Here is a 72089-nt window from a genome sequence, read left to right on the forward strand (position 1 = left end):
TGTACCAATCCTCCTCCTCATGTAATCTCCTTACTACTGGGGTGACACACTGTAACAAACCTCCTCCTCATGTAATCTCCTTACTACTGGGGTGACACACTGTAACAAACCTCCTCCTCATGTAATCTCCTTACTACTGGGGTGACACACTGTAACAAACCTCCTCCTCATGTAATCTCCTTACTACTGGGGTGACACACTGTAACAAACCCCCTCCTCATGTAATCTCCTTACTACTGGGGTGACACACTGTAACAAACCTCCTCCTCATGTAATCTCCTTACTACTGGGGTGACACACTGTAACAAACCCCCTTCTCATGTAATCTCCTTACTACTGGGGTGACACACTGTAACAAACCTCCTCCTCATGTAATCTTCTTACTACTGGGGTGACACACTGTAACAAACCTCCTCCTCATGTAATCTCCTTACTACTGGGGTGACACACTGTAACAAACCCCCTCCTCATGTAATCACCTTACTACTGGGGTGACACACTGTAACAAACCTCCTCAAGTAATCTCCTTACTACTGGGGTACTGGAGCTCAGCAGGATAGAAGAGATTGTGATAAATGACCTGTGGGGATGGTCATGTGACAGGAGTGGGTGGGGCTCAGTAGTAGGAGAAGATTAGTGGTGAAGGACCTGTGAGGATGGTCATGTGACAGGAGTGGGCGGGGCTAAGCAGTAGGAGAAGATTAGTGGTGAAGGACCTGTGAGGATGGTCATGTGACAGGAGTGGGTGGGGCTCACCAGGAGAGGAATAGTGGTGAAGGAGAAGGACCTGTGAGGATAGTCATGTGACTGGAGTGGGTGGGGCTAAGCAGTAGGAGAAGATTAGTGGTGAAGGACCTGTGAGGATGGTCATGTGACAGGAGTGGGCGGGCTCAGCAGTAGGAGAAGATAAGTGGTGAAGGACCTGTGAGGATGGTCATGTGACAGGAGTGGGCGGGGCTCAGCAGTAGGAGAAGATTAGTGGTGAAGGACCTGTGAGGATGGTCATGTGACAGGAGTGGGCGGGCTCAGCTGGGAGGAGGTGCAGTGTGTGAGGTAAGATTCCATGAGGATTTTGTTATATTGGAGATTTATCAGGACATTTATGAAGCTTTTTTCTCTGGGTCCGTGCGACTTTTTGTGCGAATATTGGTGAGTGGTGAGTGCGCCCATCAGGTTCTTCACCCCCTGTATCCCGGGTATTCCTGTAGGAACCAATAGGTTTTATGGCTCCTCGGCTGATATCTGGGTGATCACCTATATGGGCTCCAGGGGCCCCTAATAACTTCACTGATAAGAGACATTACACCTGGAACCTTATAGAAGCCTTATGGCCAGAGGTGAAGGGTTTGGTTTATTGGGGCCTCTATACACTCCGAGACCGGCTTGTGATGGAGCAAATCCTCCTGATATATGATGTGACCCCTGTATAATATATATAATAAGTGAGGATGTGTATGTGATATATGATGTGATCCCTGTATAATATATATAATAAGTGAGGATGTGTATGTGATATATGATGTGATCCCTGTATGATATATATATAAGTGAGGATGTGTATGTGATATATGATGTGATCCCTGTATGATATATATATAAGTGAGGATGTGCATGTGATATATGATGTGACCCCTGTATGATATATATAATAAGTGAGGATGTGTATGTGACATATGATGTGATCCCTGTATGATATATATAATAAGTGAGGATGTGTATGTGATATATGATGTGATCCCTGTATGATATATATAATAAGTGAGGATGTGTATGTGATATATGATGTGATCCCTGTATAATATATATATAAGTGAGGATGTGTATGTGACATATGATGTGATCCCTGTATAATATATATAATAAGTGAGGATGTGTATGTGATATATGATGTGATCCCTGTATGATATATATATAATAAGTGAGGATGTGTATGTGATATATGATCTGACCCCTGTATGATATATATATATATAAGTGAGGATGTGTATGTGATATATGATGTGACCCCCTGTATGATATATATAATAAGTGAGGATGTGTATGTGATATATGATGTGATCCCTGTATGATATATATAATAAGTGAGGATGTGTATGTGATATATGATGTGACCCCCTGTATGATATATATAATAAGTGAGGATGTGTATGTGATATATGATGTGACCCCTGTATAATATATATATAATAAGTGAGGATGTGTATGTGATATATGATGTGATCCCTGTATGATATATATATAAGTGAGGATGTGTATGTGATATATGATGTGATCCCTGTATGATATATATATATATAATAAGTGAGGATGTGTATGTGACATATGATGTGACCCCTGTATAATATATATAAGTGAGGATGTGTATGTGATATATGATGTGATCTCTGTATGATATATATAATAAGTGAGGATGTGTATGTGACATATGATGTGATCCCTGTATGATATATATAATAAGTGAGGATGTGTATGTGATATATGATGTGACCCCTGTATAATATATATATATATAATAAGTGAGGATGTGTATGTGATATATGATGTGATCCCTGTATGATATATAATAAGTGAGGATGTGTATGTGATATATGATGTGATCCCTGTATGATATATATATATATAATAAGTGAGGATGTGTATGTGATATATGATGTGATCCCTGTATGGTATATATAATAAGTGAGGATATGTATGTGATATATAATAAGTGAGGATGTGTATGTGATATATGATGTGATCCCTGTATGATATATAATAAGTGAGGATGTGTATGTGATATATGATGTGATCCCTGTATGATATATATAATAAGTGAGGATGTGTATGTGACATATGATGTGATCCCTGTATGATATATAATAATTGAGGATGTGTATGTGATATATGATGTGATCCCTGTATGATATATATATAATAAGTGAGGATGTGTATGTGATATATGATGTGATCCCTGTATGATATATATAGTAAGGATATGTATGTGACATATGATGTGATCCCTGTATGATATATATATAATAAGTGAGGATGTGTATGTGATATATGATGTGATCCCTGTATGATATATATATAATAAGTGAGGATGTGTATGTGATCTATGATGTGATCCCTGTATGATATATATAATAAGTGAGGATGTGTATGTGATATATGATATGATCCCTGTATGATATATATAATAAGTGAGAATGTGTATGTGATATATGATGTGATCCCTGTATGATATATATAATAAGTGAGGATGTGTATGTGATATATGATGTGATCCCTGTATGATATATATAATAAGTGAGGATGTGTATGTGATATATGATGTGATCCCTGTATGATATATATAATAAGTGAGGATGTGTATGTGATATATGATGTGATCCCTGTATAATATATATATAATAAGTGAGGATGTGTATGTGATATATGATGTGACCCCTGTATGATATATATAATAAGTGAGGATGTGTATGTGATATATGATGTGATCCCTGTATGATATATATAATAAGTGAGGATGTGTATGTGATATATGATGTGATCCCTGTATGATATATATAATAAGTGAGGATGTGTATGTGATATATGATGTGATCCCTGTATGATATATATAATAAGTGAGGATGTGTATGTGATATATGATGTGACCCCTGTATGATATATATAAGTGAGGATGTGTATGTGATATATGATGTGATCCCTGTATGATATATATAATAAGTGAGGATGTGTATGTGACATATGATGTGATCCCTGTATGATATATATAATAAGTGAGGATGTGTATGTGATATATGATGTGATCCCTGTATAATATATATAATAAGTGAGGATGTGTATGTGATATATGATGTGACCCCTGTATGATATATATATAATAAGTGAGGATGTGTATGTGATATATGATGTGATCCCTGTATAATATATATATAATAAGTGAGGATGTGTATGTGACATATGATGTGGCCCCTGTATAATATATATAATAAGTGAGGATGTGTATGTGACATATGATGTGGCCCCTGTATAATATATATAATAAGTGAGGATGTGTATGTGATATATGATGTGATCCCTGTATGATATATATAATAAGTGAGGATGTGTATGTGATATATGATGTGATCCCTGTATGATATATATAATAAGTGAGGATGTGTATGTGATATATGATGTGATCCCTGTATGATATATATAATAAGTGAGGATGTGTATGTGATATATGATGTGATCCCTGTATAATATATATATAATAAGTGAGGATGTGTATGTGATATATGATGTGACCCCTGTATGATATATATAATAAGTGAGGATGTGTATGTGATATATGATGTGATCCCTGTATGATATATATAATAAGTGAGGATGTGTATGTGATATATGATGTGATCCCTGTATGATATATATAATAAGTGAGGATGTGTATGTGATATATGATGTGATCCCTGTATGATATATATAATAAGTGAGGATGTGTATGTGATATATGATGTGACCCCTGTATGATATATATAAGTGAGGATGTGTATGTGATATATGATGTGATCCCTGTATGATATATATAATAAGTGAGGATGTGTATGTGACATATGATGTGATCCCTGTATGATATATATAATAAGTGAGGATGTGTATGTGATATATGATGTGATCCCTGTATAATATATATAATAAGTGAGGATGTGTATGTGATATATGATGTGACCCCTGTATGATATATATATAATAAGTGAGGATGTGTATGTGATATATGATGTGATCCCTGTATAATATATATATAATAAGTGAGGATGTGTATGTGACATATGATGTGGCCCCTGTATAATATATATAATAAGTGAGGATGTGTATGTGACATATGATGTGGCCCCTGTATAATATATCTAATAAGTGAGGATGTGTATGTGATATATGATGTGATCCCTGTATGATATATATAATAAGTGAGGATGTGTATGTGATATATGATGTGATCCCTGTATGATATATATAATAAGTGAGGATGTGTATGTGATATATGATGTGATCCCTGTATGATATATATAATAAGTGAGGATGTGTATGTGATATATGATGTGATCCCTGTATAATATATATATAATAAGTGAGGATGTGTATGTGATATATGATGTGACCCCTGTATGATATATATAAGTGAGGATGTGTATGTGATATATGATGTGATCCCTGTATGATATATATAATAAGTGAGGATGTGTATGTGACATATGATGTGATCCCTGTATGATATATATAATAAGTGAGGATGTGTATGTGATATATGATGTGACCCCTGTATGATATATATAATAAGTGAGGATGTGTATGTGACATATGATGTGGCCCCTGTATAATATATATAATAAGTGAGGATGTGTATGTGACATATGATGTGGCCCCTGTATAATATATATAATAAGTGAGGATATGTATGTGATATATGATGTGATCCCTGTCTGATTTTAGGGCCCCATCCTCTCCAATATAGTCCCCGCCAGGACTATTTCCCTCCAGTTGTCTCCTCTTCTCCTGAATGACCCCCAAGGATGGACAAGGACAGGAATGAGATGACTAAGAGAATATTACACTTCACCTTGGAGATCCTCCACCTGCTGACCGGAGAGGTGAGGTGACCCATCTACATTTCCACCATTGTTGTCCCCCCATCTACATTTCCACCATTGTTGTCCCCATCTACATTTCCACCATTGTTGTCCCCATCTACATTTCCACCATTGTTGCCCCCCCCCATCTACATTTCCACCATTGTTGTCCCCATCTACATTTCCACCATTGTTTTCCCCATCTACATTTCCACCATTGTTGTCCCCCATCTACATTTCCACCATTGTTGTCCCTATCTACATTTCCACCATTGTTGTCCCCCCATCTACATTTCCACCATTGTTGCCCCCCATCTACATTTCCACCATTGTTGCCCCCATCTACATTTCCACCATTGTTGTCCCCCCATCTACATTTCCACCATTGTTGTCCCCCATCTACATTTCCACCATTGTTGTCCCCCCATCTACTTTTCCACCATTGTTGTCCCCCCATCTACTTTTCCACCATTGTTGTCCCCCCCATCTACATTTCCACCATTGTTGTCCCCCCCATCTACATTTCCACCATTGTTGTCCCCCCCATCTACATTTCCACCATTGTTGTCCCCCCCATCTACATTTCCACCATTGTTGTCCCCCCATCTACATTTCCACCATTTTTGTCCTCCATCTACATTTCCACCATTGTTGGCCCCCCATCTACATTTCCACCATTGTTGGCCCCCCATCTACATTTCCACCATTGTTGGCCCCCCATCTACATTTCCACCATTATTGTCCCCCATCTTTGGAGCCGCTCTATGTTCTGGATGTCTCTTTGTATGGGAGGTTTCCAGAACTGACCCCAGTATTCCAGATGTGCTCACTAGATCTCTATACAGGGGGCACAATCTCCTCTTTGTAGTGAGGGAGGAATACTGGGGTCAGTCCCCTCATTGTCTCTCTCCATACACAGGATTACACCATAGTGAAGAAGACATTGGGGGAGTGTGTGGCCCCCAGCAGCCATCTCCATGAGTCAGGAGGACGGAGCAGGGCCCGGGGCCCCATCATGGAGTCTCCACCTCACTCACTGATACATGAGGAGAAGATCCTAGAACTCATCCACAGGATCACTGAGCTGCTGACTGGAGAGGTGACCCTGCTGGGACATTATACAGTAATGGAGGGGTCTGGTGATGATTAGAGAGGTGACACTGCTGGGACATTATACAGTAATGGAGGGGTCTGGTGATGACTGGAGAGGTGACACTGCTGGGACATTATACAGTAATGGAGGGGTCTGGTGATGATTAGAGAGGTGACACTGCTGGGACATTATACAGTAATGGAGGGGTCTGGTGATGATTAGAGAGGTGACACTGCTGGGACATTATACAGTAATGGAGGGGTCTGGTGATGACTGGAGAGGTGACACTGCTGGGACATTATACAGTAATGGAGGGGTCTGGTGATGACTGGAGAGGTGACACTGCTGGGACATTATACAGTAATGGAGGGGTCTGGTGATGACTGGAGAGGTGACACTGCTGGGACATTATACAGTAATGGAGGGGTCTGGTGATGACTGGAGAGGTGACACTGCTGGGACTTTATACAGTAATGGAGGGGTCTGGTGATGATTAGAGAGGAGACACTGCTAGGACATTATACAGTAATTGAGGGGTCTGGTGATGACTGGAGAGGTGACACTGCTGGGACATTATACAGTAATGGAGGGGTCTGGTGATGACTGGAGAGGTGACACTGCTGGGACATTATACAGTAATGGAGGGGTCTGGTGATGACTGGAGAGGTGACACTGCTGGGACATTATACAGTAATGGAGGGGTCTGGTGATGACTGGAGAGGTGACACTGCTGGGACATTATACAGTAATGGAGGGGTCTGGTGATGACTGGAGAGGTGACACTGCTGGGACATTATACAGTAATGGAGGGGTCTGGTGATGACTGGAGAGGTGACACTGCTGGGACATTATACAGTAATTGAGGGGTCTAGTGGTGATTAGAGAGGTGACACTGCTGGGACATTATACAGTAATTGAGGGGTCTGGTTATGATTGGAGAGGTGACCCTGCTGGGACATTATACAGTAATGGAGCGGTCTGGTGATGACTGGAGAGGTGACCCTGCTGGGACATTATACAGTAATGGAGGGGTCTGGTGATGACTGGAGAGGTGACCCTGCTGGGACATTATACAGTAATGGAGGGTTCTGGTGATGACTGGAGAGGTGACCCTGCTGGGACATTATACAGTAATGGAGGGTTCTGGTGATGATTAGAGAGGTGACACTGCTGGGACATTATACAGTAATGGAGGGGTCTGGTGATGACTGGAGAAGTGACCCTGCTGGGACATTATACAGTAATGGAGGGGTCTGGTGATGACTGGAGAGGTGACACTGCTGGGACATTATACAGTAATGGAGGGGTCTGGTGATGATTAGAGAGGTGACACTGCTGGGACATTATACAGTAATGGAGGGGTCTGGTGATGATTAGAGAGGTGACCCTGCTGGGACATTATACAGTAATGGAGGGGTCTGGTGATGACTGGAGAGGTGACACTGCTGGGACATTATACAGTAATGGAGGGGTCTGGTGATGACTGGAGAGGTGACACTGCTGGGACATTATACAGTAATGGAGGGGTCTGGTGATGATTAGAGAGGTGACACTGCTGGGACATTATACAGTAATGGAGGGGTCTGGTGATGACTGGAGAGGTGACCCTGCTGGGACATTATACAGTAATTGAGGGGTCTGGTGATGACTAGAGAGGTGACCCTGCTGGGACATTATACAGTAATTGAGGGGTCTGGTGATGACTGGAGAGGTGACACTGCTGGGACATTATACAGTAATGGAGGGGTCTGGTGTTGACTGGAGAGGTGACCCTGCTGGGACATTATACAGTAATTGAGGGGTCTGGTGATGACTGGAGAGGTGACACTGCTGGGACATTATACAGTAATGGAGGGGTCTGGTGATGACTGGAGAGGTGACCCTGCTGGGACATTATACAGTAATTGAGGGGTCTGGTGATGACTGGAGAGGTGACACTGCTGGGACATTATACAGTAATGGAGGGGTCTGGTGATGAATGGAGAGGTGACACTGCTGGGACATTATACAGTAATGGAGGGGTCTGGTGATGACTGGAGAGGTGACACTGCTGAGACATTATACAGTAATGGAGGGGTCTGGTGATGACTGGAGAGGTGACACTGCTGAGACATTATACAGTAATGGAGGGGTCTTGTGATGACTGGAGAGGTGACACTGCTGAGACATTATACAGTAATGGAGGGGTCTGGTGATGACTGGAGAGGTGGCACTGCTGGGACATTATACAGTAATGGAGGGGTCTGGTGATGACTGGAGAGGTGACACTGCTGGGACATTATACAGTAATGGAGGGGTCTGGTGATGACTGGAGAGGTGACACTGCTGGAACATTATACAGTAATGGAGGGGTCTGGTGATGACTGGAGAGGTGACCCTGCTGGGACATTATACAGTAATGGAGGGGTCTGGTGATGACTGGAGAGGTGACACTGCTGGGACATTATACAGTAATGGAGGGGTCTGGTGATGATTAGAGAGGTGACACTGCTGGGACATTATACAGTAATGGAGGGGTCTGGTGATGACTGGAGAGGTGACACTGCTGGAACATTATACAATAATGGAGGGATCTGATGACTGGAGCGGTGACACTGCTGGGACATTATACAGTAATTGAGGGGTCTGGTGATGATTGGAGAGGTGACCCTGCTGGGACATTATGCAGTAATGGAGGGTTCTGGTGATGACTGGAGAGGTGACACTGCTGGGACATTATACAGTAATGGAGGGGTCTGGTGATGACTGGAGAGGTGACCCTGCTGGGACATTATACAGTAATTGAGGGGTCTGGTGATGACTGGAGAGGTGACACTGCTGGGACATTATACAGTAATGGAGGGGTCTGGTGATGACTGGAGAGGTGACACTGCTTGAACATTATACAGTAATGGAGGGGTCTGGTGATGATTAGAGAGGTGACCCTGCTGAGACATTATACAGTAATGGAGGGGTCTTGTGATGACTGGAGAGGTGACACTGCTGAGACATTATACAGTAATGGAGGGGTCTGGTGATGACTGGAGAGGTGGCACTGCTGGGACATTATACAGTAATGGAGGGGTCTGGTGATGACTGGAGAGGTGGCACTGCTGGGACATTATACAGTAATGGAGGGGTCTGGTGATGACTGGAGAGGTGGCACTGCTGGGACATTATGCAGTAATGGAGGGGTCTGGTGATGACTGGAGAGGGGGCACTGCTGGGACATTATACAGTAATTGAGGGGTCTGGTGATGACTGGAGAGGTGACACTGCTGGGACATTATACAGTAATGGAGGGGTCTGGTGATGACTGGAGAGGTGACACTGCTGGGACATTATACAGTAATGGAGGGGTCTGGTGATGATTAGAGAGGTGACACTGCTGGGACATTATACAGTAATGGAGGGGTCTGGTGATGATTAGAGAGGTGACCCTGCTGGGACATTATACAGTAATGGAGGGGTCTGGTGATGACTGGAGAGGTGACACTGCTGGGACATTATACAGTAATGGAGGGGTCTGGTGATGACTGGAGAGGTGACACTGCTGGGACATTATACAGTAATGGAGGGGTCTGGTGATGACTGGAGAGGTGACACTGCTGGGACATTATACAGTAATGGAGGGGTCTGGTGATGATTAGAGAGGTGACACTGCTGGGACATTATACAGTAATGGAGGGGTCTGGTGATGACTGGAGAGGTGACACTGCTGGAACATTATACAGTAATGGAGGGATCTGATGACTGGAGCGGTGACACTGCTGGGACATTATACAGTAATTGAGGGGTCTGGTGATGATTGGAGAGGTGACCCTGCTGGGACATTATGCAGTAATGGAGGGTTCTGGTGATGACTGGAGAGGTGACACTGCTGGGACATTATACAGTAATGGAGGGGTCTGGTGATGACTGGAGAGGTGACCCTGCTGGGACAATATACAGTAATTGAGGGGTCTGGTGATGACTGGAGAGGTGACACTGCTGGGACATTATACAGTAATGGAGGGGTCTGGTGATGACTGGAGAGGTGACACTGCTGGAACATTATACAGTAATGGAGGGGTCTGGTGATGATTAGAGAGGTGACCCTGCTGAGACATTATACAGTAATGGAGGGGTCTTGTGATGACTGGAGAGGTGACACTGCTGAGACATTATACAGTAATGGAGGGGTCTGGTGATGACTGGAGAGGTGGCACTGCTGGGACATTATACAGTAATGGAGGGGTCTGGTGATGACTGGAGAGGTGGCACTGCTGGGACATTATACAGTAATGGAGGGGTCTGGTGATGACTGGAGAGGTGGCACTGCTGGGACATTATGCAGTAATGGAGGGGTCTGGTGATGACTGGAGAGGGGGCACTGCTGGGACATTATACAGTAATTGAGGGGTCTGGTGATGACTGGAGAGGTGACACTGCTGGGACATTATACAGTAATGGAGGGGTCTGGTGATGACTGGAGAGGTGACACTGCTGGGACATTATACAGTAATGGAGGGGTCTGGTGATGATTAGAGAGGTGACACTGCTGGGACATTATACAGTAATGGAGGGGTCTGGTGATGATTAGAGAGGTGACCCTGCTGGGACATTATACAGTAATGGAGGGGTCTGGTGATGACTGGAGAGGTGACACTGCTGGGACATTATACAGTAATGGAGGGGTCTGGTGATGACTGGAGAGGTGACACTGCTGGGACATTATACAGTAATGGAGGGGTCTGGTGATGACTGGAGAGGTGACACTGCTGGGACATTATACAGTATTGGAGGGGTCTGGTGATGATTAGAGAGGTGACACTGCTGGGACATTATACAGTAATGGAGGGGTCTGGTGATGACTGGAGAGGTGACCCTGCTGGGACATTATACAGTAATTGAGGGGTCTGGTGATGACTGGAGAGGTGACCCTGCTGGGACATTATACAGTAATTGAGGGGTCTGGTGATGACTGGAGAGGTGACACTGCTGGGACATTATACAGTAATGGAGGGGTCTGGTGTTGACTGGAGAGGTGACCCTGCTGGGACATTATACAGTAATTGAGGGGTCTGGTGATGACTGGAGAGGTGACACTGCTGGGACATTATACAGTAATGGAGGGGTCTGGTGATGACTGGAGAGGTGACCCTGCTGGGACATTATACAGTAATGGTGGGGTCTGGTGATGATTAGAGAGGTGACACTGCTGGGACATTATACAGTAATGGAGGGGTCTGGTGATGACGGTATCATTGTGTGTAGGTTCCTATAAGGTGTCAGGATGTGGCGGTCTATTTCTCCATGGAGGAGTGGGAGTATGTAGAAGGACACAAGGATCTGTACCAGGACATAGTCATGATGGAGGATCACCGGCCCCTCACATCACAAGGTAAGAAGAGACATATATATAGATATCACTCTCACTACCTAGTAACATAGAAATCTATCCAGCACTGATGAATTCATTCCCTGTGTGTTCCCTATAGATGGAGTGATTGATAGAAATCCACCCGAGAGGTGTCCCCGCCCTCTGTATTCCCAGGACTGTCCAGAGGGAAATGTCCCAAAGAACCATCAGGTAGATGGCGTTAAAGTCTCCAAAATATGACCATAAAGTGATTGAACCCCTGATCATGCACCATAGGTCCCACCTGAATTAACCCCTTAAGGACTCAGGGTTTTTCAGTTTTTGCACTTTCGTTTTTTCCTCCCTACCTTTTAAAAATCATAACCCTTTCAATTTTCCACCTAAAAATCCATATTATGGCTTATATAAATGTAAATATACGTCCTGCATCGTTAAAGGGTTAGAGGGGAACTCCGTGTGATCTGGGTAGGGACCCCCATGATCTCCTGCCCGGCGCCCCGGTTCTGCTCATGCAAGAATAAATAAATAACTTTGATCAAAACCAAAGTCGTAGTAATAAAATCCCAGAACCACAATAAGATATAATAATAAACATGTCCCCCATGACTTCTCGGGTCACTTACCTCTTCTATAAAACATTGTGATGGAAAGGAAAGTGAAATAAAAGGGGGAGGGCGGGGCTTCTTCTAATCTTCCCACAGGTGACTGAGCTGGAGACACCACAGCCCAGTATAGAAGGGAAATACGTTTCCCGCCAATGGGCCTCCAGCCAATCAGAATGCTGTTGTTGGGCTGGAGCATCGCTGGGCAGAAGATCATGGTTACCGGGCAGAATCTGATCCTCCAATCAGAAGCAGGAATCCATCTCTCAGCAGAACAGCTGTTACCGGGCAGAATCTGATCCTCCAATCAGAAGCAGGAATCCATCTCTCAGCAGAACAGCTGTTACCGGGCAGAATAACTGAGGAAAACAACCTGTGGAGATAAAGGAGGAAGAAGGAAATAAGGAGGAGGGGGAGGACATGTATACTGGGGACCATGGGGCCGTGTGCCCCCCCAGGTTATAATGGAATTCGGGAGCCCATTTTATTTTGTTTGTTTTTTCTTTTTCTGTTTTTTTTTTTTTTTCCTCTTTAGGGTGAAGATCTGATGGATATTAAGGTTGAGGTTAAAGATGAACCAGAAGAGGAGACGGATTTCGGGGCTGATCAGCAGTGTAAGGAGGGGGAGACTTTTATTGGTGGAGGGTCTCCTAGATACTACTACACCCATCATCTGATCATCACATGGAATAATCTATTCATCACTGTGTATTCCCTACAGATGGAGTCATTGATAGAAATCCACCCGAGAGGTGTCCCCGCCCTCTGTATTCCCAGGACTGTCCAGAGGGAAATGTCCCAGAGAAGCATCAGGTAGATGAGGCTGATCCTATATCTCTATAGGGGGGTCCTGCAGTCATAGATGTGGGGATAGATTTTGGGGTCTCTGTTGCTCCTCCTGTCTGCTGTATTGTAGTGAATTGTTCTATATGTCACATCAGGGGGGAGATCTGACTAATAATAAAGTGGAGGATGAAGAAGAGAGGATGAGGGGCCATCACCCGTGTATGAGGGGAGTGAAGGAGGAAATTCCAGGAGGTGTTGTCCCAGGTATGTAATAATGCCAGGAGGTGTTGTCCCAGGTATGTAATAATGCCAGGAGGTGTTGTCCCAGGTATGTAATAATGCCAGGAGGTGTTGTCCCAGGTGTGTAACAATGCCAGGAGGTGTTACCCCCAGGTGTGTAACATTTCCAGGAGGTGTTACACCCAGGTATGTGTTTAATTCCAGGAGGTGTTGTCCCGGGTGTGTAACAATTCCAGGAGGTGTTGTCCCGGGTGTGTAACAATTCCAGGAGGTGTTGTCCCGGGTGTGTAACAATTCCAGGAGGTGTTGTCCCGGGTGTGTAACAATTCCAGGAGGTGTTGTACCGGGTGTGTAACAATTCCAGGAGGTGTTGTCCCAGGTATGTAACAATTCCAGGAGGTGTTGTCCCGGGTATGGAATGTTTCCAGTAGGTGTTGTCTCAGGTATGTAGTAATGGATTACAGAGGGAATTCAGAGGTGTCTTCAGGGGAGGCTCCACCTTAGATCTACATGACATTAACCCTTCAGGCCCCAGTGATCCCCTGTGTTATGTATAGTCAGGACCTGAGGGAGGTGACTATATAGAGATCATCTCCAAGGTCATCTGTGGGTCCTGTCATGCTCCAGGTAGAACACTAGGGGCAGTATTTGTGGTCACCAGATGTGATGAACGGCTGAAGTAATGTACTGAATCGGTGTAAGGGTAGTGTCACACGTAAAGGATCCACAGCAAATTTTACAATGTGGATCCGCCGGTGACCTGTCCCATAGTGTGCGTCCAGCTGCCTTCCCCGCCCCTGGCCTGCTCGCAGCAGCAATACGCCGCTCTGAGAAGCCACACAGGGGCCGATAGATTGGATTTGTTTTTTTTGCCTGGTATGACCCCATGAGGTCTCCTGTGTTTGTCTTTTACCCCTTTTGGGTCATTCACAGATCTTCTCCAGAGTCAGGAGAAAGGGGAGAAATGGCGTCTATCAGAGGATGTAATGTGTCCGGAGGGAGAAGACCCCTAAGAAAGTCCAACAATAGGTATTACATCCCCCAATGATCAGGATCGGCCATTATTCAAACAGATCGAATCCATTCATGGAATTTGAGATTTATAAGAAGTTCATCCCTCCAGCAGAATAAGAAATGGACATCACATACGGGCAGGGATACAGAGCTCTCTAATTCTCAGCCAGAACCCGTCCCTGTCTATTTCATACTTACCCTAAACAGCGACTCCACAACTAGAAGACGGTCCCTACTCTGAATCAGTGCAGGGACATTACAGGTCAAAATAACAAACTACAGCAATACAGTAAGGTCAGAGAGAAACAGAACACAGTGGGTTAATACGCACTAAATACAATAACGGAGAGAGACAAACAAACAGAAAGGATAGTAAACAAGTCAGATCAGAAATCCAAGAGGACAGCAAAGGTACAGAATCGAGAATCAAAGGGTTAACAAATTTCAGAACTATAATAACAAAAACAACAGAATCCGATGCAGGTAAAGGCTTCAGAAACAATCGTGTTATTACCTGTATATACAGAATGATTCAGGGTCTTGTAGATTGGGGTTTTTCTCTTCTTCTTCTTTTGCAGACAGTATAATATATATGTTGTATGGGGATGTGATGGATACTTGTTGTTTTATATTCACCTGGTTCTTTTAGTCATGTGACTGACAGGGAGCAGATGATTGGATCACTTTTTCTTTTATATGTAAATGTGGTCATGTGACCTTAATGGTCTGAAAGGAGGAGGAGTCTACTCCATAAACTGCATGAAAAAAAACTGCGTGTGTTTCCTGCCCAATAGAAATGTTATCAATTCCTTTACTTTGTAGTTGGGATAAAAATGGATTCTGTTATTTTATTTCCCAATAGGAAATCCCAGTAAGAATGAGGGAAACGTCCTGTTATCCCTGAATAATAAACGAGAAGATGGAGAGATCATGGAGCGCTCCTCAGGACAAGATGGAGAGATCATGGAGCGCTTCTCAGGAGAAGATGGAGTGATCATGGAGCGCTCCTCAGGACAAGATGGAGAGATCATGGAGCGCTCCTCAGGAGAAGATGGAGAGATCATGGAGCGCTCCTCAGGAGAAGACCTCCTTACCCCTAATGTCCATCCAGATCTATCCTATAATAATCCCCCTGATCATGGGGAACCTTCTCCTGACCAACCACACATTGTTACAAACAGAAAGAAGCTGTATGTGTGTTCAGATTGTGGACAATGCTGTTTAAGGCAATCAGATCTTACTATACATGAGAGAACTCATACAGTAGAGAAGCCATATTTATGTTCAGAATGTGGGAAATGCTTTAAACATAAATCACGTCTTGTGTTACATGAGAGAATTCACACAGGAGAGAAGCTACATTCATGTTCAGAATGTGATAAATGTTTTACATGTAAATCGCTTCTGGTTCGACATGAGAGAAGTCACACAGGAGAGAAGCCACATTCATGTTCAGAATGTGAAAAATGTTTTACAAGTAAATCGCATCTGGTTAGACATGCGAGAATTCACACAGGAGAGAAGCCACCACATTCATGTTCAGAATGTGATAAATGTTTTACATGTAAATCACATCTGGTTAGGCATGAGAGAAGTCACACAGGAGAGAAGCCACATTCATGTTCAGAATGTATGAAATGTTTTATAACTAAAGCAGAGCTTAAAAGACATCAGAGAACTCACATAAAAGAGAAGCTATTTTCATGTTTAGAATGTGGGAAATGTTTTAGGACTAAAGGAGAGCTTGTTCTACATGAGAGAATTCACACAGGAGAGAAAGCATTTTCATGTTTAGAATGTGGGAAATATTTTAGAGCTAAAGGAGAGCTTGTTAGACATGAGAGAAGTCACACAGGAGTGAAGCCATTTTCATGTTCAGAATGTAAGAAATGTTTTGGAGCTAAATCAGATCTTGTTAGACATGTGAGAAGTCACACAGGAGATAAGCCATTTTCGTGTTCAGAATGTAGGAAATGTTTTAGAGAGCATTCAGATCTTGTTATACATCAGAGAACTCACACAGGAGAGAAGCCATTTTCATGTTTAGAATGTGGGAAATATTTTAGAACTAAAGGAGCGCTTGTTAGACATCAGAGAAGTCACACAAGAGAGAATCTACATTCATGTTCAGAATGTGAGAAATGTTTTGGAGCTAAATCAGATCTTGTTAGACATGTGAGAAGTCACACAGGAGAGAAGTCATTTTCGTGTTCAGAATGTAGGAAATGTTTTAGAGACCATTCAGATCTTGTTATACATCAGAGAACTCACACAGGAGAAAAGCCGTATTCATGTTCACAATGTGGGAAATGTTTTAGAACTAAATCACATCTGTGTAGACATGAGAGATGTCACACTGGACAAAAGGAATTTTCATGTGCAGAATGTATAAAATGTTTCATAACTAAAGCGGATCTTGCAAGACATCAGAGAACTCACACAGGAGAGAAGTCATTTTAATGTTCAGAATGTGGGAAATGTTTCTTAACTAATTTATATCTTGTTATATGTGAGAGAAGTCACAGGATAGAAGCCGCATTCATGTTCAGAATGTGGGAAATTTATTTTTTTTCTACAGAAATCCCATCTTGTTAGAGATGAGAGAAGTCACAATCATGTTCAGAATGTGGGATATGCTTTATACATAAATCAGGCCTTGTTGGACATGAGAGAAGCCACATTCATGTTTAGAATGTAGAAAATGTTTCACAACTAAAGCAGAGCTTGGTAGACATGAGACAACTCAGACATTAAACATTAAGCAGAGATTCTAGGAGATTCCGGAATAGATGAAAGTAGTTTATTTTTTTATTTTTTTCCATCTCTTCCGCCCCCCCCCCCTCCCTCTTCTTGTAATCTTGGGGATTTGATGTAAAGTGTTTAATGTTACTTTATATATGATATATTGATATGTGTATATAGGCGGAGATATGACATTGTTATTTTTGTATGTATGATGTAGAAATGATGTATGTAAAAGCTCTGACCAGTCTCAGCAATCTTATGATTGCTATAAATAGTCCTCTATGGGGGACGTAAAAAGTAAAAAAGCCCTCCCCCAATAAAAATGTAACCCCCTAAGGACTCAAAACAATTGGAGATTTTCCTATCCTTGATGACAGAAAATATAGATGTTATTAAAGACAGGAGGTGAACATTATGCCATCTCTTCTTTACTGATAAAATATAGCAGCAAGGGTTAACATAACGTTAAAGGAGTACTCCGGCGCTAAGACATCTTATCCCCTATCCAAAGGATAGGGGATAAGTTGCCTGATCGCTGGGGACCCCCATGATCTTGCACTCAGCACCCTGTTATAATCAGTCCTGGACCATGTTCGCTCCGGGTCTGATTACTGGTGATCACGGGGGCCGGAGCATTGTGACGTCATGGCTCCGCCCCTGTGTGACGTCATGCTCCGCCCCCTCAATGCAAGGCTATGGGAGGGGGCATGACGGCTCCGGGGACTGATTATAACGGGGTGCTGCGTGTAAGATCACGGGTCCCCAGTGGCGGGACCCCTGCAATCAGGCATCTTATCCTTTGGATAGGGGATTAGATGTCTTAGTGCCGGAGTACCCATTTAAAGGGGTACTCCGGTGAAAGCCTTTTTTCTTTTAAATCAACTGGTGCCAGAAAGTTAAACAGATTTGTAAATTACTTCTATTAAAAAATCTTAATCCTTCCTGTACTTATTAGCTGCTGAATACTACAGAGGAAATTCTTATCTTTTTGGAATTCTCTCTGATGACATCACGAGCACAGTGCTCTCTGCTGACGTTATTATAATAATAATAACGCTTTATTTATTGTTGTCCTTAGTGGGATTTGAACCCAAGGCCCCAGCACTGCAAGGCAGCAGTGCTAACCACTGAGCCACCATGCTGCCCTTTGCCCTTTCTATGCATGGTTGCTAAAATGGACAGAGATGTCAGCAGAGAGCACTGTGCTCGTGATGTCATCAGTGTTCCAAAAAGAAAGGAATTTCCTCTGTAGCTTTCAGCAGCCAATAAGTACTGGAAGGATTAAGATTTTTTAATAGAAGTAATTTACGAATATGTTTAACTGTCTGCCACCAGTTGATTTAAAAGAAAAAAGGTTTTAACTGGAGTACCCCTTTTAAGGGTATGTTCACACGAGCGGATCCCCAGTGCATACTACCCTGCAGATCCGCCGCTGAAGGACCGCTGTATGGTGCCTTTACATGTGCCTGCTCGGAGCCGCAATACGCAGCTACGAGCAGACACACTGCGAAGTGTGAGCTGCCGCGCGCATACGCAGTATACTTGCACTTCACAGCAGCTCTCGGCCGAGCGCGCATGCGCAGTGACTCGCACATTGCTTCAGTGTGTCTGCTCGTAGTGGTGTATTGCGGCTCCGAGGCACATGTAAAGGCACCATACAGTGGTCCTTTAGCAGCGGATCCGCAGTGTAATATGTGCTGGGGATCTGCTAGTGTGAACCTACCCTTAGAGAAAAAAAACTGACAATATGTAAATTAGGTATGAACAGTAGCCAATCATCAGACAGCACAGGTAATATAAGGTATGCACAGGTAACAGTCTTCCTCTTCTTTGATGCGAGGAAAAAACAGAAAAGCAATTTCTAAACAAATATATATAAAAGGAAAAAAGGACTATAAAAGTCCAAAATATATACACTGCTCAAAATATAAAGGGAACACTTGACCCCTTAAGGACGCAGCCCTTTTTCACCTTAAGGACGCAGCCCTTTTTCGCAATTCTGACCACTGTCACTTTACGCATTAATAACTCTGATGCTTTTAGTTATCATTCTGATTCTGAGAGTTTTTTCGTGACATTCTACTTAATTTTGGTGGTAAATTTTCGTCGTTACTTGCATCCTTTTTTGGTGAAAAATCCCAAAATTTCATGAAAATTTTGTATTTTTCTATCTTTGAAGCTCTCTGCTTGTAAGGAAAATGGATATTCCCAATAAATGTTATTTTTCTTCACAAATACAATATGTCTACTTTATGTTGGCATCATAAAATTCACATATTTTTACTTTTTGAAAAAATTAGAGGGCTTCAAAGTAGAGCAGCAATTTTCAAACATTTCATGAAAATTGCAAAATGTGAAGGGACAGATAATACAGAACTACAACTTCCAGCATGTCTGGGCAGTCTAGGCATGCTGGGGGTTGCAGTTTGGCACCCACTAGGAAGTAGTCTTACTGCCCCCTTCCTTCCCAATCCACCCCCCCACCACCACCACCATCGTTTCCCTACCTGCGCCTCGATCTCTGCTGATGTCTCCGGTGATCACCGGGCCCCATCGCATCTGGTCCTCAGGTAAAGGCCTCCATCTTCTCCCCCCATTCTGCCCGACATCCAGGGGTTGGCAGACTGGGGGTTGCCATGGCAACCTACTGTCCTGCGCTGCCATTGGTCAGAACTCATTTTTGACTAATGGTAGGGGATAGGAGGAGATCGCAGCACTGCAACCTCGCTCCTATCCCTCAGGATGATTGGGGCTGTCACAGAGTACCGATGATCCCTATTTTCCGGGTGATCGGGTCACCAGAGACCCGATCGGCCTGGAATAGCAGAAAATCGCATGTCTGAATTGACATGCAACTTTCTGCGATCGCCGACATGGGGGGGGGGGGGGTTCTCAGGACAATGTGCCGGGATGCCTGCTGAATGATTTCAGCAGGCATCCCGGTCCCCAACCGGCTAGCCACGGGCGTATGCATACGTCCTGAAGAGGTTAAACATCACAATGTAACTCCAAGTCACTGACACTTGTGTGAGATCCCACTGTCCACTCAGGAAGAACACTGATTGACAATCAATTTCACATGGAACAGACAACAGGTGGAAATGATAGGCAATTAGCAAGACACCCCCACTAAAGGAGTGGTTCTGCAGGTGGTAACCACAGACCACTTCTCAGTTCCTATGCTTCCTGGCTGATGTTTTGGTCACTTTTGAATGCTGGCAGTGCTTTCACTCTAGTGGTAGCATGAGATGGAGTCTACAACCCACACAAGTGGCTCAGGTAGTGCAGCTCATCCAGGATGGCACATCAATGCGAGCTGTGGCAAGAAGGTTTGTTGTGTCTGTCAGTGTAGTGTCCAGAGTACGGAGGCGCTACCAGGAGACAGGCCAGTACATCAGGAGATGTGGAGGAGGCCGTAGGAGGGCAACAGCCCAGCAGCAGGACCGCTACCTCCGCCTTTGCAAGGAGCACTGCCAGAGCCCTGCAAAATGACCTCCAGCAGGACACAAATGTGCATGTGCCAACTCAAACGGTCAAAAACATAAGGGTGGTATCAGGGCCAGACATCCACAGGTTGGGGTTGTGCTTACAGTCCAACAGGACGTTTGCCATTTGCTAGAGAACACCAAGATTGGCAAATTCACCACTGGTGCCTTGTGCTTTTCACAGATGAAAGCAGGTTCACACTGAGCACTTGTGACAGAGTCTGGAGACGCCATGGAGAACGTTCTGCTGCCTGCAACATCCTCCAGCATGACCAGTTTGGCGGTGGGTCAGTAATGGTGTGGGGTGACATTTCTTAGGAGGTCCGCACAGCCCTTCATGTACTTGTCAGAGGTACCGAGATGAGATCCTCAGACCCCTTGTGAGACCATATGCTGGTGCGGTTGGCCCTGGGTTCCTCTTAATACAAGACAATGCTGGACCTCATGTGACTGGAGTGTGTCAGCAGTTCCTACAAGAGGAAGGCATTGATGCTATGGCCTTCCCGCCCGTTCCCCTGACTCCGATTGAGCACATCTGGGACGTCTCGATCCATCCACCACAGACTGTCCAGGAGTTGGCGGATGCTTTAGTCCAGGTCTGGGAGGACATCCCTCAGGAGACCATCCTCCATCTCAACAGGAGCATGCCCAGGCGTTGTAGGGAGGTCATATGGGCACGTGGAGGCCACACACACTACTGAGCCTCATTGGGACTTGTTTTAACCCCTTAAGGACCAAGCCCATTTTAACCTTAAGGGTGCGTTCCCACAGGGCGTATACGCAGCGTATTTGACGCTGCGCAAAATGTATGGCAGCAGCGGGAAATACGCTGCGTATTCCTTGCTCACTATACACACAGGGCTTTCCGGCGGCAGCCCTATGTGTACAGTGAGTTTTGGAGGCGGAGCCGCGCGTTGCAGACACGCCGGCACACGGCCCCGCCTCCAAAACTCACTACACACATAGGGCTGCCACCGGAAAGCCCTGTGTGTATAGTGAGCAAGGAATACGCAGCGTATTTCCCGCTGCTGCCATACATTTTGCGCAGCGTCAAATACGCTGCGTATAAGCCCTGTGGGAACGCACCCTAAAGGGGTACTCTGGCACTAAGACATCTTATCCCCTATCCTGCCGCTGGGGACCCCTGTGATCTTTCACGCAGCACCCCGTTACCATCAGTCCCCGGAGCATGTTCGCTCTGGGTCTGATGACTGGCGATCAGGGGGCCGGAGCATTGTGACATCACGGCCTTGCCCCCGTGTGACGTCACGCTCTGCCCCATCAATACAAGCCTATGGGATGGGGCGTGACAGCTGTCATGCCCCCACCCATAGGCTTGCATTGAGGGGGCGAAGCCGTGACGTCACAATGCTCCGGCCCCGTGATGGCCAGTCATCAGACCCAGAGCGAACATGCTCCGGGGACTGATGGTAACGGGGTGCTGCGTGAAAGATCACAGGGGTCCCCAGCGGCAGGCCCCCACGATCAGGCATCTTATCCCTTATCCTTTGGATATCCTCGGTGTCTTCTCCGTTCAGGGATCCCCTGTATGGCAGGCGCTCTCCTTCCTCATCATCAGGCGTACGTGCGTCGGCGTGCGTAACGACGTGATGGCGGCGACGGAGAGCGAGGATACCCGGCCGGCAGCAGAGACGTTCCGGAGCGACGGGGACACGGTGACAGCGATGGAGCGACATCCAGGGCATCTGGAGGTCCGCAGATTGAAGACCACTGCATAGGAAGTAATACTCACGTGTCCCCGCTGCTCCGGAACGTCTCTGCTGCCGGCCGGGTATCCTCGTCGCCGCCATCACGTCGTTCCGCATGCCGACGCACGTACGTGATGACGAGGAAGGAGAGCGCCGGCCATACAGGGGATCCCTGAACGGAGAAGACACCGAGGAGGCAGGTAAGGTCCCTCTTGGTGTCCTGTAAGCACTAACCCGGCTATTCAGTCGGGCTGTTCGGGACGCCGCGGTGAAATCGCTGAACAGCCGGGTTAGTGTCACTTTCCCTTCAGACGCGGCGGTCAGCTATGATCGCCGCGTCTGAAGGGTTAATTCAGGACATTGCCGCGATCGGTAATATCCTGTATTAGCCGCGGGTCCCGGCCATTGATGGGCGCAGGGACCGCCGCGATAGGGGTGTATTCGCCGTATAAGACGCACCGACTTTTTCCCCCCAGTTTTGGGGAAGAAAAAGTGCGTCTTATACGGCGAAAAATCCGGTAGGTCCCAGAGGGGGTGATATGAAAAGACGTCTTTATAATAGAGAAACATATTGGATGCTTCTACTAGAAACGAGATGCCCACAGGGTTCGAATAAAAGAATTGACCTGATTGTAACGTGACCTTAACTAGATTAGTACAGGATTACATTTTGGTAAAATAATAAAAAATTCTTTTAAGGCTCAATAATGTTGGGGCAGTCAGGGGAGATATATATATATATATATATATATATATATATATATATATATATATATATTCTTTGTATGTAATACGAACTGTGTAACATCTGACTCCTAGTGCAAATTAATAGGACATAATAAATAGAGAAAATGATAATAATATGTAGAATTAATAAATACTCGGGTGGGCGAGGACCATTGTTATTGGCCCTCCCCAGCCTAAATAATGCCAGCCTGATACTGACTTGGCACAGGAGCGCCATTTTTGACGCTCCAGGCCTGTTGGTACCGGCTTTTCCCGGAACCCCTGTGGTGGTGGGTACCGGGGTAATAATTGGGGGTTAGTTTTTGGGGCTAAGTCTAAGCTCCGGCTTAGTAATGGATTCCGTCTATAAGACAGATTCCATTACTAAGCCTGTAAAGGAATAAAAAAAAAAACAACAACACAAAATATTACATTTTTTTTCCAAATGCCACTTCCTTACAAGCCCTCTTTGCGACTGTTTGTGTGACTTAACAATCCAGTAAAAAGCAAGTTTTTTTTAAGCTAGGTCTGACCTTGCTTACACTTGCCACTTTTTAAAGGGGTTCTGCAATTTTGTTTTATTTTTTTTTATTTCTGCTTAAGTGCGACTTAAATTCCCAACCACAGCAAAGTGAAAACTGAAAATTGCTTAAGTAAGGCTGATTGGTACTTTATGCTTAACCACAAAGGTTGCACAAAAAATTGCTTAGGCACACGTGCGACTTTTGGCCTTAGGTAAGTGGCCGTACCACGTTTAAAGGGGTACTCCGCCCCTAGACATCTTATCCCCTATCCAAAGGATAGGGGATGTCAGATCGCCGCGGTCCCGCTGCTGGTGACCCCGGGATCCCCGCTGTGGCACTCTGCTATCATTGCTGCGCAGAGCGAGATCGCCCTGCACGTAATGACGCGCAATACAGGGGCCGGAGCATCGTTACGTCACGGCTCCGCCCCTCGTGACGTCACGACCCGCCCCTTTCAATACAAGTCTATGGGAGGGGGCGCGGCGGTCGCCACGCCCCCTGCCATAGACTTGCATTAAGGGGACGGGCCGTGATGTCACGAGGGGCGGAGCCATGACATCACGCTGCTCCGTCCCCTGTATTGCGCGTCATTACGTACAGAGCGAACTTGCTCAGTGCTGTAATGATAGCGCAGTGCCGCAGCGGGGATCCCTGGGGTCCCCAGCAGCGGGACCCCGGCGATCTGACATCTTATCCCCTATCCTTTGGATAGGGGATAAGATGTCTGGGGGCGGAGTACCCTTTAACCCCTTAAAATGATCAGTTACTTATTCAAAATGTAGAAAATGTATCTAGTTGGCAAGGTTGGCACCTGTTTTAATGCCAATCCACAGTTTGGGCCAGACTGGATACAGTTGGGTATTATAGAGGGGCCCTTACTCTTTATACCCCTAAGATTAGGTCAGTGGCCCAATCGCGTTTAACCCCTTAAAATCATCAGTTACTTATTCAAAATGCAGAAAAGGTATAGGTGGCAAGGTTTCACCTGGTTTAATTCCAATCCACAGTGTGGCCCAGGCTGGATACAGTTGGGTATTATGGAGGGACCCTTACCCTTTATTTTTTAACCCTCAGGTCAGTGGCCCAACAGCGTTTAACCCCTTAAAATCATCAGTTACTTATTCAAAATGCAGAAAATGTATATAGGTGGCAAGGTTTCACCTGGTTTAATGCCAATCTGCTGTTTGGGCCAGGCTGGATACAGTTGGGTATTATGGAGGGACCCTTACCCTTTATTTTTTAACCCTCAGGTCAGTGGCCCAACAGTGTTCAACCTATTGAAATCACCAGTTACTTATTCAAAATGCAAAAAATGTATCTAGTTGTCAAGGTTGGTACCTGTTTTCATGCCAATCCACTGTTTGGGCCAGACTGGATACAGTTGGGTATTATGGAGGGGGCCTTACTATTTATATTCCCACCCTTAGGTCAGTGGCACAGCCACGTTTAACTCCTTAAAATCATCAGTTACTTATTCAAAATGCAGAAAATGTATATAGTTGGCAAGGTTGGCACCTTTTTTAATGCCAATCCATAGTTTGGGCCAGGCTGGATACAGTTGGGTATTATGCAGGGACCATTACCCTTTATTTTTCATTCCTCAGGTCAGTGGCCCAACAGCGTTTAACCCCTTGAAATCATCAGTTACTTATTCAAAATGTAGAAAATGTATATAGTTGGCAAGGTTGGTACCTGTTTTCATGCTAATCCGCTGTTTGGCCCAGGCTGGATGCAGTTGGGTATTATGGAGGGGCCCATATTCTTTATATTTCCATCGATAATTCAGTGGCCCAATGGCGTTTAACCCCTTGAAATCGTCAGTTACTTATTCAAAATGCTGATTTTTTTTCATCCATTTTTTACTATAATTTTTTTCAGGAAAAATACAAACAATGTAGATTTTTTCTTCTGAACCTGATTGTTCCCAAATAATATTCAACATTTATGTATAAAAAACAGATTTACTGCAGAGGAATAAGAGGAGAAAAGGTTTATTAGTCACAGTCATCTATAAGACAATGAGAATAAGAAACCAACTTCAGTGAATAAGAAACTGGACGAATAAGAAACCAACTTCAGCCTCGTCTTACTACTGGAGGACTGGAGCTCAGCAAGATAGAAGAGATTGTAGTATTAGAGGTGAAGGACCTGTGAGGATGGTCATGTGACAGGAGTGGGCGGGGCTCAGCAGTAGGAGAAGATAAGTGGTGAAGGACCTGTGAGGATAGTCATGTGACAGGAGTGGGCGGAGCTCAGCATAAGAAGAAGATTAGTGGTGAAGGACCTGTGAGGATGGTCATGTGACAGTAGTGGGCGGGGCTAAGCAGTAGAAGAAGATTAGTAGTGAAGGACCTGTATGGATGGTCATGTGACAGGAGTGGGCGGGGCTCAGCAGTAGGAGAAGATAAGTGGTGAAGGACCTGTGAGGATGGTCATGTGACAGTAGTGGGCGGGGCTCAGCAGTAGAAAAAGATTAGTAGTGAAGGACCTGTATGGATGGTCATGTGACAGGAGTGGGCGGGGCTCAGCAGTAGGAGAAGATAAGTGGTGAAGGACCTGTGAGGATGGTCATGTGACAGGAGTGGGCGGGGCTCAGCAGTAGGAGAAGATTAGTGGTGAAGGACCTGTGAGGATGGTCATGTGACAGGAGTGGGCGGGGCTCAGCTGGGAGGAGGTGCAGTGTGTGAGGTAAGATTCCATGAGGATTTTGTTATATTGGAGATTTATCAGGACATTTATGAAGCTTTTTCCTCTGGGTCCGTGCGACTTTTTGTGCGAATATTGGTGAGTGCGCCCATCAGGTTCTTCACCCCCTGTATCCCGGGTATTCCTGTAGGAACCAACCGGTTTTATGGCTCCTCGGCTGATATCTGGGTGATCACCTATATGGGCTCCAGGGGCCCCTAATAACTTCACTGATAAGAGACATTACACCTGGAACCTTATAGAAGCCTTATGGCCAGAGGTGAAGGGTTTGGTTTATTGGGGCCTCTATACACCCCGAGACCGGCTTGTGATGGAGCAAATCCTCCTGATATATGATGTCACCCCTGTATAATATATATAATAAGTGAGGATGTGTATGTGATATATGATGTGACCCCTGTATGATATATATAATAAGTGAGGATGTGTATGTGATATATGATGTGACCCCTGTATGATATATATAATAAGTGAGGATGTGTATGTGATATATGATGTGACCCCTGTATGATATATATAAGTGAGGATGTGTATGTGATATATGATGTGACCCCTGTATGATATATATAAGTGAGGATGTGTATGTGATATATGATGTGATCCCTGTATAATATATATAATAAGTGAGGATGTGTATGTGACATAAGATGTGATCCCTGTATGATAAATATATAATAAGTGAGGATGTGTATGTGATATATGATGTGATCCCTGTATGATATATATAATAAGTGAGGATGTGTATGTGATATATGATGTGACCCCCTGTATGATATATATAATAAGTGAGGATGTGTATGTGATATATGATGTGACCCCTGTATGATATATATAATAAGTGAGGATGTGTATGTGATATATGATGTGACCCCTGTATAATATATATAATAAGTGAGGATGTGTATGTGATATATGATGTGACCCCTGTATGATATATATAATAAGTGAGGATGTGTATATGATATATGATGTGACCCCTGTATAATATATATAATAAGTGAGGATGTGTATGTGATATATGATGTGACCCCTGTATAATATATATAATAAGTGAGGATGTGTATGTGATATATGATGTGACCCCTGTATGATATATATATATAATAAGTGAGGATGTGTATGTGATATATGATGTGACCCCTGTATGATATATATATAATAAATGAGGATGTGTATGTGATATATGATGTGACCCCTGTATAATATATATAATAAGTGAGGATGTGTATGTGATATATGATGTGATCCCTGTATGATATATATAATAAGTGAGGATGTGTATGTGACATATGATGTGATCCCTGTATGATATATATATATATAATAAGTGAGGATGTGTATGTGATATATGATGTGATCCCTGTATGATATATATAATAAGTGAGGATGTGTATGTGATATATGATGTGATCCCTGTATGATATATATATATAAGTGAGGATGTGTATGTGACATATGATGTGATCCCTGTATGATATATATAATAAGTGAGGATGTGTATGTGACATATGATGTGATCCCTGTATGATATATATAATAAGTGAGGATGTGTATGTGATATATGATGTGATCCCTGTATGATATATATATATAAGTGAGGATGTGTATGTGACATATGATGTGATCCCTGTATGATATATATAATAAGTGAGGATGTGTATGTGACATATGATGTGATCCCTGTATGATATATATAATAAGTGAGGATGTGTATGTGATATATGATGTGATCCCTGTATGATATATATAATAAGTGAGGATGTGTATGTGATATATGATGTGATCCCTGTATGATATATATATAATAAGTGAGGATGTGTATGTGATATATGATGTGATCCCTGTATGATATATATAATAAGTGAGGATGTGTATGTGACATATGATGTGACCCCTGTATGATATATATAATAAGTGAGGATGTGTATGTGACATATGATGTGACCCCTGTATGATATATATAATAAGTGAGGATGTGTATGTGATATATGATGTGATCCCTGTATAATATATATATATATATATAAAGTGAGGATGTGTATGTGATATATGATGTGATCCCTGTATGATATATATATAATAAGTGAGGATGTGTATGTGACATATGATGTGATCCCTGTATGATATATATAATAAGTGAGGATGTGTATGTGATATATGATGTGACCCCTGTATGATATATATATAATAAGTGAGGATGTGTATGTGATATATGATGTGACCCCTGTATGATATATATAATAAGTGAGGATGTGTATGTGACATATGATGTGATCCCTGTATGATATATATAATAAGTGAGGATGTGTATGTGATATATGATGTGATCCCTGTATAATATATATAATAAGTGAGGATGTGTATGTGATATATGATGTGATCCCTGTATAATATATATAATAAGTGAAGATGTGTATGTGATATATGATGTGATCCCTGTATGATATATATATAATAAGTGAGGATGTGTATGTGATATATGATGTGACCCCTGTATGATATATATAATAAGTGAGGATGTGTATGTGATATATGATGTGATCCCTGTATGATATATATAATAAGTGAGGATGTGTATGTGATATATGATGTGACCCCTGTATGATATATATAATAAGTGAGGATGTGTATGTGATATATGATGTGATCCCTGTATGATATATATAATAAGTGAGGATGTGTATGTGATATATGATGTGATCCCTGTATGATATATATAATAAGTGAGGATGTGTATGTGATATATGATGTGACCCCTGTATGATATATATAATAAGTGAGGATGTGTATGTGATATATGATGTGACCCCTGTATAATATATATAATAAGTGAGGATGTGTATGTGACATATGATGTGACCCCTGTATGATATATATAATAAGTGAGGATGTGTATGTGATATATGATGTGACCCCTGTATGATATTTATAATAAGTGAGGATGTGTATGTGATATATGATGTGATCCCTGTATGATATATATAATAAGTGAGGATGTGTATGTGATATATGATGTGACCCCTGTATGATATATAATAAGTGAGGATGTGTATGTGATATATGATGTGACCCCTGTATGATATATATAATAAGTGAGGATGTGTATGGGATATATGATGTGATCCCTGTATGATATATATATAATAAGTGAGGATGTGTATGTGATATATGCTGTGATCAATGTATGATATATATAATATCGCATACACATCCTCACTTATTATATATATATCATACAGGGGTCACATCATATGTCACATACACATTCTCACTTATTATATATATCATACAGGGATCACATCATATATCACATACACATCCTCACTTATTATATATATCATACAGGGGTCACATCATATATCACATACACATCCTCACTTATTATATATATTATACAGGGGTCACATCATATATCACATACACATCCTCACTTATTATATATATTATACAGGGGTCACATCATATATCACATACACATCCTCACTTATTATATATATCATACAGGGATCACATCATATATCACATACACATCCTCACTTATTATATATATCATACAGGGATCACATCATATGTCACATACACATCCTCACTTATTATATATATATATCATACAGGGATCACATCATATATCACATACACATCCTCATTTATTATATATATCATACAGGGATCACATCATATATCACATACACATCCTCACTTATTATATATATATCATACAGGGGTCACATCATATATCACATACACATCCTCACTTATTATATATATCATACAGGGATCACATCATATATCACATACACATCCTCATTTATTATATATATCATACAGGGATCACATCATATATCCCATACACATCCTCACTTATTATATATATTATACAGGGGTCACATCATATATCACATACACATCCTCACTTATTATATATATCATACAGGGATCACATCATATATCACATACACATCCTCACTTATTATATATATTATACAGGGGTCACATCATATATCACATACACATCCTCACTTATTATATATATTATACAGGGGTCACATCATATATCACATACACATCCTCACTTATTATATATATCATACAGGGATCACATCATATATCACATACACATCCTCATTTATTATATATATCATACAGGGATCACATCATATATCACATACACATCCTCACTTATTATATATATATATCATACAGGGGTCACATCATATATCACATACACATCCTCACTTATTATATATATCATACAGGGATCACATCATATATCACATACACATCCTCATTTATTATATATATCATACAGGGATCACATCATATATCCCATACACATCCTCACTTATTATATATATTATACAGGGGTCACATCATATATCACATACACATCCTCACTTATTATATATATCATACAGGGATCACATCATATATCCCATACACATCCTCACTTATTATATATATTATACAGGGGTCACATCATATATCACATACACATCCTCACTTATTATATATATTATACAGGGGTCACATCATATATCACATACACATCCTCACTTATTATATATATTATACAGGGGTCACATCATATATCACATACACATCCTCACTTATTATATATATCATACAGGGATCACATCATATGTCACATACACATCCTCACTTATTATATATATATATCATACAGGGATCACATCATATATCACATACACATCCTCATTTATTATATATATCATACAGGGATCACATCATATATCACATACACATCCTCACTTATTATATATATATCATACAGGGGTCACATCATATATCACATACACATCCTCACTTATTATATATATCATACAGGGATCACATCATATATCACATACACATCCTCATTTATTATATATATCATACAGGGATCACATCATATATCCCATACACATCCTCACTTATTATATATATTATACAGGGGTCACATCATATATCACATACACATCCTCACTTATTATATATATCATACAGGGATCACATCATATATCACATACACATCCTCACTTATTATATATATTATACAGGGGTCACATCATATATCACATACACATCCTCACTTATTATATATATATATCATACAGGGATCACATCATATATCACATACACATCCTCACTTATTATATATATTATACAGGGGTCACATCATATATCACATACACATCCTCACTTATTATATATATATATTATACAGGGATCACATCATATATCACATACACATCCTCACTTATTATATATCATACAGGGATCACATCATATACATAGGCGTGCGCAGCCTATTGCATTAGGGTGTGCACCCTAAAGCACAAACTCACGCCGCGCATATATGTATATATACGCACACATACACACAGTTAGTATAGTTCCCCCACATTAGGTGCAGTATAAGTCCCGCCACATTAGGTGCAGTATAGTTCCCCCACATTAGGTGCAGTATAGTTCCCCCACATTAGGTGCAGTATAAGTCCCCGCACATTAGGTTGGCAGTACAGTTCCCCCACATTAGGTTGGCAGTACAGTTCCCCCACATTAGGTTGGCAGTACAGTTCCCCCACATTAGGTTGGCAGTACAGTTCCCCCACATTAGGTGCAGTACAGTTCCCCCGCATTAGGTGCAGTACAGTTCCCCCACATTAGGTTGGCAGTACAGTTCCCCCACATTAGGTTGGCAGTACAGTTCCCCCACATTAGGTTGGCAGTACAGTTCCCCCACATTAGGTTGGCAGTACAGTTCCCCCACATTAGGTTGGCAGTACAGTTCCCCCACATTAGGTGCAGTTCAGTTCCCCCACATTAGGTGCCACCTAATGTGGGGGAACTGTACTGCACCTAATGTGGGGGAACTGTACTGCACCTAATGTGGGGGAACTGTACTGCACCTAATGTGGGGGAACTGTACTACACCTAATGAAGGGGAACTGTACTGCACCTAATGCGGGGGAACTGTACTGCACCTAATGCGGGGGAACTGTACTGCACCTAATGTGGGGGAACTGTACTGCACCAGTACAGTTCCCCTACATTAAGTGCAGTACAGTTCCCCTACATTAAGTGCAGTACAGTTCCCCCACATTAGGTGTAGTACAGTTCCCCACATTATGTGCAGTACAGTTCCCCTACATTAGGTGCAGTACAGTTCCCCTACATTAGGTGCAGTACAGTTCCCCTACATTAGGTGCAGTACAGTTCCCCTACATTAGGTGCAGTACAGTTCCCCTACATTAGGTGCAGTATAGTTTCCCCACATTAGGTGCAGTACAGTCCCCCCACATTAGGTGCAGTACAGTTCCCCCACATTAGGTGCAGTACAGTTCCCCCACATTAGGTGCAGTACAGTTCCCCCACATTAGGTGCAGTACAGTTCCCCCACATTAGGTGCAGTATAGTTCCCCTACATTAGGTGCAGTATAGTTCCCCCACATTAGGTGCAGTATAGTTCCCCCACATTAAGTGCAGTATAGTTCCCCCACATTAAGTGCAGTATAGTTCCTCCACATTAGGTGCAGTATAGCTCCCCACATTAGGTGCAGTATAGTTCCCCACATTAGGTGCAGTATATCTTTCCACATTAGGTGCTGTACAGTTCCCCCACATTAGGTGCAGTATAGATCCCCCACATTAGGTGCAGTATAGTTCCCCACATTAGGTGCAGTATATCTTTCCACATTAGGTGCAGTACAGTTTCCCCACATTAGGTGCAGTATAGTTCCCCCATATTAGGTGCAGTATAGTTCCCCCACATTAGGTGCAGTATAGTTCCCCCACATTAGGTGCAGTATAGCTCCCCACATTAGGTGCAGTATATCTTTCCACATTAGGTGCTGTACAGTTCCCCCACATTAGGTGCAGTATAGATCCCCCACATTAGGTGCAGTATAGTTCCCCACATTAGGTGCAGTATATCTTTCCACATTAGGTGCAGTACAGTTTCCCCACATTAGGTGCAGTATAGTTCCCCCATATTAGGTGCAGTATAGTTCCCCCACATTAGGTGCAGTATAGTTCCCCCCATATTAGGTGCAGTATAGTTTCCCCCACATTAGGTGCAGTATAGTTTCCCCCACATTAGGTGCAGTATAGTTTCCTCCACATTAGGTGCAGTATAGTTTCCCCCACATTAGGTGCAGTATAGTTTCCCCCACTATAGGTGCAGTATAGTTCCCCCACATTAGGTGCAGTATAGTTCCCCCACATTAGGTGCAGTATAGTTCCCCCACATTTGGTGCAGTATAGTTCCCCCACATTTGGTGCAGTATAGTTCCCCCACATTAGGTGCAGTATAGTTCTCCCCACATTAGGTGCAGTATAGTTCCCCCACATTAGGTGCAGTATAGTTCCCCCCACATTAGGTGCAGTATAGTTTCCCCCACATTAGGTGCAGTATAGTTTCCCCCACATTAGGTGCAGTATACTATCCCCCACATTAGGTGCAGTATAGTTTTCCCCACATTAGGTGCAGTATAGTTCTCCCCACATTAGGTGCAGTATAGTTCTCCCCACATTAGGTGCAGTATAGTTCTCCCCACATTAGGTGCAGTATAGTTCTCCCCTACATTAGGTGCAGTATAGTTCCCCTACATTAGGTGCAGTATAGTTCCCCTACATTAGGTGCAGTATAGTTCCCCTACATTAGGTGCAGTATAGTTCCCCTACATTAGGTGCAGTATAGTTCCCCTACATTAGGTGCAGTACAGTTCCCCCACATTAGGCTGGCAGTATAGTTCCCCCACATTAGGCTGGCAGTATAGTTCCCCCACATTAGGCTGGCAGTATAGTTCCCCCACATTAGGCTGGCAGTATAGTTCCCCCACATTAGGTGCAGTATAGTTCCCCCACATTAGGTGCAGTATAGTTCCCCCACATTAGGTGCAGTATAGTTCTCCCCACATTAGGTGCAGTATAGTTTCCCCCACATTAGGTGCAGTATAGTTTCCCCCACATTAGGTGCAGTATAGTTTCCCCCACATTAGGTGCAGTATAGTTTCCCCCACATTAGGTGCAGTATAGTTTCCCCCACATTAGGTGCAGTATAGTTCCCCCACATTAGGTGCAGTATAGTTCCCCTACATTAGGTGCAGTATAGTTCCCCTACATTAGGTGCAGTATAGTTCCCCCACATTAGGTGCAGTATAGTTCCCCCACATTAGGCTGGCAGTATAGTTCCCCCACATTAGGCTGGCAGTATAGTTCCCCCACATTAGGCTGGCAGTATAGTTCCCCCACATTAGGTGGAGTATAGTTCTCCCCACATTAGGTGGAGTATAGTTCTCCCCACATTAGGTGGAGTATAGTTCTCCCCACATTAGGTGCAGTATAGTTCCCCCACATTAGGTGCAGTATTTTCCCCCACATTAGGTGCAGTATACTTTCCCCCACATTAGGTGCAGTATAGTTTCTCCCACATTAGGTGCAGTATAGTTTCCCCCATATTAGGTGCATTTTAGTTTCCCCCACATTAGGTGCAGTATAGTTCCCCCACATTTGGTGCAGTATAGTTCCCCCACATTTGGTGTAGTATAGTTCCCCCACATTAGGTGCAGTATACTTTCCCCCACATTAGGTGCAGTATAGTTTCCCCCACATTAGGTGCAGTATAGTTTCCCCCACATTAGGTGCAGTATAGTTTCCCCCACATTAGGTGCAGTATAGTTTCCCCCACATTAGGTGCAGTATAGTTTCCCCCACATTAGGTGCAGTATAGTTCCCCCACATTAGGTGCAGTATAGTTCCCCTACATTAGGGGCAGTATAGTTCCCCCACATTAGGCTGGCAGTATAGTTCCCCCACATTAGGCTGGCAGTATAGTTCCCCCACATTAGGCTGGCAGTATAGTTCCCCCACATTAGGTGCAGTATAGTTCCCCCACATTAGGTGCAGTATAGTTCCCCCACATTAGGTGCAGTATAGTTCCCCCACATTAGGTGCAGTATTTTCCCCCACATTAGGTGCAGTATTTTCCCCCACATTAGGTGCAGTATAGTTCCCCCACATTAGGTGCAGTATAGTTCCCCCACATTAGGTGCAGTATAGTTCCCCTACATTAGGTGCAGTATAGTTCCCCTACATTAGGGGCAGTATAGTTCCCCCACATTAGGCTGGCAGTATAGTTCCCCCACATTAGGCTGGCAGTATAGTTCCCCCACATTAGGCTGGCAGTATAGTTCCCCCACATTAGGTGCAGTATAGTTCCCCCACATTAGGTGCAGTATAGTTCCCCCACATTAGGTGCAGTATAGTTCCCCCACATTAGGTGCAGTATTTTCCCCCACATTAGGTGCAGTATAGTTTCCCCCACATTAGGTGCAGTATAGTTCCCCCACATTAGGTGCAGTATAGTTCCCCCACATTAGGTGCAGTATAGTTCCCCTACATTAGGTGCAGTATAGTTCCCCTACATTAGGTGCAGTATAGTTTCCCCCACATTAGGTGCAGTATACTTTCCCCCACATTAGGTGCAGTATAGTTTTCCCCACATTAGGTGCAGTATAGTTCTCCCCACATTAGGTGCAGTATAGTTCTCCCCACATTAGGTGCAGTATAGTTCCCCCCACATTAGGTGCAGTATAGTTCCCCTACATTAGGTGCAGTATTTTCCCCCACATTAGGTGCAGTATTTCCCCCCACATTAGGTGCAGTATAGTTTTCCCCACATTAGGTGCAGTATAGTTCTCCCCACATTAGGTGCAGTATAGTTCTCCCCACATTAGGTGCAGTATAGTTCTCCCCACATTAGGTGCAGTATAGTTCCCCCACATTAGGTGCAGTATAGTTCCCCCACATTAGGTGCAGTATACTTTCCCCCACATTAGGTGCAGTATACTTTCCCCCACATTAGGTGCAGTATAGTTTTCCCCACATTAGGTGCAGTATAGTTTTCCCCACATTAGGTGCAGTATAGTTCTCCCCACATTAGGTGCAGTATAGTTCTCCCCACATTAGGTGCAGTATAGTTCCCCCACATTAGGTGCAGTATACTTTCCCCCACATTAGGTGCAGTATACTTTCCCCCACATTAGGTGCAGTATACTTTCCCCCACATTAGGTGCAGTATACTTTCCCCCACATTAGGTGCAGTATAGTTCCCCCACATTAGGTGCAGTATAGTTCCCCCACATTAGGTGCAGTATAGTTCCCCCACATTAGGTGCAGTATAGTTTCCCCCACATTAGGTGCAGTATAGTTTCCCCCACATTAGGTGCAGTATAGTTTCCCCCACATTAGGTGCAGTATAGTTCCCCCACATTTGGTGCAGTATAGTTCCCCCACATTTGGTGCAGTATAGTTCCCCCACATTAGGTGCAGTATAGTTCTCCCCACATTAGGTGCAGTATAGTTCTCCCCACATTAGGTGCAGTATAGTTTCCCCCACATTAGGTGCAGTATACTTTCCCCCACATTAGGTGCAGTATAGTTTTCCCCACATTAGGTGCAGTATAGTTTTCCCCACATTAGGTGCAGTATAGTTCTCCCCACATTAGGTGCAGTATAGTTCTCCCCACATTAGGTGCAGTATAGTTCTCCCCACATTAGGTGCAGTATAGTTCTCCCCACATTAGGTGCAGTATAGTTCTCCCCACATTAGGTGCAGTATAGTTCCCCCACATTTGGTGCAGTATAGTTCCCCTACATTAGGTGCAGTATAGTTCCCCTACATTAGGTGCAGTATAGTTCCCCTACATTAGGTGCAGTATAGTTCCCCTACATTAGGTGCAGTATAGTTCCCCCACATTAGGTGCAGTATAGTTCCCCCACATTAGGCTGGCAGTATAGTTCCCCCACATTAGGCTGGCAGTATAGTTCCCCCACATTAGGCTGGCAGTATAGTTCCCCCACATTAGGTGCAGTATAGTTCCCCCACATTAGGTGCAGTATAGTTCCCCCACATTAGGTGCAGTATAGTTTCCCCCACATTAGGTGCAGTATAGTTTCCCCCACATTAGGTGCAGTATAGTTTCCCCCACATTAGGTGCAGTATAGTTTCCCCCACATTAGGTGCAGTATAGTTTCCCCCACATTAGGTGCAGTATAGTTCCCCCACATTAGGTGCAGTATAGTTCCCCCACATTAGGTGCAGTATAGTTCCCCTACATTAGGTGCAGTATAGTTCCCCTACATTAGGGGCAGTATAGTTCCCCCACATTAGGTGCAGTATAGTTCCCCCACATTAGGCTGGCAGTATAGTTCCCCCACATTAGGCTGGCAGTATAGTTCCCCCACATTAGGCTGGCAGTATAGTTCCCCCACATTAGGTGCAGTATAGTTCCCCCACATTAGGTGCAGTATAGTTCCCCCACATTAGGTGCAGTATTTTCCCCCACATTAGGTGCAGTATAGTTTTCCCCACATTAGGTGCAGTATAGTTTTCCCCACATTAGGTGCAGTATAGTTCTCCCCACATTAGGTGCAGTATAGTTCTCCCCACATTAGGTGCAGTATAGTTCCCCCACATTAGGTGCAGTATACTTTCCCCCACATTAGGTGCAGTATACTTTCCCCCACATTAGGTGCAGTATAGTTTTCCCCACATTAGGTGCAGTATAGTTTTCCCCACATTAGGTGCAGTATAGTTTTCCCCACATTAGGTGCAGTATAGTTCTCCCCACATTAGGTGCAGTATAGTTCCCCCACATTAGGTGCAGTATACTTTCCCCCACATTAGGTGCAGTATACTTTCCCCCACATTAGGTGCAGTATACTTTCCCCCACATTAGGTGCAGTATACTTTCCCCCACATTAGGTGCAGTATACTTTCCCCCACATTAGGTGCAGTATAGTTCCCCCACATTAGGTGCAGTATAGTTCCCCCACATTAGGTGCAGTATAGTTCCCCCACATTAGGTGCAGTATACTTTCCCCCACATTAGGTGCAGTATAGTTTTCCCCACATTAGGTGCAGTATAGTTTCCCCCACATTAGGTGCAGTATAGTTTCCCCCACATTAGGTGCAGTATAGTTTCCCCCACATTAGGTGCAGTATAGTTCCCCCACATTAGGTGCAGTATAGTTCCCCCACATTAGGTGCAGTATAGTTTCCCCCACATTAGGTGCAGTATAGTTTCCCCCACATTAGGTGCAGTATAGTTTCCCCCACATTAGGTGCAGTATAGTTTCCCCCACATTAGGTGCAGTATAGTTTTCCCCACATTAGGTGCAGTATAGTTCTCCCCACATTAGGTGCAGTATAGTTCCCCCACATTAGGTGCAGTATAGTTCCCCCACATTAGGTGCAGTATACTTTCCCCCACATTAGGTGCAGTATAGTTTTCCCCACATTAGGTGCAGTATAGTTTTCCCCACATTAGGTGCAGTATAGTTCTCCCCACATTAGGTGCAGTATAGTTCTCCCCACATTAGGTGCAGTATAGTTCCCCCACATTAGGTGCAGTATACTTTCCCCCACATTAGGTGCAGTATACTTTCCCCCACATTAGGTGCAGTATACTTTCCCCCACATTAGGTGCAGTATACTTTCCCCCACATTAGGTGCAGTATAGTTCCCCCACATTAGGTGCAGTATAGTTCCCCCACATTAGGTGCAGTATAGTTCCCCCACATTAGGTGCAGTATAGTTCCCCCACATTAGGTGCAGTATAGTTCCCCCACATTAGGTGCAGTATAGTTCCCCCACATTAGGTGCAGTATAGTTTCCCCCACATTAGGTGCAGTATAGTTTCCCCCACATTAGGTGCAGTATAGTTTCCCCCACATTAGGTGCAGTATAGTTCCCCCACATTAGGTGCAGTATAGTTTCCCCCACATTAGGTGCAGTATAGTTTCCCCCACATTAGGTGCAGTATAGTTTCCCCCACATTAGGTGCAGTATAGTTTTCCCCACATTAGGTGCAGTATAGTTTCCCCCACATTAGGTGCAGTATAGTTTCCCCCACATTAGGTGCAGTATAGTTTCCCCCACATTAGGTGCAGTATAGTTCCCCCACATTAGGTGCAGTATAGTTCCCCTACATTAGGTGCAGTATAGTTCCCCCACATTAGGTGCAGTATAGTTCCCCCACATTAAGTGCAGTATAGTTCCCCCACATTAAGTGCAGTATAGTTCCTCCACATTAGGTGCAGTATAGCTCCCAACATTAGGTGCAGTATAGTTCCCCACATTAGGTGCAGTATATCTTTCCACATTAGGTGCTGTACAGTTCCCCCACATTAGGTGCAGTATAGATCCCCCACATTAGGTGCAGTATAGTTCCCCACATTAGGTGCAGTATATCTTTCCACATTAGGTGCAGTACAGTTTCCCCACATTAGGTGCAGTATAGTTCCCCTACATTAGGTGCAGTATATCTTTCCACATTAGGTGCAGTATAGTTCCCCCACATTAGGTGCAGTATAGTTCCCCCACATTAGGTGCAGTATAGTTTCCCCCACATTAGGTGCAGTATAGTTTCCCCCACATTAGGTGCAGTATAGTTTCCCCCACATTAGGTGCAGTATAGTTTCCCCCACATTAGGTGCAGTATAGTTTCCCCCACATTAGGTGCAGTATAGTTTCCCCCACATTAGGTGCAGTATAGTTTCCCCCACATTAGGTGCAGTATAGTTTCCCCCACATTAGGTGCAGTATAGTTTCCCCCACATTAGGTGCAGTATAGTTTCCCCCACATTAGGTGCAGTATAGTTTCCCCCACATTAGGTGCAGTATAGTTTCCCCCACATTAGGTGCAGTATAGTTTCCCCCACATTAGGTGCAGTATAGTTTTCCCCACATTAGGTGCAGTATAGTTTCCCCCACATAGCTTCCCCCACACCAGCTCGTGTTGGTCACTTACCATTCCTGCCGGCGCGCGCATCCTCTTCCTTGAATCTCCGCTCCTCTGTTGCTATGGGCGCACGCACGGGACGTCAATGACGTCCCTGCGTGCGCTACTTCCCGGCGGCCCCTGTGTTTTGACAGTTAACACGGGGGCCACTGTAGAAAGGTAACCGGGACATCCTTGTGTCCCGAAAAGATCTTTCGGGACACAGGGATGTCCCGAATGTGACGGGGGGGTCCTCTGCGATCTGCTCATGGTGGCCTCGGATGCCTCCCTGGGCTTGATTAGGGTGTGCCTGGGCACACCCAGCACACCCCGTGCGCACGCCTATGATCATATATCACATACACATCCTCACTTATTATATATATCATACAGGGGTCACATCATATATCACATACACATCCTCACTTATTATATATATCATACAGGGATCACATCATATATCACATACACATCCTCACTTATTATATATATCATACAGGGGTCACATCATATATCACATACACATCCTCACTTATGATATATATCATACAGGGATCACATCATATATCACATACACATCCTCACTTATTATATATATCATACAGGGGTCACATCATATATCACATACACATCCTCACTTATTATATATATCATACAGGGATCACATCATATGTCACATACACATCCTCACTTATTATATATATTATACAGGGGTCACATCATATATCACATACACATCCTCACTTATTATATATATCATACAGGGATCACATCATATATCACATACACATCCTCACTTATTATATATATCATACAGGGATCACATCATATATCACATACACATCCTCACTTATGATGTGACCCCTGTATGATATATATAATAAGTGAGGATGTGTATGTGATATATGCTGTGATCAATGTATGATATATATAATATCGCATACACATCCTCACTTATTATATATATATCATACAGGGATCACATCATATATCACATACACATCCTCACTTATTATATATATTATACAGGGGTCACATCATATATCACATACACATCCTCACTTATATATATCATACAGGGGTCACATCATATATCACATACACATCCTCACTTATTATATATATCATACAGGGGTCACATCATATATCACATACACATCCTCACTTATTAAATATATTATACAGGGGTCACATCATATGTCACATACACATCCTCACTTATTATATATATATCATACAGGGATCACATCATATATCACATACACATCCTCACTTATTATATATATATCATACAGGGATCACATCATATATCACGTACACATCCTCACTTATTATATATATATCATACAGGGGTCACATCATATATCACATACACATCCTCACTTATTATATATATATATCATACAGGGGTCACATCATATATCACATACACATCCTCACTTATTATATATATCATACAGGGGTCACATCATATATCACATACACATCCTCACTTATTATATATATCATACAGGGCTCACATCATATATCACATACACATCCTCACTTATTATATATCATACAGGGGTCACATCATATGTCACATACACATCCTCACTTATTATATATATCATACAGGGATCACATCATATGTCACATACACATCCTCACTTATATATATATTATACAGGGGTCACATCATATCACATACACATCCTCACTTATTATATATATATATCATACAGGGGTCACATCATATATCACATACACATCCTCACTTATTATATATATTATACAGGGATCACATCATATATCACATACACATCCTCACTTATTATATATATCATACAGGGATCACATCATATATCACATACACATCCTCACTTATTATATATATATCATACAGGGGTCACATCATATATCACATACACATCCTCACTTATTATATATATTATACAGGGATCACATCATATATCACATACACATCCTCACTTATATATATCATACAGGGGTCACATCATATATCACATACACATCCTCACTTATTATATATATTATATAGGGGTCACATCATATATCACATACACATCCTCACTTATTATATATATTATACAGGGATCACATCATATATCACATACACATCCTCACTTATATATATCATACAGGGGTCACATCATATATCACATACACATCCTCACTTATTATATATATTATATAGGGGTCACATCATATATCACATACACATCCTCACTTATTATATATATTATACAGGGGTCACATCATATATCACATACACATCCTCACTTATATATATATATCATACAGGGATCACATCATATATCACATACACATCCTCACTTATTATATATATATCATACAGGGATCACATCATATATCACATACACATCCTCACTTATTATATATATATTATACAGGGGTCACATCATATATCACATACACATCCTCACTTATATATATATATATCATACAGGGATCACATCATATATCACATACACATCCTCACTTATTATATATATTATACAGGGGTCACATCATATCTCACATACACATCCTCACTTATTATATATATATCATACAGGGATCACATCATATATCACATACACATCCTCACTTATATATATCATACAGGGGTCACATCATATATCACATACACATCCTCACTTATTATATATATATCATACAGGGGTCACATCATATATCACATACACATCCTCACTTATTATATATATCATACAGGGATCACATCATATATCACATACACATCCTCACTTATTATATATATCATACAGGGATCACATCATATATCACATACACATCCTCACTTACTATATACTAGCGGAGTACCCAGCGTTGCCCGGTTTTTCCTTCCTAATCCTTGTTGGGGAGGAAAATAAACAAAGGAGGAAGCTTTTGACTTCATATCCCGTCCTCATATCCTGACCTGTAATATGTGACCAGGTAATGAAATATCTCCAGCCGTACAGAAGTTATGTGGGAACATACATTTCCCATTGATTTGCATGGGACTTTAAACAAAAAACCCTGACCCTCACAAATGGGGGTAGTTAATGGTTAAATTAACTATCCTATATTTTAAGTGGACATATAAGTAACATGTGACCAAGTATTATGGAAATATCTCCAGCCGTTTGGAAGTTCTGCAGTAACATATATTTCCCATAGACTTGTATGGGACTTTATACATAAGCCCCGCCCCTGGCAAATGGGGGTGAGTAAGGGTTAAATCACTGATCCTATGTTTGTTGGTGACATATAAGTAAGATGTGACCAAGTGTAATGGTAATATCTTTAGCCGTTTGGACATGATGCTGGAACATACACATATATACATATATACACACACATATATACATACATACACACACACGTTGAGTTTTATATGTGTGTATGTGTATATATGTGTGTATTTTCCAGCATCATGTCCATACGGCTGTAGACATTACCATTACACTTGGTCACATGTTACTTATATGTCATCAACAAACATAGGATCAGTGATTTAACCCTTACTCACCCCCATTTGCCAGGGGCGGGGCTTATGTTTAAAGTCCTATACAAGTCTATGGGAAATATATGTTACTGCAGAACTTCCAAACGGCTGGAGATATTTCCATAATACTTGGTCACATGTTACTTATATGTCCACTTAAAATATAGGATAGTTAATTTAACCCTTAACTACCCCCATTTGTGAGGGTCGGGTTTTTTGTTTAAAGTCCCATGCAAATCAATGGGAAATGTATGTTCCCACATAACTTCTGTACGGCTGGAGAAATTTCATTACCTGGTCACATATTACAGGTCGGGATAGGAGGACGGGATATGAAGTCAAAAGCTTCCTCCTTTGTTTATTTTCCTCCCCAACAAGGATTAGGAAGGAAAAACCGGGCAACGCTGGGTACTCAGCTAGTATATAGTAAGTGAGGATGTGTATGTGATATATGATGTGATCCCTGTATGATATATATAATAAGTGAGGATGTGTATGTGATATATGATGTGATCCCTGTATGATATATATAAGTGAGGATGTGTATGTGATATATGATGTGATCCCTGTATGATATATATAATAAGTGAGGATGTGTATGTGATATATGATGTGATCCCTGTATGATATATATAAGTGAGGATGTGTATGTGATATATGATGTGACCCCTGTATGATATATATATAATAAGTGAGGATGTGTATGTGATATATGATGTGATCCCTGTATGATATATATAATAAGTGAGGATGTGTATGTGATATATGATGTGATCCCTGTATGATATATATAAGTGAGGATGTGTATGTGATATATGATGTGATCCCTGTATAATATATATATATATAAGTGAGGATGTGTATGTGATATATGATGTGATCCCTGTATGATATATATAATAAGTGAGGATGTGTATGTGACATATGATGTGACCCCTGTATGATATATATATATAAGTGAGGATGTGTATGTGATATATGATGTGATCCCTGTATGATATATATAAGTGAGGATGTGTATGTGATATATGATGTGATCCCTGTATGATATATATATATAAGTGAGGATGTGTATATGATATATGATGTGATCCCTGTATGATATATATGTGAGGATGTGTATATGATATGATGTGACCCCTGTAAGATATATATAATAAGTGAGGATGTGTATGTGATATATGATGTGACCCCTGTATGATATATATATATATATATATATAAGTGAGGATGTGTATGTGATATATGATGTGATCCCTGTATTATATATATATATAAGTGAGGATGTGTATGTGATATATGATGTGACCCCTGTATGATATATATATATAATAAGTGAGGATGTGTATGTGATATATGATGTGACCCCTGTATGATATATATAATAAGTGAGGATGTGTATGTGATATATGATGTGACCCCTGTATGGTATATATATATATATAATAAGTGAGGATGTGTATGTGATATATGATGTGATCCCTGTATGATATATAATAAGTGAGGATGTGTATGTGATATATGATGTGATCCCTGTATGATATATATATATATATATATATATATATAATAAGTGAGCATGTGTATGTGACATATGATGTGATCCCTGTATGACATATATAATAAGTGAGGTATGTGATATATGATGTGATCCCTGTTTGATATATATAATAAGTGAGGATTTGTATGTGATATATGATGTGACCCCTGTATGATATATATAATAAGTGAGGATGTGTATGTGATATATGATGTGATCCCTGTATGATATATATATATAAGTGAAGATGTGTATGTGATATATGATGTGATCCCTGTATGATATATATAATAAGTGAGGATGTGTATGTGTCATATGATGTGATCCCTGTATGATATATATAATAAGTGAGGATGTGTATGTGATATATGTGATCCCTGTATGATATATATAAGTGAGGATGTGTATGTATTATATGATGTGATCCCTGTATGATATATATAATAAGTGAGGATGTGTATGTGATATATGATGTGATCCCTGTATGATATATATAATAAGTGAGGATGTGTGTGATATATGATGTGATCCCTGTATGATATATATATAAGTGAGGATGTGTATGTGATATATGATGTGACCCCTGTATAATATATATATATATATATATATAAGTGAGGATGTGTATGTGATATATGATGTGATCCCTGTATGATATATATAAGTGAGGATGTGTATGTGACATATGATGTGATCCCTGTATGATATATATATAAGTGAGGATGTATATGTGACATATGATGTGATCCCTGTATGATATATATAATAAGTGAGGATGTGTATGTGACATATGATGTGACCCCTGTATGATATATATATATAATAAGTGAGTATGTATATGTGATATATGATGTGACCCCTGTATGATATATATATAAGTGAGGATGTGTATGTGATATATGATGTGACCCCTGTATGATGTATAATAAGTGAGGATGTGTATGTGACATATGATGTGATCCCTGTATGATATATATAAGTGAGGATGTGTATGTGACATATGATGTGATCCCTGTATGATATATATATAATAAGTGAGGATGTGTATGTGATATATGATGTGACCCCTGTATGATATATATAATAAGTGAGGATGTGTATGTGATATATGATGTGATCCCTGTATGATATATATATAATAAGTGAGGATGTGTATGTGATATATGATGTGGTCCCTGTATGATATATATAATAAGTGAGGATGTGTATGTGATATATGATGTGATCCCTGTATGATATATATAATAAGTGAGGATGTGTATGTGATATATGATGTGGTCCCTGTATGATATATATCATAAGTGAGGATGTGTATGTGACATATGATGTGACCCCTGTATGATATATATATAATAAGTGAGGATGTATATGTGATATATGATGTGACCCCTGTATGATATATAATAAGTGAGGATGTGTATGTGATATATGATGTGACCCCTGTATGATATACGGTATATAATAAGTGAGGATGTTTATGGGATATATGATGTGATCCCTGTATGATATATATATATATAATAAGTGAGGATGTGTATGTGATATATGATGTGATCCCTGTATGATATATATATATAATAAGTGAGGATGTGTATGCGATATTATATATATCATACATTGATCACAGCATATATCACATACACATCCTCACTTATTATATATATCATACAGGGATCACATCATATATCACATACACATCCTCACTTATTATATATATCATACAGGGATCACATCATATATCACATACACATCCTCACTTATTATATATATATATCATACAGTGGTCACATCATATATCACATACACATCCTCACTTATTATATATATTATACAGGGATCACATCATATATCACATATACACATCCTCACTTATTATATATATCATACAGGGATCACATCATATATCACATACACATCCTCACTTATTATATATATATATCATACAGGGATCACATCATATATCCCATACACATCCTCACTTATTATATACCGTATATCATACAGGGGTCACATCATATATCACATACACATCCTCACTTATTATATATATCATACAGGGATCACATCATATGTCGCATACACATCCTCACTTATTATACATCATACAGGGGTCACATCATATATCACATACACATCCTCACTTATTATATATATATCATACAGGGATCACATCATATGTCACATTTACATCCTCACTTATTATATATATATCATACAGGGATCACATCATATGTCACATACACATCCTCACTTATATATATCATACAGGGATCACATCATATATCACATACACATCCTCACTTATTATATATATATCATACAGGGGTCACATCATATATCACATACACATCCTCACTTACTATATAGATTATACAGGGGTCACATCATATATCACATACACATCCTCACTTATTATATATATCATACAGGGGTCACATCATATATCACATACACATCCTCACTTATTATATATATATATATATATATATATATATATATATATATATATATATATATATATATATCATACAGGGATCACATCATATATCACATACACATCCTCACTTATTATATATATATATATATCATACAGGGATCACATCATATATCCCATAAACATCCTCACTTATTATATACCGTATATCATACAGGGGTCACATCATATATCACATACACATCCTCACTTATTATATATCATACAGGGATCACATCATATGTCACATACACATCCTCACTTATTATATATATATCATACAGGGGTCACATCATATGTCACATACACATCCTCACTTATTATATATATATCATACAGGGGTCACATCATATGTCACATACACATCCTCACTTATTATATATATATCATACAGGGGTCACATCATATGTCACATACACATCCTCACTTATTATATATATCATACAGGGATCACATCATATGTCACATACACATCCTCACTTATTATATATATCATACAGGGATCACATCATATATCACATACACATCCTCACTTATATATATCATACAGGGGTCACATCATATATCACATACACATCCTCACTTATTATATATATATATATATATATATATATATATATATATATATATATATATATATATACAGGGATCACATCATATGTCACATACACATCCTCACTTATATATAGATATATATATATATATATATATATATTATACAGGGGTCACATCATATATCACATAAACATCCTCACTTATATATATCATACAGGGGTCACATCATATATCACATACACATCCTCACTTATTATATATATCATACAGGGGTCACATCATATATCACATACACATCCTCACTTATTATATATATTATACAGGGGTCACATCATATATCACATACACATCCTCACTTATATATATCATACAGGGGTCACATCATATGTCACATACACATCCTCACTTATTATATATATATATCATACAGGGATCACATCATATATCACATACACATCCTCACTTATATATATAATAAGTGAGGATGTGTATGTGACATATGATGTGATCCCTGTATGATCTATATATATATAATAAGTGAGGATGTGTATGTGACATATGATGTGATCCCTGTATGACATATATAATAAGTGAGGATGTGTATGTGATATATGATGTGATCCCTGTATGATATATATAATAAGTGAGGATTTGTATGTGATATGATGTGACCCCTGTATGATATATATAATAAGTGAGGATGTGTATGTGTCATATGATGTGATCCCTGTATGATATATATAATAAGTGAGGATGTGTATGTAATATATGATGTGATCCCTGTATGATATATATAATAAGTGAGGATGTGTATGTGATATATGATGTGATCCCTGTATGATATATATAATAAGTGACGATGTGTATGTGACATATGATGTGATCCCTGTATGATATATATAATAAGTGAGGATGTGTATGTGACATATGATGTGATCCCTGTATAATATATATAAGTGAGGATGTGTATGTGACATATGATGTGATCCCTGTATGATATATATAATAAGTGAGGATGTGTATGTGATATATGATGTGACCCCTGTATATATATAAGTGAGGATGTGTATGTGATATATGATGTGACCCCTGTATGATATATATATATATATAAGTGAGGATTTGTATGTGACATATGTGATCCCTGTATGATATATATATATATAAGTGAGGATGTGTATGTGACATATGATGTGATCCCTGTACGATATATATAATAAGTGAGGATGTGTATGTAATATATGATGTGATCCCTGTATGATATATATAATAAGTGAGGATGTGTATGTGATATATGATGTGACCCCTGTATGATATATATAATAAGTGAGGATGTGTATGTGATATATGTGATCCCTGTATGATATATATATAAGTGAGGATGTGTATGTGACATATGTGATCCCTGTATGATATATATAATAAGTGAGGATGTGTATGTAATATATGATGTGATCCCTGTAAGATATATATAAGTGAGGATGTGTATGTGATATATGATGTGACCCCTGTATGATATATATAATAAGTGAGGATGTGTATGTCATATATGATGTGATCCCTGGATGACATATCATGTGACCCCTGTGTGATATATATATAATAAGTGAGGATGTGTATGTGATATATGATGTGATCCCTGTATGATATATATATAATAAGTGAGGATGTGTATGTGATATATGATGTGACCCCTGTATGATATATATATAATAAGTGAGGATGTGTATGTGATATATGAGGTGACCCCTGTATGATATATATCATAAGTGAGGATGTGTATGTGACATATGATGTGGTCCCTGTCTGATTTAGGGCCCCTTCCTCTCCCATATAGGTCTCGGCAGAACTATTCCCCTCCAGCTGACCCAGTTGTCTCCTCTTCTCCTGAATGACCCCCAAGGATGGACAAGGACAGGAATGAGATGACTAAGAGAATATTACATTTCACCTTGGAGATCCTCCACCTGCTGACCGGAGAGGTGAGGTGACCCATCTACATTTCCACCATTGTTGTCCCCCATCTTCATTTCCACCATTGTTGTCCCCCCATCTACATTTCCACCATTGTTGTCCCCCCATCTACATTTCCACCATTGTTGGCCCCTCATCTACATTTCCACCATTGTTGTCCCCATCTACATTTCCACCATTGTTGGCCCCCCATCTACATTTCCACCATTGTTGGCCCCCCATCTACATTTCCACCATTGTTGGCCCCCCATCTACATTTCCACCATTGTTGGCCCCCCATCTACATTTCCACCATTGTTGGCCCCCCATCTACATTTCCACCATTGTTGGCCCCCCATCTTTGGAGCCGCTCTATGTTCTGGATGTCTCTTTGTAGGTGAGGTCTCCAGAACTGACCCCAGTATTCCAGATGTGCTCACTAGAGCTCTATACAGGGGGCACAATCTCCTCTTTGTAGTGGGAGAGGAATACTGGGGTCAGTCCCCTCATTGTCTCTCTCCATACACAGGATTACACCATAATGAAGAAGACATGGGGGGAGTGTGTGGTCCCCAGCATCCATCTCCATGAGTCAGGAGGATGGAGCAGGGCCCGGGGCCCCATCACGGAGCCTCCACCTCACTCACTGATACATGGGGAGAAGATCCTGGAAATCATCCACAGGATCACTGAGCTGCTGACTGGAGAGGTGACCCTGCTGGGACATTATACAGTAATGGAGGGGTCTGGTGGTGACTGGAGAGGTGACCCTGCTGGGACATTATACAGTAATGGAGGGGTCTGGTGATGATTAGAGAGGTGACACTGCTGGGACATTATACAGTAATGGAGGGGTCTGGTGGTGACTGGAGAGGTGACATTGCTGGGACATTATACAGTAATGGAGGGGTCTGGTGGTGACTGGAGAGGTGACACTGCTGGGATATTATACAGTAATGGAGGGGTCTGGTGATGACTGGAGAGGTGACACTGCTGGGACATTATACAGTAATGGAGGGGTCTGGTGATGACTGGAGAGGTGACACTGCTGGGACATTATACAGTAATGGAGGGGTCTGGTGATGACTGGAGAGGTGACACTGCTGGGACATTATACAGTAATGGAGGAGTCTGGTGATGACTGGAGAGGTGACCCTGCTGGGACATTATACAGTAATGGAGGGGTCTGGTGATGACTGGAGAGGTGACACTGCTGGGACATTATACAGTAATGGAGGGGTCTGGTGATGACTGGAGAGGTGACACTGCTGGGACATTATACAGTAATGGAGGGGTCTGGTGATGACTGGAGAGGTGACACTGCTGGGACATTATACAGTAATGGAGGGGTCTGATGATGACTGGAGAGGTGACACTGCTGGGACATTATACAGTAATGGAGGGGTCTGGTGATGACTGGAGAGGTGACACTGCTGGGACATTATACAGTAATGGAGGGGTCTGGTGATGACTGGAGAGGTGACACTGCTGGGACATTATACAGTAATGGAGGGGTCTGGTGATGACTGGAGAGGTGACACTGCTGGGACATTATACAGTAATGGAGGGGTCTGGTGATGATTAGAGAGGTGACACTGCTGGGACATTATATAGTAATGGAGGGGTCTGGTGATGACTGTATCATTGTGTGTCAGGTTCCTATAAGGTGTCAGGATGTTGCGGTCTATTTCTCCATGGAGGAGTGGGAGTATGTAGAAGGACACAAGGATCTGTACCAGGACATGATGGAGGATCACCGGCCCCTCACATCACAAGGTAAGAAGAGACAAATATATATAGATATCACTCACACTACCTAGTAACATAGAAATGTATCCAGCAGCACTGATGTATTCATTCCCTGTGTGTTCCCTACAGATGGAGTCATTGATAGAAATCCACCCGAGAGGTGTCCATGTCCTCTGTATTCCCAGGACTGTCCAGAGAGAAATGTCCAAGAGAAGCATCAGGTAGATTGCGTTAAAGTCTCCAAAATATGACCATAAAGTGATTGAACCCCTGATCATGCACCATAGGTCCAATTTGAATTAAAGGGGAATCTCCTGCCTAGCGCCCCGGCTCTGCACAAGAATAAATAAATAACTTTGATCAAAATACCAAATCCTCAAACCAAAGTCGTAGTAATAAAATACCAGAACCCCAATAAGATATAATAATAGACATGTCCCCCATGACTTCTCGGGTCACTTACCTCTTCTATAAAACATTGTGATGGAAAGGAAAGTGAAATAAAAGGGGGAGGGCGGGGCTTCTTCTAATCTTCCCACAGGTGACTGAGCTGGAGACACCACAGCCCAGTATAGAAGGGAAATACTTTTCCCGCCAATGGGCCTCCAGCCAATCAGAATGCTGTTGTTGGGCTGGAGCATCGCTGGGCAGAAGATCATGGTTACCGGGCAGAATCTGATCCTCCAATCAGAAGCAGGAATCCATCTCTCAGCAGAACAGCTGTTACCGGGCAGAATAACTGAGGAAAACAACCTGTGGAGATAAAGGAGGAAGAAGGAAATAAGGAGGAGGGGGACATGTATACTGGGGACCATGGGGCCGTGTGCCCCCCCAGGTTATGGTGGATTTCGGGAGCCCCTTTTATTTTGTTTTTTCTTTTTTCTCTTTAGGGTGAAGATCTGATGGATATTAAGGTTGAGGTTAAAGTTGAACCAGAAGAGGAGACGGATTTCGGGGCCGATCAGCAGTGTAAGGAGGGGGAGACTTTTATTGGTGGAGGGTCTCCTAGATACATAGAAACATAGAATGTGTCGGCAGATAAGAACCATTTGGCCCATCTAGTCTGCCCAATAATCTGAATACTATGAATAGTCCCGGGCCCTATCTTATATGAAGGATAGCCTTATACCTATCTCTATCTTATATGAAGGATAGCCTTATACCTATCTCTATCTTATATGAAGGATAGCCTTATACCTATCCCTATCTTATATGAAGGATAACCTTATACCTATCCCTATCTTATATAAAGGATAGCCTTATACCTATCTCTATCTTATATGAAGGATAGCCTTATGCTTATCCCTATCTTATATGAAGGATAGCCTTATGCTTATCCCTATCTTATATGAAGGATAGCCTTATACCTATCCCTATCTTATATGAAGGATAGCCTTATGCTTATCCCTATCTTATATGAAGGATAGCCTTATGCTTATCCCTATCTTATATGAAGGATAGCATTATACCTATCCCTATCTTATATGAAGGATAGCCTTATACCTATCCCTATCTTATATGAAGGATAGCCTTATGCTTATCCCTATCTTATATGAAGGATAGCATTATACCTATCCCTATCTTATATGAAGGATAGCTTTATGCTTATCCATATCTTATATGAAGGATAGCATTATACCTATCTCTATCTTATATGAAGGATAGCCTTATACCTATCTCTATCTTATATGAAGGATAGCTTTATGCTTATCCCATGCATGTTTAAACTCCTTCACTGTATTTGCAGCGACCACTTCTGCAGGAAGGCTATTCCATGCATCCACTACTCTCTCAGTAAAGTAATACTTCCTCATATTACTGCAGAAACCTTTGCCCCTCTAATTTAAAACTCTGTCCTCTTGTGGTAGTTTTTCTTCTTTTAAATATGCTCTCCTCCTTTACCATGTTGATTCCCTTTATGTATATAAAGTCTCTATCATATCCCCTCTGTCTCTTTCTTCTATACATGTTAAGGTTCTTTAACCTTTCCTGGTAAGTTTTATCCTGCAATCCATGTACTAGTTTTGTATCTTCTCTGAACTCTCTCTAGAGTATCTATATCCTTCTGGAGATACGGCCTCCAGTACTGCGCACAATACTCCAAGTGAGGTCTCACCAGTGTTCTGTACAGCGGCATGAGCACCTCTCTCTTTCTACTGCTTATACCTCTCCATATACACCCATGAACACCTCCCTCTACTGCTTATACCTCTCCCTATACATCCAAGCATTCTGTTAGTATTTCCTGCTGCTCTATCACATTGTTTTCCTACCTTTAAGTCTTCTGAAATAATTTCTCCTAAATCCCTCTCCTCAGATACTGAGGTCAGGACTGTGTCAAATAATCTATATTCTGCCTGAGGGTTTTTATGCCCCAGGTGCATTATCTTGCACTTATCCACATTAAATTTCAGTTGCCAGAGTTCTGACCATTCTTCTAGTTTGCCTAAATCCTTTTCCATTTGGCGGATCCCTCCAGGAACATCAACCCTGTTACATATCTTTGTGTCATCAGCAAAAAGACCAAAACCATTGAGACCTTCTGTAATATCACTAATGAAGATATTAAACAATATTGGTCCCAGTACAGATCCCTGAGGCCCCCACTGGTGACAAGACCGTGCTCTGAATATTCTCCATTCACTACAACCCTCTGTTGTCTGTTACTCAGCCACTGACTAATCCACTCAACAATATTGGAGTCCAAGCTCAATGACTGTAGTTTATTGATAAGTCTTCTATGTGGGACAGTGTCAAAAGCCTTTCTAAAAACTAGATCTGCGATGTCTTCTGCCCCTCCGCCATCTATTATTTCATTACTATACTGCCCCTCCCCCATCTATTATTTTAGTCACCCAGTCAAAAAAAATCAATAAGATTAGTGACATGATCTCCCTGAAGATCTCTCTTAGAAGTTCCACAATCCTATACTTTAGTAGGGTTTCCATTAATTTCCCCACTATTGATGTCAGACTTACTGGCTTATAGTTGCTTGATTCCTCCTTACATCCTTTCTTGTGAATGGGCACAACATTTGCTAATTTCCAATCTTCCGGGACGGCTCCTGTTACCATTGATTGGTTATATAAATCTGCTAACGGTTTTGCTCGCTCACCACTAAACTCTTTTTTAATAATTTTGGATGTATCCCATCAGGCCCCTGTGATTTATTTGTCTTCACTTTAGAAAGCAAACGTAGAACCTCTTCCTCTGTAAAGACACATGCATCAAACGATTCCTTAGTTTTTCTCTCTAATGGAGGTCCTTTTCCTTCTTTTTCTTCTGTATAAACTGAAGAGAAGTCATCATTAAGGCAGTCGGCTCGCCCCTTATTCTCTTCTACATACCTTCCTTCCTTTGTTTTTAATTTAGTTATTCCTTGTTTTAATTTCCTTTTTTCATTTATATATCTGAGGAATGTCTTACCCCCTTTTTCACAGACTCAGCTAGTTTTTCTTCTGCCTGTACTTTAGAAGTTCTTATAACTTGTTTGGCCTCTTTCTGCCTAGTCTTGTAGATTTCCCGATCTTCATTGCTCTGGGTTGTTTTATAATTACTAAATGCTAGTTTTTTGTTTTTTATGATTTTGGCCACTTCTGCTGAGTACCACAGGGGTCTCTTCCTTTTTCTGCTTTTACTGACAAGTCTAGTGCATTTTCTGTTGCCTTCAATAAAGCGTCTTTTAAGTAGTCCCATTTACTACTACAGATACTACTACACCCATCATCTGATCATCACATGGAATAATCTATTTCTCACTGTGTGTTCCCTACAGATGGAGTCATTGATAGAAATCCACCCGAGAGGTGTCCCCGCCCTCTGTATTCCCAGGACTGTCCAGAGGGAAATGTCCCAGAGAAGCATCAGGTAGATGAGGCTGATCCTATATCTCTATAGGGGGGTCCTGCAGTCATAGATGTGGGGATAGATTTTGGGGGTCTTTGTTGCTCCTCCTGTCTGCTGTATTGTAGTGAATTGTTCTATATGTCACATCAGGGGGGAGATCTGACTAATAATAAAGTGGAGGATGAAGAAGAGAGGATGAGGGGCCATCACCCGTGTATGAGGGACGTGAAGGAGGAAATTCCTGGAGGTGTTACCCCAGGTATGTAATAATTCCAGGAGGTGTTGTCCCAGGTGTGTAATAATTCCAGGAGGTGTTGTCCCGGGTATGTAATAATTCCAGGAGGTGTTGTCCCAGGTGTGTAATAATTCCAGGCGGTGTTGTCCCAGGTATGTAATAATGCCAGGAGGTGTTGTCCCAGGTATGTAATAATGCCAGGAGGTGTTGTCCCAGGTGGGTAACACTTCCGGGAGGTGTTGTCCAAGGTATGTAGTAATGGATTACAGAGGGAATTCAGAGGTGTCTTCAGGGGAGGCTCCACCTTAGATCTACATTACATTAACCCTTCAGGCCCCAGTGATCCCCTGTGTTATGTATAGTCAGGACCTGAGGGAGATGACTATATAGAGATCCTCTCCAAGGTCATCTATGGGTCCTGTCATGCTCCAGGTATAACACTAGGGGCAGTATTTGTGGTCACCAGATGTGATGAACGGCTGAAGTAATGTACTGAATCGGTGTAAGGGTAGTGTCACACGTAAAGGATCCACAGCAAATTTTACAATGTGGATCCGCCGGTGACCCGTCCCATAGTGTGCGTCCAGCTGCCTTCCCCGCCCCCGGCCTGCTCGCAGCAGCAATACGCCGCTCTGAGCAGCCACACAGGGGCCGATAGATTGGATTTGGGTTTTTTGCCTGGTATGACCCCATGAGGTCTCCTGTGTTTGTTTGTCTTTTACCCCTTTTGGGTCATTCACAGCAAATCTCACAGATCTTCTCCAGAGTCAGGAGAAAGGGGAGAAATGGTGTCTATCAGAGGATGTAATGTGTCCGGAGGGAGAAGACCCCTAAGAAAGTCCAACAATAGGTATTACTTCCCCCAATGATCAGGATCGGCCATTATTCACACAGATGGATTCAATTCAGAAGTTTCCTTCATGGAATTTGAGATTTATAAGAAGTTCATCCCTCCAGCAGAATAAGAAATGGGCGTCACATACGGGCAGGGATACAGAGCTCTCTAATTCTCACCCAGAACCCGTCCCTGTCTATTTCATACTTACCCTAAACAGCGACTCCACAACTAGAAGACGGTCCCTACTCTGAATCAGTGCAGGGACATTACAGGTCAAAATAACAAACTACAGCAATACAGTAAGGTCAGAGAGAAACAGAACACAGTGGGTTAACACGCACTAAATACAATAACGGAGAGAGACAAACAAACAGAAAGGATAGGAAACAAGTCGGATCAGAAATCCAAGAGGACAGCAAAGGTACAGAATCGAGAATCAAAGGGTTAACAAATTTCAGAGCTAAATTCACAATATCAACAGAATCCGATGCAGGTAAAGGCTTAAGTAACAATCGTGTCATTACCTGTATATACTTAATTAATTAGGGTCTTGTAGATTGGGGTTTTTCTCTTCTTCTTTTGCAGACAGTATAATATATATGTTGTATGGGGATGTGATGGATACTTGTTGTTTTATATTCACCTGGTTCTTTTAGTCATGTGACTGACAGGGAGCAGATGATTGGATTACTTTCTCTTTAATATGTAAATGTGGTCATGTGACCTTAATGGTCTGAAAGGAGGAGGAGTCTACTCCATAAACTGCATGAAAAAAAAACTGCGTGTGTTTCCTGCCCAATAGAAATGTTATCAATTCCTCTACTTTGTAGTTTGGATAATAATGGATTCTGTTATTTTATTTCCCAATAGGAAATCCCAGTAAGAATGAGGGAAACGTCCTGTTATCCCTGAATAATAAACAAGAAGATGGAGAGATCATGGAGCGCTCCTCAGGAGAAGACCTCCTTACCCCTAATGTCCATCCAGATCTATCCTATAATAATCCCCCTGATCATGAGGAACCTTCTCCTGACCAACCACACATTGTTACACACAGAAAGAAGCTGTATGTGTGTTCAGATTGTGGACAATGCTGTTTAAGGCAATCAGATCTTACTATACATGAGAGAACTCATACAGTAGAGAAGCCATATTTATGTTCAGAATGTGGGAAATGCTTTAAACATAAATCACTTCTTGTGTTACATGAGAGAATTCACACAGGAGAGAAGCTACATTCATGTTCAGAATGTGATAAATGTTTTACATGTAAATCGCATCTTGTTAGACATGAGAGAAGTCACACAGGAGAGAAGCCACATTCATGTTCAGAATGTATGAAATGTTTTACAACTAAAGCGGAGCTTAAAAGACATCAGAGAACTCACATAAAAGAGAAGCCATTTTCATGTTTAGAATGTGGGAAATGTTTTAGGACTAAAGGCGAGCTTGTTCTACACGAGAGAATTCACACAGGAGAGAAAGCATTTTTATGCTTAGAATGTGGGAAATATTTTAGAACTAAAGGAGAGCTTGTTAGACACGAGAGAAGTCACACAGGAGTGAAGCCATTTTCATGTTCAGAATGTAAGAAATGTTTTGGAGCTAAATCAGATCTTGTTAGACATGTGAGAAGTCACACAGGAGAGAAGCCATTTTCGTGTTCAGAATGTAGGAAATGTTTTAGAGAGCATTCAGATCTTGTTATACATCAGAGAACTCACACAGGAGAGAAGCCATTTTCATGTTTAGAATGTGAGAAATATTTTAGAACTAAAGGAGCGCTTGTTAGACATCAGAGAAGTCACACAGGAGAGAATCTACATTCATGTTCAGAATGTGAGAAATGTTTTGGAGCTAAATCAGATCTTGTTAGACATGTGAGAAGTCACACAGGAGAGAAGCCATTTTCGTGTTCAGAATGTAGGAAATGTTTTAGAGAGCATTCAGATCTTGTTATACATAAGAGAATTCACACAGGAGAGAGACCATATTCATGTTTAGAATGTAGTAGATGTTTTAAAACTAAATCAGAGCTTGTTATACATAAGAGAAGTCACACAGGAGAGAGACCATATTCATGTTTAGAATGTAGTAAATGTTTTAGAACTAAATCAGAGCTTGCTAAGCATGAGAGAATTCACACAGGAGAAAAGCCGTATTCATGTTCACAATGTGGGAAATGTTTTAGAACTAAATCACATCTGTGTAGACATGAGAGATGTCACACTGGACAAAAATAATTTTCATGTTCAGAATGTATAAAATGTTTCATAACTAAAGCGAATCTTGCAAGACATCACCCAGGAGAGAAGTCATTTTAATGTTCAGAATGTGGGAAATGTTTCTTAACTAAATCATATCTTGTTATATGTGAGAGAAGTCACAGTATAGAAGCCGCATTCATGTTCAGAATGTGGGAAATGTTTTTTTGTTTTTTTTACAGAAATCCCATCTTGTCACAATCATGTTCAGAATGTGGGATATGCTTTACGTAAATCAGGTCTTGTTGGACATGAGAGAAGCCACATTCATGTTTAGAATGTAGAAAATGTTTCACAACTAAAGCAGAGCTTGGTAGACATGAGACAACTCAGACATTAAACATAAAGCAGAGATTCTAGGAGATTCCGGAATAGATGAAAGTAGTTTATTTTTTTATTTTTTTCCATCTCTTCCGCCCCCCCCCCCCCCCCCTCTTCTTGTGATCTTGGGGATTTGATGTAAAGTGGTTTAATGTTACTTTATATATGATATATTGATATGTGTATATAGGCGGAGATATGACATTGTTATTTTTGTATGTATGATGTAGAAATGATGTATGTAAAGCTCTGACCAGTCTCATCAATCTGATGATTGCTATAAATAGTCCTCTATGGGGGACATAAAAAGTAAAAAAGCCCTCCCCCAATAAAAATTTAACCCCCTAAGGACTCAAAACAATTGGAGATTTTCCTATCCTTGATGACAGAAAATATAGATGTTATTAAAGACAGGAGGTGAACATTATGCCATCTCTTCTTTACTGATAAAATATAGCAGCAAGGGTTAACAGATAACATTAAAGGAGTACTCCGGTGCTAAGACATCTTATCCCCGTAGATTCTAGGAGTCTGGAATAGATGAAAGTAGTTTATTTATTTATTTGTCATCGACCCCCGTGATCAGGCATCTTCTTCCCTATCCTTTGGATAGGGGATAAGATGTCTTAGCGCCGGAGTACCCCTTTAAGGGTATGTTCACACGAGCGGATCCCCAGTGCATACTACCCTGCAGATCCGCCTCTGAAGGACCGCTGTATGGTGCCTTTACATGTGCCTGCTCGGAGCCGCAATACGCCGCTACGAGCAGACACACTGCGAAGTGCGAGCTGCCGCGCACATACGCTGTATACTCGCACATCACCGCAGCTCTCGGCCTAGCGCGCATGCGCAGTGACTTGCACATCGCCTTAAGTGTGTCTGCTCGTAGTGGCGTATTGCGGCTCCGAGGCACATGTAAAGGCACCATACAGTGGTCCTTTAGCAGCGGATCCGCAGTGTAATATGTGCTGGGGATCTGCTAGTGTGAACCTACCCTTAGAGAAAAAAAACTGACAATATGAAAATTAGGTATGAACAGTAGCCAATCATCAGACAGCACAGGTAATATAAGGTATGCACAGGTAACAGTCTTCCTCTTTGATGCGAGGAAAAAACAGAAAAACTAATTCTAAATAGAGATGAGCGAACTTACAGTAAATTCGATTCGTCACGAGCTTCTCGGCTCGACAGTTGATGACCTTTCCTGCCTAAATTAGTTCAGCCTTCAGGTGCTCCGGTGGGCTGGAAAAGGTGGATACAGTCCTAGGAAAGAGTCTCTTAGGACTGTATCCACCTTTTCCAGCCCACAGGAGCACCGGAAAGCTGAACTCATTTATGCAGGAAAAGTCATCAACTGCCGAGCCGAGAAGTTCGTGACGAATCGAATTTACTGTAAGTTCGCTCATCTCTAGTTCTAAACAAATATATATAATAGGAAAAAAGGACTATAAAAGTCCAAAATATATTCACTTTAACAAATTGACTCCTAGGGGTCAAGAAAAAGCCTCTATGTTACCTGTGTCACACTAAATATTAAAACTTCGCTTTTATTGTGAACAAAAATAATGTGAGGAACAAAAAATCCCAGCTCCACTGTACTCATATGAGAATGAAATAAAAATATTCCTTTTATGAACTAACCCACGGGAGGTACATGTAGACCACCTAGACACTTTTCCTATTATGAACCACCTACCGCAGGCATTAATGCAGACATCCAGGTCCGAAATAGTTAACCTCTATTCCTTCCTAAGCTTGCGCATCGTGACCTAACAGCCTCGCGCACACACATGCGCACATTGTACCAGCGCGACCTGTGTTTACAGGTCATGTGGTCAGAGTGGATGACGGTGGGCCATGTGATCGTGGCTGATCACATGACCGGCCGATACAGGAAGTGTACAGATGTAAGCATAACGGAAGGCAGGTATGTGCCCCCTGAACACTGATTGGTCCATCTGGCTTCGGTACCAGGCGGATAGTTACCTCCCCTGGCGTGTGACATCATTTACAAGCGGCAATTGGATTGGCCTATAAACATCACGGCCAGTATATTGTATAGTAATTGGTTGTACTGTAGAGACTGGCCCTAAGTAATAAGGTCCGTGATTGGTCTAGGGTGCTAAACAATTAGGGAGGCACCATATAAATAGGCTCATTTTTAGCTCTGGCACTCAATGCTGTCAGTTTGACTCCTTGATAAAGCCACCAAAGTGGAGAAACATGTCGGGGGTGACAGCTCCGTATTTTAATTAGCAACCCCACTGTACGTCATGTCTCTTATAGTTCCTGTATAAATGGGTGTATAGCACATACCTGCAGAGCACGGCTGGTGGTTGGTGCTGAGGTTTGGGACCTTCCCTATATCTCATGATACCATCACATACATTAGTGGTTTAACAGAGTTAATTGTGACCGCTGTAATAGGTTCCGCTCTGAGTGACCTTGAATTGTCACCTCAGGGATCTGATGGTCTATGAGATCTAGAGATGAGCGAACTTACAGTAAATTCGATTAGTCACAAACTCCTCGGCTCGGCAGTTGATGACTTTTCCTGCGTAAATGAGTTCAGCTTTCCGGTGCTCCGGTGGGCTGGAAAAGGTGGATACAGTATTAGGAGACTCTTTCCTAGGAATGGTTAATTTGTTGTATAATATATAACCTCTACATGTGTCATTGGGCCGTTAGGTAGTTCAAAATATCTACACTACTCAAAAATATGAAGGGAACACTTAGGCTGGGTTCAGACTACGGAAATTCCGCCTGCAATTCCGTTTGCTATAATGTACCGTGTAGTGAATGGGTTTCCGTACATAAATTTACACTGCAGAATTTGTGAACGGAAAATCCACTTGGAAATTTCCGCCTGAAGAAAGGGGTTGCTCTTTCTTCAGGCGGTAATCCGCGTGGAACCCATTGCACTCTATTGGAGACTGCAGTGTCCGCGTGGTCCTAGCGCCGACTGATTCAGTCAGCGCAGGCCGCGCTCGGAATCTCCGGGCGGAAATTTTCTGCCCGGAGATTCCGTAGTCTGAACCGAGCCTTAAACACCACAATGTAACTCCAAGTCACTGACACTTGTGTGAGATCCCACTGTCCACTCAGGAAGAACACTGAATGACAATCAATTTCACATGGAACAGACAACACGTGGAAATTATAGGTAATTAGCAAGACAACCCCAACAAAGGAGTGGTTCTGCAGGTGGTGACCACAGACCACTTCTCAGTTCCAATGCTCCCTGGCTGATGTTTTGGTCACTTTTGAATGCTGGCGGTGCTTTCACTCTAGTGGTAGCATGAGACGGAGTCTACAACCCACACAAGTGGCTCAGGTAGTGCAGCTCATCCAGGATGGCACATCAATGCGAGCTGTGGCAAGAAGGTTTGCTGTGTCTGTCAGCGTAGTGTCCAGAGTATGGAGGCGCTACCAGGAGACAGGCCAGTACATCAGGAGACATGGAGGAGGCCGTAGGAGGCAACAACCCAGCAGCAGGACCGCTACCTCCGCCTTTGTGTAAGGAGGAGCACTGCCAGAGCCCTGCAAAATGACCTCCAGCAGGTCACAAATGTGCATGTGTCCACTCAAACGGTCAGAAACAGACTCCATGAGGGTGGTATGAGGGCCCAACGTACACAGGTGGGGGATGTGCTTACAGCCCAACACCGTGCAGGACGTTTGGCATTTGCCAGAGAACACCAAGATTGGCAAATTCACCACTGGTGCCCTGTGCTCTTCACAGATGACAGCAGGTTCACACTGAGCACATGTGAGTATGGAGACGCCTTGGAGAATGTTCTGCTGCCTGTAACATCCTCCAGCATGACCAGTTTGGTGGTGGGTCAGTAATGGTGTGAGGTGGCATAAAGGGATAATTTTTTCGTACTAATCGTACGAAAATATTTCATACGATTAGTTCATTCACATCTAGGATGTGTTATCGCACTGTTCCCTTTATTATTTTCAGCAGTGTATATATATATATATATATATATATATATATATATATATATATACACAGTAACCCCCCGACCTACGATGGCCCCGACATCCCCCCTACGATGGCCATCACATTAACTGCTATCCGACAGCGCAAAATGCTTAAGCTGCTGTCGGATAGCAGTTTAAGCATCCGGGCAGGTTCACTTACCTATTCCCGCTGCTCCGGGTCCACTTCGCGATCCTCCGGTGTCTTCCGCATCTTCTCCAGGGTCCGGGCCTCGCTTTCCGGCGTAGTTATTACGTCACTACACACGCCGCACCGGCGCAGCAGTGTAATAACGTCACCAGAAAGCGAGGCCCGGAACCTGCGGAAGACACCGGAGGATCGCGAAGAAGACACCGGAGCAGCGGGACAGCATCGGGAGCCCCTGGAACAGCATCGGGAGCCCCTGGGACAGCATCGGGAGCCCCTGGGACAGCATCGGGAGCGGTGAGGACCTGGTGCGGAGCGACGGGGACAGGTGAGTATAACTTCCTATACTTTACATTGCACGGATCCCTCAACATACGATGGATTCGACAAATGATGGGTCGTTTGGAACAAATTACCATCGTATGTTGAGGGACCACTGTATTTGTATATGTATTATATATGTGTATATGTGTGTATATGTGTGTATATGTATTATATGTATGTATATATTTATATGTGTATATGTATTATATGTATGTATATATTTATATGTATTATATGTATGTATATATGTGTATATGTATTATATGTATGTATATATGTGTATATGTATTATATGTATGTATGTATATATGTATGTATATATTTATATGTGTATATGTATTATATGTATGTATATGTATTATATGTATGTATATGTGTATATGTATTATATGTGTGTATATATGTATATGTGTATATGTATTATATGTGTGTATATATTTATATGTGTATATGTATTATATGTGTATATGTATTATATGTGTGTATATATTATATGTGTGTATATATTATATATTATATGTGTGTATGTATATGTGTGTATATGTATTATATGTATGTATATATTTATATGTGTATATATGTATATGTGTATATATTTATATGTGTGTATGTATGTATATATTTATATGTGTATATGTATTATATGTATGTATATATTTATATGTGTGTATGTATTATATGTATGTATATATTTATATGTGTATATGTATTATATGTATGTATATATTTATATGTATTATATGTATGTATATATTTATATGTATTATATGTATGTATATATGTATTATATGTATGTATATATGTGTATATGTATTATATGTGTATATGTATTATATGTATGTATATATTTATATGTGTATATGTATTATATGTATGTATATGTGTATATGTATTATATGTGTGTATATATTTATATGTGTATATGTATTATATGTATGTGTATATATTTATATGTGTATATGTATTATATGTATGTATATATGTATATGTGTATATGTATTATATGTATGTGTATATATTTATATGTGTATATGTATTATATGTATGTGTATATATTTATATGTGTATATGTATTATATGTATGTATATATGTATATGTGTATATGTATTATATGTATGTATATATGTATATGTGTATATGTATTATATGTATGTGTATATATTTATATGTGTATATGTATTATATATGTTTTATATGTGTATATGTATTATATGTATGTATATATGTATATGTGTATATGTATTATATATGTATTGTATGTATATATGTATATGTGTATATGTATGTATATATTTATATGTGTATATGTGTATATGTATGTATATATTTATATGTGTATATGTGTATATGTATGTATATATTTATATGTGTATATGTGTATATGTATGTATATATTTATATGTGTATATGTATTATATGTATGTATATGTGTATATGTATTATATGTATGTATATGTGTATATGTATTATATGTATGTGTATATATGTATGTGTATATGTATTATATGTATGTATATATGTATATGTGTATATGTATTATATGTATGTGTATATATTTATATGTGTATATGTATTATATGTATGTATATATGTATATGTGTATATGTATTATATGTATGTATATATGTATGTATATATGTATTATATGTATGTATATATGTATATGTGTATATGTATTATATGTATGTGTATATATTTATATGTGTATATGTATTATATGTATGTGTATATGTATATGTGTATATGTATTATATGTATGTATATATGTATGTATATATGTATTATATGTATGTATATATGTATATGTGTATATGTATTATATGTATGTGTATATATTTATATGTGTATATGTATATATGTATGTATATATTTATATGTGTATATGTATATATGTATGTATATATTTATATGTGTATATGTATGTATATATGTATGTATATATTTATATGTGTATATGTATGTATATATGTATGTATATATTTATATGTGTATATGTATTATATGTATGTATATATGTAAATGTGTATATGTATTATATGTATGTATATGTGTATATGTATTATATGTATGTATATGTATTATATGTGTGTATATATTTATATGTGTATATGTATATATTTATATGTGTATATGTATTATATGTATGTATATATTTATATGTGTATATGTATTATATGTATGTATATATTTATATGTGTATATGTATTATATGTATGTATATTTATATGTGTATATGTATTATATGTATGTATATATTTATATGTGTATATGTATTATATGTATGTATATGTGTATATGTATTATATGTATGTATATATCTATATGTGTATATGTATTATATGTATGTATATGTGTATATGTATTATATGTATGTATATATGTATATGTATTATATGTGTGTATATATGTATATTTGTATATGTATTATATGTGTGTATATATTTATGTGTATATGTATTATATGTATGTATATATGTATATGTGTATATGTATTATATGTGTGTATATATGTATATGTATTATATGTGTGTATATATGTATATGTGTATATGTATTATATGTATGTATATGTGTATATGTATTATATGTATGTATATATTTATATGTGTATATGTATTATATGTGTGTATATATTTATATGTGTATATGTATTATATGTGTGTATATATTTATATGTGTATATGTATTATATGTGTGTATATATTTATATGTGTATATGTATTATATGTATGTATATATGTATATGTGTATATGTATTATATGTGTGTATATATTTATATGTGTATATGTATTATATGTATGTATATATGTATATGTGTATATGTATTATATGTGTGTATATATTTAAATGTGTACATGTATTATATGTGTGTATGTATTATATGTATGTATATATTTATATGTGTATATGTATTATATGTGTGTATATATTTATATATGTATATGTATTATATGTATGTATATATGTATATGTATTATATGTATGTATATATGTATATGTGTATATGTATTATATGTATGTATATATTTATATGTGTATATGTATTATATGTATGTGTATATTTATATGTGTATATGTATTATATGTGTGTATATATTTATATGTGTGTATGTATTATATGTATGTATATATGTATATGTGTATATGTATTATATGTGTATATATGTATGTGTATATGTATTATATGTATGTATATATTTATATGTGTATATGTATTATATCTATGTATATATCTATATGTGTATATGTATTATATGTATGTATATGTATTATATGTATGTATATATATATGTGTGTATATGTATTATATGTATGTATATATATATATATATATGTGTGTATGTATTATATGTATGTATATATATATATATGTGTGTATGTATTATATGTATGTATATATTTATATGTGTATATGTATTATATGTATGTATATATTTATATGTGTATATGTATTATATGTATGTGTATATTTATATGTGTGTATGTATTATATGTATGTGTATATTTATATGTATTATATGTGTGTATATATTTATATGTGTATATGTATTATATGTGTGTATGTATTATATGTATGTATATGTGTATATGTATTATATGTATGTGTATATATTTATATGTGTATATGTATTATATGTATGTGTATATATTTATATGTGTATATGTATTATATGTATGTTTATATGTATATGTGTATATGTATTATATGTGTGTATATATTTATATGTGTGTATGTATTATATGTATGTGTATATTTATATGTGTATATGTATTATATGTGTGTATATATTTATATGTGTATATGTATTATATGTATGTATATATGTATATGTATTATATGTATGTATATATGTATATGTGTATATGTATTATATGTATGTATATATTTATATGTGTATATGTATTATATGTATGTGTATATTTATATGTGTATATGTATTATATGTGTGTATATATTTATATGTGTGTATGTATTATATGTATGTATATATGTATATGTGTATATGTATTATATATGTGTATATATGTATGTGTATATGTATTATATGTATGTATATATTTATATGTGTATATGTATTATATCTATGTATATATCTATATGTGTATATGTATTATATGTATGTATATGTGTATATGTATTATATGTATGTATATATATATGTGTGTATATGTATTATATGTATGTATATATATATATGTGTGTATGTATTATATGTATGTATATATATATATATGTGTGTATGTATTATATGTATGTATATATTTATATGTGTGTATGTATTATATGTATGTATATATTTATATGTGTATATGTATTATATGTATGTATATATTTATATGTGTATATGTATTATATGTATGTGTATATTTATATGTGTGTATGTATTATATGTATGTGTATATTTATATGTGTATATGTATTATATGTGTGTATATATTTATATGTGTATATGTATTATATGTGTGTATATATGTATATGTGTGTATGTATTATATGTATGTATATGTGTATATGTATTATATGTATGTGTATATATTTATATGTGTATATGTATTATATGTATGTGTATATGTATTATATGTATGTGTATATATGTATATGTGTATATGTATTATATGTGTGTATATATGTATATGTGTGTATGTATTATATGTATGTATATGTATTATATGTGTATATGTATTATATGTATGTATATATGTATATGTGTGTATGTATTATATGTATGTATATGTGTATATGTATTATATGTATGTGTATATATTTATATGTGTATATGTATTATATGTATGTATATATGTATATGTGTATATGTATTATATGTGTGTATATATTTATATGTGTGTATGTATTATATGTATGTGTATATTTATATGTGTATATGTATTATATGTGTGTATATATTTATATGTGTATATGTATTATATGTGTGTATATATGTATATGTGTGTATGTATTATATGTATGTATATGTGTATATGTATTATATGTATGTGTATATATTTATATGTGTATATGTATTAAATGTATGTGTATATATTTATATGTGTATATGTATTATATGTATGTATATATTTATATGTGTATATGTATTATATGTATGTATATGTATTATATGTGTATATGTATTATATGTATGTATATATGTATATGTGTATATGTATTATATGTATGTATATATGTATATGTGTATATGTATTATATGTATGTATATATTTATATGTGTATATGTATTATATGTATGTGTATATGTGTATATGTATTATATGTATGTATATGTGTATATGTATGTATATATTTATATGTGTATATGTGTATATGTATGTATATATTTATATGTGTATATGTATTATATGTATGTATATGTGTATATGTATTATATGTATGTATATGTGTGTATGTATTATATGTATGTATATGTGTATATGTATTATATGTATGTATACATGTATATGTGTATATGTATTATATGTATGTGTATATATGTATATGTGTATATGTATTATATGTATGTATATATTTATATGTGTATATGTATTATATGTATGTATATATATATATATGTGTGTATGTATTATATGTATGTATATATTTATATGTGTATATGTATTATATGTGTGTATATATGTATATGTGTATATGTATTATATGTATGTTGTGGCAGTGTGGCAAGGAAAGGGTGTATTTCCTTGGCTCACCCTGCAGAAGCTCTCACCTGCTTCTTAAATAATGAGGCAGGAGGAAAGGGAGGTGTATATGAGATGGAGACTCAGTCTAATCTAGGCTCTTCCTAGGAGACAGCATGTGGGCTGTAGGGAAGAGACAGAGCCTGCTGAGGAGTACACAGCCCGAGCTGAGTGGCTCAAAGAGACTGCCATGAATTGTGAGTAGAAGGTTGCAGGGGACATATGTTTCACCGGCTGAGGGTAGCTCAGCGGTTGTTAGTCAGGACAAGCTGATCTGTGTAGTCAGTGACCAGACGGTCTAGGATTTTGTTTGTTCCTGCTTTTTGTTTATTTCTTTCCCTGCAACCTGTCTAATAAAACTGGCAAGGTGCCAGATTTGCATTATATGCGTTTGCTTGCTGGTTTATTGAGAAGAAACGCATCCTGTGGCGTGGTCCAGGACGATCCCAGAGCTAATCCCCAAGGAGGAATCCTTACAATTGGTGTCGGATGCGGGCAAACACGTTGCTAGGAGCAACCAGTGGTTGAGTTGCGGTGAAGTTGTTGCTAGGGGCAACAGATCGCATCAAGCGAGTGGGCGCTCTTTCTCAAGTAAGGAGACAGGTGGACGGGCCACCTGCAGAGTGCAGATTACGTTTTGAGACTGTGTATAAAGGCGTTGCTAGGGGCAACGGAAAAATTTTGTTGGCAAGCGGCTGACATTTCGGCAGAGGACTATACTGTGTTTGCAAGGTTTGAAGTGTTGCAAGATGGATGTCCTGATAAGTGCTTTGTTGCAGACGGCTGCAGCGCAGGAGGAAACAAGCTTTGCAGAGTTTGAAAGGATTGCTATGCATGAGGCGCGGCCCAAGACACGGGGGGAACTTGGTGTTTGGATTCATTGGAGGAGATGCCCAAAAAGTTCATTGTGAACTGGATCCAAAGATCTTACGGGACTATGAGAAAGTCAAGACAGAGATCCTGACTAAAGTGGGAGTAAGCCAAGCTGCAAGACTACAGTGTGCACTGCGGCCTAACAGGGAGGCTGGGTTTAAGGTTGCAGAGCTACTTAAAGAGCAAGTGGAGCGATGTTCTGCAGCAGAGAAGCTGGTGAGAGGTGTCCAGCACCAGCCCTTAACTGATTGGACGGCAAGAGATTCTGATAAGACTGTTCCAGGGGTTATGGGGGCCATGTTTAGTGACTATGAGACTGTGCATAAAAATGATGGGACTGTATATAAGAATGATGGGACTGTACATAAGAATGATGGGACTGTACATAAGAATGATGGGACTGTACATAAGAATGATGGGACTGTACATAAAAAAGCTGAGTCGGAGGGTGGTGTTTCCCTAGTTGACTGTGTGAACAGTGTTCAAGGTGGTACCAACCTATGTCCAGTTGCACAATCATGTGAGGGTGGGGACCCCCTCATGGAGACTGATGAGACTGTTCACACTGTGCAGATCGGATTGAAAAAATCTGGTGAACAGAAAATGTTAAATGCAGGACTGGGAGAAAATGTAACAAAACACACTTTGCCTGAGTTAGGTCCTAGTGCTATGAACTGTCCTGTAAATTTTGAACATGTGCAATCTGATAATGTTTTTGTTGAAAAACTTATGTTGATGTGTTCAGATGTAAAGAGAACTGATCCCACCTGACAGGACAAAGGAAAAGCTGTGTGAGCTGGAAATAGAAGGGAAAAAGATGACGGTTTTGTTAGACCCTAGATGTGTAATAAGTCTGGTAAAGTCCAGCAGGAGAAAGCCGGACCCCGCTATAGTGTCTATACAGGCCGGACCCCGCTATAGTGTCTATGCAGGCCGGACCCCGCTATAGTGTCTATACAGGCCGGACCCCGCTATAATGTCTATGCAGGCCGGACCCCGCTATAGTGTCTATACAGGCCAGACCCCGCTATAATGTCTATACAGGCCGGACCCCGCTATAGTGTCTATACAGGCCGGACCCCGCTATAATGTCTATACAGGCCGGACCCCGCTATAGTGTCTATACAAGCCGGACCCCGCTATAATGTCTATACAGGCCGGACCCCGCTATAGTGTCTATACAGGCCGGACCCCGCTATAGTGTCTATGCAGGCCGGACCCCGCTATAGTGTCTATACAGGCCAGACCCCGCTATAATGTCTATACAGGCCGGACCCCGCTATAGTGTCTATACAAGCCGGACCCCGCTATAATGTCTATGCAGGCCGGACCCCGCTATAGTGTCTATACAGGCCAGACCCCGCTATAATGTCTATACAGGCCGGACCCCGCTATAGTGTCTATACAAGCCGGACCCCGCTATAATGTCT

General features: G+C 40.2%; 2 protein-coding genes across 5 annotated transcripts; both read left to right on the forward strand.

Annotated features, from left to right (window-relative positions):
• The first annotated feature begins 897 nt into the window (after positions 1–897).
• On the forward strand, positions 898–18292 carry LOC130281578 (oocyte zinc finger protein XlCOF7.1-like). 3 transcript variants are annotated; one of them, XM_056528971.1, is made up of 9 exons: positions 898–1149; positions 5461–5618; positions 6517–6696; positions 11926–12052; positions 12150–12241; positions 13169–13247; positions 13355–13446; positions 13575–13683; positions 15536–18292. In XM_056528971.1, the coding sequence occupies exons 2-9, from the start codon at positions 5541–5543 to the stop codon at positions 17131–17133; spliced, it is 2355 nt and encodes a 784-aa protein (XP_056384946.1). In that variant the 5' UTR covers positions 898–1149; positions 5461–5540; the 3' UTR covers positions 17134–18292. The 3 variants fall into 3 exon arrangements, with proteins under 3 accessions (XP_056384946.1, XP_056385025.1, XP_056385102.1); XM_056529127.1 differs by lacking the exon at positions 6517–6696 and having other exon boundaries at positions 899–1149; XM_056529050.1 differs by lacking the exons at positions 12150–12241; positions 13169–13247.
• An 8269-nt stretch (positions 18293–26561) lies between these two features.
• LOC130282659 (oocyte zinc finger protein XlCOF22-like) lies at positions 26562–60282 on the forward strand. 2 transcript variants are annotated; one of them, XM_056531166.1, is made up of 9 exons: positions 26562–26646; positions 50269–50413; positions 50914–51093; positions 52040–52160; positions 52263–52354; positions 53024–53102; positions 55909–56000; positions 56130–56238; positions 57923–60282. In XM_056531166.1, the coding sequence occupies exons 2-9, from the start codon at positions 50336–50338 to the stop codon at positions 59293–59295; spliced, it is 2124 nt and encodes a 707-aa protein (XP_056387141.1). In that variant the 5' UTR covers positions 26562–26646; positions 50269–50335; the 3' UTR covers positions 59296–60282. The 2 variants fall into 2 exon arrangements, with proteins under 2 accessions (XP_056387141.1, XP_056387218.1); XM_056531243.1 differs by lacking the exon at positions 50914–51093.
• Positions 60283–72089: the final 11807 nt, after the last annotated feature.

Source organism: Hyla sarda, chromosome 1 (genome assembly GCF_029499605.1).
Source record: "Hyla sarda isolate aHylSar1 chromosome 1, aHylSar1.hap1, whole genome shotgun sequence".
Classification (NCBI taxonomy): domain Eukaryota; kingdom Metazoa; phylum Chordata; class Amphibia; order Anura; family Hylidae; genus Hyla; species Hyla sarda.

Excerpts from the sequence above, each read along its gene's own strand:
- LOC130281578 (XM_056528971.1), top strand. The coding sequence starts at position 5,541 with ATGGACAAGGACAGGAATGAGATGACTAAGAGAATATTACACTTCACC. Across the intron at positions 12,053-12,149 it reads CCGGCCCCTCACATCACAAG|ATGGAGTGATTGATAGAAAT; the intron begins GTAAGAAGAGAC and ends TGTTCCCTATAG. Across the intron at positions 13,248-13,354 it reads TTTCGGGGCTGATCAGCAGT|ATGGAGTCATTGATAGAAAT; the intron begins GTAAGGAGGGGG and ends TATTCCCTACAG.
- LOC130282659 (XM_056531166.1), top strand. The coding sequence starts at position 50,336 with ATGGACAAGGACAGGAATGAGATGACTAAGAGAATATTACATTTCACC. Across the intron at positions 53,103-55,908 it reads TTTCGGGGCCGATCAGCAGT|ATGGAGTCATTGATAGAAAT; the intron begins GTAAGGAGGGGG and ends TGTTCCCTACAG. Across the intron at positions 56,239-57,922 it reads TCCTGGAGGTGTTACCCCAG|GAAATCCCAGTAAGAATGAG; the intron begins GTATGTAATAAT and ends ATTTCCCAATAG.